Below are 68,040 nucleotides of genomic sequence, written 5' to 3'. Positions count from 1 at the left end.
GTATTTAATTGCTATTCATAGATCTTTGTAGAGCGTAACATTTGTTACCGGAGGTGCTATATTTTACAGATCAAGTTTTTGATCATATAGATACACATTCTATTTTGTATATTTTTCTTTATTTAGTTATTATTGATTCTTTTACTTTTGACAAATAATAGGAAATCAATTAGTACATAACCTAATGGAGATCCAATAATCGTCGCTATGCTTCTGTTTTATTTATTTACTTTTTTTTTTTTTGCAGTGCGCGATGGTGTTTTTGAAGGGAGTATCAGCGCTATCCAGGCTAAGGTCACGTGTTGTAAGTTCGATGTGACTCTGATCTACCATATACCTTTTTTTTCCCTAGTAGGCTGTGTGCGTAAGGTCTTATATATTGAATTTATTTGTGCTGCAGAAACAGCATTCCAGTCTCAGCAATTCTGTTAGATGGCTTCAAATGCAGTCCTCTTCCGATCTTGTGAGTTATCTATTCTCTTCCTACTTTTTTTTTTTTCTTTTTGAACATTCTTGTATAAGTTGTACATGAAAGACACGCTATTCTCTGAAAAGAAGAAACTCCTACGTTGGATCAGCAGTATACACTTGTATGTTGCAGTAGCACCGTCTGTTTGGCATGATAGTGGGCTTCACTTAACACCCGTAAAGTTTTGGTCATGTCGAGTTTACCTGTAATATAGTGGATGCTATTACGGCCATTTCAATTTTTTTGCTGTTGTGAAAGATTTTGCACATCTTATTATAATGCACAGTAATTATAATTTAAAAAATTCTTTATTAATGATTTTTAAAATCATTTATGCATATTAGGATATTTTATTTACCCAAAAACTATTCACAAGTTGTAAATTGAATCTATTTACTATTTAGTTCACAGTCATGAGCTTAAAGCTATTGATTGTTAACTTATCACAACCCAATTCTGACAAATGTTGGTGACAGGAAGAGTCGAAACCGCCAAATAGTGGCCACAATGACACTTTGTGGCTGTATTTAAATCCTAGCCTGAAAGTGACAATCTTTTATTTGCATTACTGTTTAGTTATATATTTGGACTTCAAAATGGTTCATTTGCTACTTGGGTTTCCCATTTGGTCTTTTTAGCTTTTACTTGTATTCACCCTTGCTTATATTTGTAAATTAACTTATTTGGGGCCATTGCAGGATCTTCATTCGCAGTTGAAGGAATTGATTCCTGAACAACAGGTTTGTCTTATTTGTCTCAATGGGGTTCCATTTGTCCTTAAGGGATAGCTGCAGATGTAGTTACTATTTTAGCCAGTGCTGCTTAATTCATAACCACTTTTTATGTATGCCACTCCACTGATAAGTTGTTGAAGAGGCTCATTGTTAACTTTTAATCCTCACAAGTTTATCCAGCTAGTGTATAATCTATCACCTGTGTGATTCTGCCAATGAACATATGCAAGATCATAGCTTGTATCAAAATTGCCTTCACTAAATGGCTTCTTAGTTTTTTCCCAGGAGCGCCTGAAGAAACTGAGGGCAGAACATGGAAAAGTGCAACTTGGGAATATTACTGTTGATATGGTAAAACATATTATATGTTTCTAGTGTTGCACTAGTGAAAATTTCTTTTGTGTTTTGTTTCTCAATTCAAAGTTGGAAAATTTTGAATGGCTTGTGAGTATATGTTTGGGTTTCTCATTAGCTGATTTCTGCACTGTGTTTGAAAGGTCATTGGTGGAATGAGAGGAATGACAGGGTTGCTTTGGGAAACCTCATTACTTGACCCAGATGAGGTATGGTTCACTCACTTACCATTAGAAACAGCGTTTTGACCAGACTATTGTGCTAAGTTACTGTAATTACTGGAAGATAAAGTGACATTTATTTGGTAGATCTGAAAGGTGTTTTTCTTTTTCCAGGGAATTCGCTTTAGGGGCTTGTCAATTCCCGAGTGTCAAAAACTATTACCAGCTGTAAAGCCTGATGGAGAACCTTTGCCTGAGGGTCTTTTATGGCTTCTTTTGACTGGAAAGGTGTGTAATTGTGTATGAGGTTCTAATAATAACTGGATACCTATTTTGGCCTGTAGTGGTTGATGATGTGCCCTTTTCCTCCTCCACCTCAGGTGCCAAGCAAAGCTCAGGTTGATGCTTTATCTCAGGAATTGCGTGACCGTGCTGTTGTTCCAGGTTTGTAGCTTCTGGATTATTCCTTGCAAGTGTAAACCTTAAACAACTCTTACCTCTCACTTGGTTCAAGCTGTGCAATTCTTACTTGGATTTCTCTGTTTGGTTATAGATTACGTTTTCAAGGCCATTGATGCTCTACCTGTTTCAGCTCATCCAATGACCCAATTTGCAACTGGTGTTATGGCACTCCAGGTTGCTATGCTTAATCATGCATTTGGTTTTAGTTGTAAACGTTGATGTTCTGTGTTCTTCAGTTTCATGATAAGATACAATTTTGACAGTAGCTGTTGTTCTTCAAAAGTCAACTAGCAGATGGCAATGTTGCTCTCGGGTTTAAATGCATTCAATTTTAGTATTTTAAGACTGATTACCTGGCTTTAAACTACTATATATTTGAAAATCCCTTTTTGAATTCTTTAAACCACAAATTGTTATTTTATGCTCTCATTTCTCATCTCTTGGTAATCGGAAAACACCTCTTTCTAATAACTAGATAGCATCTGAGAATTAACTGGATAATCTTTATGGTTACGTTTTTGAGTTGCTCTAGTATATCTCTATATTTGCTGTTCTGGTGCTATCATTTCCTTTCCTTTTTTTTTCCCCCTTATTCTCTCCTATACATTATAGACTTTATAGGAGATGGACTTCTTTCTCCTATCATTATATATGTAGGTAGCTTCATTTTTAGAAGTACCTCCAAGCGTTAATGTTATGTTTTAAATCTACAGTGGCATCTGTAGGCGTAAACAGGGCATATCCAATTTCAAGCTTGTGTTGTTAAGTTTCTTTTTCCATGTATCTGAGTTAACAACTTTAATCTTTCAGGTTCAAAGTGAATTTCAGAAAGCATATGAGAAAGGAATTTCAAAGTTAAAGTAAGGCTTTCTAAGCAGTTATACTATGATCGCATAATTATCTTGTGGTCATGGATCCTTTGTGATATTACTTTGCTTTCAGGTATTGGGAGCCAACATATGAAGATGCTCTTAGTTTGATAGCTTGTGTGCCATTGGTAGCTTCGTATGTTTATAGAAGGTTAGTGAAGCATATGATAAAACCTTGTCTATAGCACAGATAAGTTGTTGGATGACTTTCATTTGTGAAATCTTCTTTTAGTGTTCCGAAAACCTGCAGCAGTTTGTTTGTGTACTTCTGAGTGATGGAGAACAAGAAGAGTTAAAGAGAGAAAATATTGAGTCTAGGAACTTTAGGGAGACAACAGGAAATAGAGAGGAAAGTGAGAAACAAGTTGAACCTGAGGGAGTAAAGGACAGGAAATCTGAAAGCAAAAAAAATTCTATAACCCAAATCTCTGTTAAAAACACACAGAACAAATTTATAGAAAGAGTTTGTAACACTTGGCATAAATTTGTGATTCCAAGTAACTAACTGTCTGCAGTGGTCCTTCATCAATGTGTTGATCTGATGGTCTGTTTAATTCAGTTTGGCCTGGCCTATCAATAAGAATTAGGGATGGCCATGGGGCAGGCAGGGCGGATTTTTGCCTGCCATGAAATTCCACGCCCATGCCTCAACCCCAACCCAACCCAGCATTAAAAGAATAAACCCGTCCCGACCCCGAAATTTTATAAAAAACCCAACACCAACACCAACACTGACCTGTCCCAAATTTATTTCATTTTATTTCTGGCAGCCACTAGTTTCTCAAAGAAACTTAGACAAAAAAGAATGTGGATTTCAAGCTGTTGGTGGGTGGTGGCTTTACAAACATTTGAAAATTATCCAAAGTTTTAGAATGAAACTAGCTCAAGATTATTCAAAGTCCAATGAACGATATAATAAAATGTTAATAAAACTCTTTCTCTCTGCTTCTTAACCCCAAAAATGTTGGCTTCATGAGAGGAACAAAAATCAAAGAAATTCACCTGAGAAATTCAAAGAAATTTATGCAAGAAAAACTGAAAAGAGAATGCGAAGCAAAGAACCTACTTTCACTGTCAATTTGTAGGGAGAAACAAAACCCCCAAGCCCCAACAGATGTCGATTGTTGCAGAGATGGTGAATACTGAAGACAGATATGGCGAAAGGATCAAAGGAGAATAAAAATCTAGTCACTGATAATTTTAGGGATTGTGGGGAATTTTTAGGGTTTCAACGCACTAAAGCTTAAAAAGAGGCGGCTGTAGCCAGTAGCCACTGGCTCGAGAAAGTTTTAGTATTAAAATCACTTGAGGGGTTAAATTGTAAATAAAAATATAAAGAGGGGTAATTTTGTAAATACCCTGGGGTGGGTGTGTTTATCCTAAACCCGACCAGACTATTTTTTTAAAAATTAAACCGATCCAACCCAAACCTGATTTCAGGAGAAAAAAAACCCAACCCTATTGAGTTGGAATCCGTCGGTTTCAGGTTTTTTTGCCATCCCTAATAAGGATGCTATTTCAATCTTATGAACCAACTGTACTGACATGTTAGGTGGCCCATCTGATCACACAGCTACATTGCCTTGTAATCCTTGTTTCATAAAATTATGTTTTCTAAATCGTGTTCTCTTTGGTTTTGAAGGATGTACAAGGATGGAAAATTTATTCCCATGGATGACTCATTGGACTATGGGGGGAATTTTTCTCACATGTTGGGATTTAGCAGTCACCAAATGCACGAGCTTATGAGGCTTTATGTCACCATACATAGGTTTGTTTTTGTTAATCTTCTATAGAGCATAAGATTTATGAGATACAGAATTTAAGTTCCGTATTTTACTTTTAATTTTACCAGTATGATATCTTCTAAAATATCCATCATCTTTTTGGTCAAATAATGTGTCACTATATTGATCCAGTTTCAATTTTGTGCTCCAGTGATCATGAAGGTGGAAATGTTAGTGCCCACACCGGTCACTTGGTAAGTTACAAATGGTTATTGTTATGGTTATAACTATTTTAAGTTGCCATGAGTTTTCAGTATCTCTGATCTCTGGTTATAACCATCTCATACTGAGGTCATCTGTTCAAGTTATCAAACAAATTGAAAAATTTCCAGCTTATGCCAATCTAACTGATGCTTGGTTTTTTATTTTTCTTATTGATGATCTGTATTTAGGTGGGTAGTGCGCTTTCAGATCCTTATCTTTCCTTTGCAGCTGCATTGAATGGGTTAGCTGGGCCGCTTCATGGTCTGGCTAATCAGGTATTAGATCTTCCTTACTTGAGTTTCCTATCATTATTGCAAGTTATTTTCTATAACTAGGTTTTAGCAAATATTACGTGTTATATAGAGCAATATGCTTTTTTGCTTCTAAAACTTATTTGTGTTAAGCTTTGGTCCATAACTTCCTTAAGCTTTATAGGTATTTAGCTGATGGTAATGATTCTAAATTTCAAGTGAGTTTGACTTTATGGAGTCTTTTTAGCCAATGGTTAAAGTTTAGTCACTGCTTGTATTTGAATGTTTACTGCAGCCAAAAGTTCTTGACTGGAAGAAAATAGTGATATTGATTATTCATAAACTTCCTATCATATGATTCTACCAAATTCTTGTAGATGGGTTCATTCTGTCTCAAATCCCTCCCGCCATTCACTAATAGAAAAAAGTGCATGAATAGGTAATGTGTCCCCAAGGCCTATAATAGGTTTTCATTCATCTTTTTTCGAGTCTGGTTGTTCCTAGGTGCTTTCCATGCCTTACATTACTCATAGAAGCAGAGATATCTTGCTTCAAATGTTTATATGGTTTGTGTGTCTTGCTACTCCCAATTCAATCAGAGCTTTCTAAATCTGTTGATCTTTGCAAAGCCACTATTGCAGCTTGGGATCATCTAATTTCCTAGAAGAAAACAATGAACTACTAGCATGGACATCCCCTGATTTCTTTTTACTGCCATCATAATAATCTTTACCCATTTAATTTGGTTAATGTACCATCACCGAGTAGTAGGGATTCTGAATCTAAAATTATGAACAAGTTTGCATCCTGGTGATTGTTGCTACATGTTTCATTGCAGGAAGTGCTACTTTGGATAAAATCTGTGGTAGATGAATGTGGAGAGAACATATCCAAAGAACAGCTGAAAGACTATGTCTGGAAAACACTGAACGGTGGAAAGGTATTGTCTGAAGTTTATTTGAATATAAGATTTAGTTTAACTATTATTTATGAAAATTCTTATGCCTCGAACATTTATTATAGCACCTGCTTATCTAGTGACACCTTAAGTTTGTAACTCTTGGTAGATGTGTAAATTTCGTTCCTGCCTCATTATAATCATTTTGTTTTGTTGCATCTGATCTCAATACTCCTATTGAACTCAGGAGGAAAGGGATTCAGTGCTTATAAGCATCTTGTGGTTGCTTAGAAATTTCTATTTGTTTTGAGCTCTTTTGCTGCCTTCCTTTGAAACTGTTGTTTGAGATTGCATTTTACCTTTCAAGGTCCTCAGTTTTGGAGTTGAGCTAAAAAGCTGGGTTTAACATCATTGGATGCCCAATAGCACAATTTGTTTTCAGTTCTTATTAGAAGCTCAATTAGATTACCTTTATGTCTTAATTCGATGTACTTTCTGTTTGCAGGTTGTCCCAGGATTTGGTCATGGAGTGTTGCGTAAAACTGATCCAAGATACATGTGTCAAAGGGAGTTTGCTTTAAAGCACTTGCCTGATGATCCGCTGTTCAAGCTGGTTCTCACTTATGCCTTAATGAGAGAATGTTAATGATTGTCATTTGTCCTCCACTGTTTACACTTCTACTTAATTGCTAAGGATAAATAATTTTCATCATTGCAGGTTTCACAGCTTTATGAAGTGGTGCCTCCTATTCTTACTGAGTTAGGCAAGGTAATTTCTTATTTACATTCTTTGAGGTTTGAGCAGAAATCTTTTGACGAAATTGCGGATGTTGCCTTTTCTAAAAAATCACAAAAGAATGACATTGAGTGCAGTGGTGAAGTTCAGAAGACCGTGTAAAATTTAATATTGATGGATAGAATCTGAAATCCTTGCTAGCTTGGTTTATTATTTGATATGAATGGTAAAATTGGGGAAATAGGATAAGGAAAGGTAGGAATCCTCATGGTCCCTTCGCTGTAGTCATTAAAGCCAATGCCACTTAAGTAACTTTTAGATATGGGTATGTGTCTGGCATGAGTGTTTTTTTTCCCATACCTTCATGCCCTTATCCATATATTTGATAGACATGGGTTCTTCAAGAAAAGTTACGAGTTGCGACTTTTAATTACAATTTTATATTGTTTCGTTGAATACTAGGTCATTATTTGGCAACTAAACTAAAACTTCAACGTGAATAGATTAGCACAAGAGATACATCATTTCTATTATGTTAAATTGGAATGTGGAATTTTGGGATGCTTGTAGGTTAAAAACCCTTGGCCCAATGTTGATGCACACAGTGGAGTGCTGCTGAACCATTTTGGTTTAACTGAAGCTAGGTACCATCTGAAGCTTTTCTTTCATGTAGTATAAACACATTTCATTTTTTCAGTAGCATGAACAACTGTTGTTACTGATCTAGTAAATCTTCATTTTCCAAAGGATAATTTTTTTTCCAACTTTATGTGCAGATACTATACCGTTCTTTTTGGTGTATCAAGGAGTATTGGAATTTGCTCTCAGGTTTGTTTTGCTGCTATATTTTATCTGCTTTTTTGTGGATCACCAGGTGTTGCTTCAGTTTATATATGTTGTTTTCTGTTGGTACAGCTAATATGGGACCGAGCACTAGGATTGCCCCTCGAAAGGCCAAAAAGTGTTACAATGGATTGGCTTGAAAATTATTGCAAGAAAGCTAAAGCAGCTTAAAATCGGTGGATGAATTAATTAAGCATAATAATTTCTCACAAGGATTGGTCTTGTGATGAGTGTAGCAGCTACCTACATGGTCAACGGCAAGCTGTTTCGTTTTTTTAATAATTTACTGGGGAAATTAGATGTAAACGCGGACGCCGATTTGTTCAGTAGTTGAGCTATCTCAATAAAATTTGCCATGTTTTAGGTATTGCGGATTATCTTTTATTGAAATTTTGTTTCATAAAATGGTTTGGTAGATATAATAATACCAAGAGAAATTAAGGGTAAGTCTAATTAAACAGTGGTCAGTTTTTCAATGATTTGTATGAGTAGTTTTAACCTGTTAAAATCAGTAATGGGCTCCGTTAGTTTTACGTAAATACGGTTGAGATTACAGTAATGGGCTCCGTTAGTTGTACGTAAATACGGTTAAGATTACAGTAATGGGCTCCGTTAGTTGTTACGTAATCATGGTTAAGTTACAAAGACGGGATTGAGCTTCATATTGTTCTTGTCAGTCTTTCATGCATGGATGACGTCATAGTTGGAACTCTGAATAGTTGGCGGGGGAGGGTAATTGTGCTTCTGCCACTTTTGCATGTGTTGAGAGATCAGTCTTTATGGATGTCGATTATTCGTTTCATATTTCTCAAATATATATTTTTTACTATTATGTTTATCTAATCTAGATTAATGAGAAATGATCTAAAATCAAGACTGATTCAAACAAAATTAATTCAAAAATTTTAATTCATATTAACTTTAATGATCCAACTCATAATTAATCAATCCAACCTGTTTAATTGATAGATCTAATACAATGTATTATGCATTTATATTAACTTTAACGCATTAATAGTTCATCACAATTTTTTATTTATGCACAAGTCTTTTTCCTTGTGCTATTTATTTTAAATATTTTATTCAGTATCATATATTTCCTTAAAATGCCTTTAATAACTTAACGTGGGATATAAACTAGTAAACAAATCAAACCACCGCTTGCTATGCAGTTTAACCCACATTAAAACAGGGACGTGCAGAAAATATCAATGATCAATATTCTACCAAGGACGTAAAGCTTCTAAAAGAACGTGGACTCCGGAATTCTTAAGCATCGCAAACTACGCAGTACGACTGGTATTCACTTACTATAAGATTTTTTAAGTTCGAAAGATATGACATTAATGAGTCCATTAAACATACCAACATGAGGAGGAAACAGATAAAGCATACAAGGTTTCAATAATCAAACTTGAAGCAAGTCCGTTTTATGTCAGTACGAAGCTTATTACAGCAAACTACAGAGGGAAACTGAAACATGACCATGTCCAAACTGTGTTCTTTCCATAGAGCATCTACCTGCAATATTGATTTTCTGATGGAAATCAGTTTGCAAACAAAGTATATAAGCAAAGTTCAAAAAATAGAGCAATTCTGACTATCATTTTGGATATATCACCAACCCTACCTAGTGTTCTAAAACAAAAACTCGAGGCCTTGGCACAAAAATATAAAAGCCATCAACATGTAAAATTAGTTCCGTTTCAACAAAACATCATAAAAGCTAATAACATATTTGACATGCTTCCATTTGGTAGAAAGTTGGGCAGAGCACGGGAATAAAAGCCACAGCCAAAGATAATGTTAGCCTTGGTACATGAAATTTCCTTGGTTATTAGGCTCTATTTGTTTCGTTAACTAGGCTCCTGGAAAATACAACTTTTGTGAAGAGTATTCTACTTGAAGCTAATATTTTATGTTGTTTGGGTGATGCCACATGAAACATTTTGTTGTTTTGGAGATATTGTGAAACACATTTGAAGTTTTGAAATTAATATTGTTATTTGCTAATTTACTTCCAAAACAAATCATTTTTAATACAAATAAATTAAATAAAATGTGTTAATATTGCAATCATGAAAGAAAACCATAAATAATATCCAATCACATATTGATAACCATCGGCTTACATCTTAAAAAGAAAACAAAAATTGGAAAAGAATTAAAGAAAACAAAACAAAAGAAACTGAACCTTCAATAAGATTATCATGATCATCAATTCCCCTTTAGCATTCTCCTTAGACCTAATGAACACAACTTTTTATTGGCATCGCCTTACCCTAGAAACCCTTATCCGTATCTTTGAAAGGGCAAATTGTTTTAGGTAAATATAAACTATTAATAGCAGCCATAAACCTAGTATAAATAGTAATTAGATACTTTAGGCTTGGACACTATGGTTAGAGGCTCTACAAAAACTAAAGCCTACTTTCTTTTTTGCTCTAACTTCCATTTAACGTCACTTTAGCTTTGCTCTGGTTTTTCTTTTTTTTTTGGAAGCTTCAATTTTCCTTTTATTCTTCCTACTTCCCCTCACTGCATAACTTGGGTTACACTTCAAGGAGTCCTATTATAATAACATTTGATTCTCTACATAACAGCTTAACAGAATTATGAGATGGAAAAAGTAACAATTTAAAGACCAACTATAAAAATAAAAACAGCAGCAGATAAGACAATTTACATTCCACTTTAATTTTTCAACAATGCAAAAACGGGTGGTGCTACATTGCAGTAATATGGGCAATTTCATCCATTGCACATGAAATTTTATTATGACAAGATAACATTGTCACATCTACTCAATGTTCAAGATGAAAATTGCAACAAGTGAAATTTTGAAAGGTCAGGGATGAAAATGAAATTATGGTCGAAGTTTGACAGGCTTCAGTGCAATTAATCATTTTAATTAGGATGATAATAATTTCACTCTTATACTAACTTTACAGAACCCTAACAGATATCCCAGATCAGCCATCCATGGAATATGGATTAAACAGCCATTTCAAACAACACTGGGGAAAGTAGCAGTGGCTTTTAAGAACAAGTTTAGTGTCAATGCCTTCAATGGCAAACAACATATTAGACAAAGCTTTCTGTGAATTAAATATGCAATATAGCTTACACAAATTATACAATTTTTGTAGAAGTAACACTACCAACAAACAACCAGTTGCAGCAACGAATTCCCCTATTTAGATTCCAAAACCACTCTAGACCCCAAAATGTAAGCATCAAACTCATTGTCTAATGGTGACAGAAATATAAACTAAGAAGAAAACACCTACGCTGTGATATTGGCCATTAATATATTTCCAAAGTTTCAAAACCATGAACCGGTTTCACATAATTGCAATATCCTAATGCCCTAATATTTTAAGAACCACATAATTGTCACACATGGAATAGGTTGAATTAGGTTAAGATTCAAAGTGAAGAGGTAAAACTGGCTCAAATTTTACATAAATAGCAAAATCAATACAAGATTTTTTTAAAGAAAGAAAACGGTTATAGCTAGTTCCAGAACATAAAAAATAGAACCCTTTTTTTTTATCCACCACCAAATGTAAAAATTGCAAAAGCATAGATCTTTCATCTAAAGGACAAAAACCCAAATCTGGATAACAAATTCGATTATCAAACCGTAGAGCATCCGAGTCGAATCTAGTGAGTAGACCTGATCTCAATCACAAAGTATAATGAAAGAGGGAAGGAAACAGCAGAAGCGATAGAAAGGGGAAAAAGGGAAGACCTGATCTCAATGGGAGTGAGAAGAAGATTGTTGTTGGTGATGATGAGAGGAGGAAGGAGCATAAATCCTGTTGTAGACCTGCTCCCCGACCAGATAAATGCCAAAGGCAACGAGGGCGATGCCTAGGCCAGGGGTGGCGTGGCGGAGCTGATTGCTGAGCATCGGATGCTTCCTCCACTCGTCCCTCCTCTTGAAGAATTCCCCTGTTGATCCAAGTGGCTTCCCCATTCTCTCGCTCGTTCTCTCTCTGCTCTGCTCTGCTCTGTTCGGCGTTTTCAGATTTTGGGCTACCCTCCATTCTGTCACTATTTCTTATATATACCACTCTCCCTATGGTTAAATTTTTGACTAATTCACCTATGGTTAAAAGAAAAACTCGAAACAAACGAAGAAATACTCCTTGATACTTATTTTTTCAATATTAAAAAATTCATATTGACGTGAAATTATTATTTTTATATATAAAGCTTTTCTTTAATACTTATTTAAATTCATTAATTCATTTAATAAATAAAATCATACAATTCAAAGAAAAAATAGTAAATACTCGTCGTAGATGGTAAATGACAAGCTCCATCAACATGATAAAGGCTTTAGCCTCAACATCGATAGAATATTATTATACGTTGACAATTAGTTTTGTCACAACTCAAGCACGACGTGTCTAGAGTAATTGCAAGCACTTAAAACGATAAGGAAATCAACCCCAGATGGTCCAAAGCGGCGAGCAAAAATTGACAAAAGAATTGAACATTCACCAATCTAGAGAGAACGACAACAAAATCATCCCTAAAATCACTTATAAAACTAAGATTATATGCATAAGCAATACTAAAGAACGTGCTACAAGAACAGATAAAAATTTCTAAAACTGAAGACTTATTAAACAATAGAAAAATAAAGAGAAAACATATAAAATTTAAGACAACACGAATCTAAATCGACACGTGAAATCATTTTTAGCGAATGACAAATACCGTCATCTATCCATCACAACTTGTAAAGACAACAAATATACCAACAAAAGATATCTACAAACTGAAAAAAAGAGAAGACATGTGTAGTGAATGAGAAGAATAAAAAAATAAAGAGTTGATGGGAGAGGAAAAAGGCTAGCGATAACCAACATGGACGCTGGCACGGACAAATAGTCTGATTCGAGATTTCCTAATAATTGACTTAGTGAAATCTTATATTTTTTATATCAGAAAAAGAAATGATCCGTCAGGTTCAGAATTGATTTTTAATAATAGGTCAGATCGTACCGATAAAAATCCGTTTTATTCCATTTATTCCAACGCAAGGATTCAACAATCGTTTAATGAAACTATTCATACGCTCTTGAATAGAAATAAAGAATCTCAATCTTTGATAATTTTGTCATTATCTAATAGTTTTCGCATGGGCCCATTCAGCGGTGTAAAATATTACAATGTGATAAAACAATCAATTAAAAAAGATCCTCTAATTCCAATTAAGAATTTATTGGGTCCTTTAGGAACAACCCCTAAAATTGTGAATTTTTATTCATCATTTTACCCTTTAATAACTCATAATTAGACATTGGTATCGAAATATTTGGAGCTTAATAATTTAAAATAGGCTTGCCGTTGAACAAAATAAAAGATCAGAAACAAATGGCTTGGAGAAAAAGTTGTTCTTTAATATTTAAAATGAGAAAAATATATTTAAACCCATATTTTTAACTATTACAATAACAACGGTATCAAATGATTTAAGACTTAATCAACATATTAAGGTGAAAAGAAAAAATGCTTCTAAAAAATCGCATTAATAATTTAATTGGATAGTTATTAATGTTAATTATTTGAATCAATTGATAATTTTATAAATATATATATCAAATTAAGTCAAATTAAAATATAAATATTAAATACTAAATACTAAATTTAAACTAATGAAAACCGAATGCAAAATTTAAGTCATAAAAATTAATAATTTTATCAAAAATATCAATAAACATTATAGTAATATTTTTATCGAAAAATCAATAAAAATTCTAATACATTTTTAGAGTGTGTTTGAACGATAGTTTTGTAAGAGAGATTTCATTTATATCAATGTTTTCAAAATTCTAAAATTCAATTTACTTATTTAGGTAAATATATTGAAGAATTTCAAAACTTGTTAGTAATTTCGATAGGGAACTTCAATATCAAGGTTTTTTTTTAATTGGCATTTTAGGCTATTTTTTAAAAAAAAAATAGGGAAATATATTATCTTTGGAGAGAGTGTGTGAAAGTGTGTCCAGTTGGGCGTGTTTTCTATCAACGGTCATTCTTCCTAATTACTTTTTAAACGTTGGCAATAGTAAAAAATTTTAAAAAGGCCAAGGGTAATTTTTTTCCTATAAATACCAGGTCATTTTTTATTATTTTCACTTAAAAGCCAACTCTCTCTGTTTTCTCTAAACTCTTAATTCTCTCGATTTTTGTTCAAAATTTTCCTATACACTTTGTTTAAAAATACCATAGTTTTATTTAATTATTTCGCATATTCATTTTGATTAATTCTTCATGAATGGCAAGCTCTTTGATTCATTTCAACGACAAATACATTCTTGCCGCTCAAGTGATAATGATAAAAAGAAATTTTAAATTTCATTATTTTCAATTAAGTTAAATTTAAAGTTTTTTAATTTTTAAAATATATTAAATTATTTTATTTTGTCAATATAAATAGGTGGATGATCGTGTTTTGGAGGGGTTCATAATTTGTCAAAGAGCCCAGACACCGAAATTTGTGGTTATCTGCAAGACGTGCGATTCTTATATGTGTCTCGTATGCTCGTGGGCTACAAATTGGATCTACACTCATCAGCACGTTGGCAGAAAGATGAATATGTAACGACCTGATAGTCACGAGTGTCGGTAAGTGTATTTCTGAGACTCCATTACTGTAAATCAGACTCGTAAATAATTATTAAAAATATTTACGAAGCTAGTTGTATAGTTAATTAGGTTTTAGTTAAGTGAATTTGCATGAATTAAGAGTAATTAAATAAAATGATTAATTGCATATAGGGTGAAAGCTGAATTATAGATTAAAGAAAAATTAAAAGGACTAAATAAGCAATTATGTCATTGTTTCTTTATGAGGCGGCATAAGGTAGATTATTTGTAAATTTATTATATATTATAAAATAAACCTTAAGTGTTAAGTATATATATTATATTATATAATAATATATTAACGTATAATAAAACAAAATAATAAAAGAATGAATTAAAAAGAAACAAAGCAGAACTAAACAGAAAGAAAAAGAAAGAAAAGGAAGAAAGAAGGAGACGAAGGGTTTTAGGGTTTCAAAAGCTTTTAAGTTCAATTGGTTAGTTAATTTAGTCTATTTTTCTTGTAATTTTATGTTTTGGAATTCGTGTTAAATATTACCCGAACCATGCTAAAATTTTTAGAAATTATTGAATTTTTAAGTGTTGTTAATATTGAATAATTTTAGTATTAGGGATTAAATTGATAGATTTTAAGCTAAAAATAAAAAGGATTAAATTGTAGAATAAATTGTAAATTTTGAGAAATAGGAACTAAATTGTGAAAATTTTGAAATTTATGGAAGTAAAAATAGAGAGTTAAATTTAGTCTAAAATGGAATTTGTATGAAAATAAAGAATTAAATGTGAAGAATAAAAGTTAGTCTCGATTTAGGGACTAAATTGAAATTTAGGTAAATATTGAGTAAAAATTGAAATATTCAATATGAAATTGAATTGTGTTGTATTGATGAATTTTAATTGTTTTAATTTCGTACCTAACGTTGTACCAGAATCCTCAACTAAAAAGGGGAAAGATAAAGTCGACGAGGAATAGCTCAAAATTTCTAGTTTGTATCTCTATAATCCGAACTTAGTTGTTAATTGTTATAATTCAATTTGTTGTATATGGTAAGTGTGGAGGTGAGTGATTGATATTTGATAATTGATTAAAATGGATTGAATTGGTAAATATATAATGATTGTATTGATTATTGAATTGAAATGGATATATGTATATTTATGAGATTATATAAAAAAAATTAGTATTTGATATTGTTTATATTTAAAATGTGAATATGAAATCAATCTTATGTATGATATATATAAATCATCATTTCTGGGTATCCGAAAAGCTTAAACTCGTGACTGCATAACTACCATCAACTGGTCCTCGGTTATATTCGAACTCGTGACCGCATCACGGCCACCGATTGGGACCTTCACTTAAACTTCAACTCGTGATTGTATCAAGCACGGTTACCCTGAAACCTGACTTTCATATGATGGGTTTCTGAAGTAATGGTCTTATCTTGGCATGATATATGAAATGTATGTGTTCTAAGATATGTTATCACATCTCCGACTCCTCAAATTTACCTATAAACTTTTACTATTTTACTATTAAAATATTAAACCCTAATTCGTAAAAAACTCTTATCCTAACCCTAACAAAAATTTAAAAAAATGTCAAGGACGCGCTTTCAAACTCTCTCCAAGATCAACCTAATTTTAAAAAAATTAGCCTAAAAATTTAATTAAAAAAAAAGACTAAATTACCTCTATACTTTAATATTAAAGAAATGTGGAAATATGAAAAAAGAAATTGTTTAAAAGGTAACTCACTCTCCTTCACAATACAAGATTATGGCCCAAACTGTAGCTGGAGCCTAATCACTGACCCTCTAAGCACGCTCTAACAGAAGCGCGTGGAGAAGAAGGTAATTGGGTCGTCACCGGGTGATGATCATCGACATCCAGACGGCAAAAGATGAATGAATAAAGATCACACTCTTTGAGTGCGCAGCTCCGCAACCCCCATCCCCTCCGTTTAACGACCTCGTTCAAAATACTGCACTCAGCTGCAATGCCTCTGTCAACGCCCGCCGCTGTTCCACGCGCTGATAAGGACGATGAAAGACGCACCGCGTCGACCACCAGGCCAGAATTCAACAGCTCCGATATGGAAATCGACGACGATGATGAGGAAGAAAGAGGAGAGGAGTTGCAAGTGTCTTCAAAACGAAACGGTTATTCAAAAATAAACCATCGTTCAATCGATTTTCATTGACTTAATTCGGAACGTTGATAAATTATGTATGATGATAACATCGTTTCATATTTATGACATTTGAATTTTCTGAAAGGAGATTAAATATTTGAAGATGTTTAAAGTTATGATTTTTATGCCGTAACTTGAATGGGCCTTAGAAGATTGTAGTGTTCGAGGAGCAAAAGAAATAAAATAAGCATAATTTCTCATCGTGGGGAGAAGGGTTTATAGACTTGCATGTACTTATTCAACAACTAGATTGGTTTTTAACTGAGCCTAAGTACCTTAGTATTCCAAGAAATTTGGCACCCATTTTTTTAGCTTTAACATAATTGTATGTTATATTCAAAAAAAAAAGTACTGGTATATAATGCTGCTGACAGGTCTTTTTCTTAGGTGCTTGATGCTTGTTATGTTAGCATCAGGTGAATTGATACATCTTTAACTTGTTCCTGTAGTATTGCAATGAAGCAGCCGTGCAGGTGCTCCTATTTAATCTTCCTTTACTTTGGCTTGGTAACTACTTTTAGGGTTCAGATTATAAGAAAACAAAATGGAAAGACCTCATCTTTTATAAGATCTGATTAAAGGCTATTTCATAGTCTGACCGGAAATGATGGTTATTTCTTGTCATCTTGATTGAGTTTTTCTTCAATGCAGATGGTAGTAATATTATGGAGTCCAAGGGGCATGTTGGACACTCGGGATCAGATCCGTTAAGTGCTCCTGGAAGGTCTGAAATGAGAATACCATCTAAAACCCTTTATGTAGGAGAGAGTAGTGCTAGTTTCAACTTATGTAGTCTTCCAGATGAGCCATGGGCAACTCAAAGGGAGGATCTATGCAAAAACTACGACGGTTCCAAGTATCCAATATCTGGAAAAAGGCCTGCGAATGAAAAGGCAATCCAAGAATATGGGGTTAATGGACAAGATGCTCGAGTCATTTTTGAAAGAAAGGCCCATGAAGACCACCATGAACAGCATACTAGTAGCACGGTCAATGAGATTATGTATGAGGCTACTAATCTAATAAGTGTTGATGGCAAAGAGATAGCTATCAATGATGTTATTTCAATACTGGGCAGATATCACTCAGGTGTCGGAGTTAGTAGTCATCTAGGTTTTGAGCAAAAAAGCAAGCAAATGGGCATGCAAACAGAGGATAATAAGCGGAGTATGAAGTCAAGGTTAGTGATACTTATATGCCTTCTGTAACGGAGATTGAACCCAAGCTTCTTATTGTGTCCTTTTTGCTAGTAAATTTCTGCCTTCCCAAGATTAGTCGTCCATTATTTTACTAACCAATAGGTTTTACAGATCTTCTGCTCCGCAAACTAGTACTGGAAGTCTGTACCCTGGTGCTGAGTTTAATAGCGAGAACAAACGCCCTGCGCTTATTTGTGACTTCTTTGCTAGAGGGTGGTGTGTCAAAGGAAGTTCATGTAAATTTATTCACATAAAAGATAGTGGTAGTAATCCTAGCCAACAATCTGAGGAAGATGCAGCTGAAGCAGATGAGAAAATAGCTGTTCAGCTTGATGAAGGTACAACAAATTTTCTGCATTAAGGATGATCCAGAACCTTCTCTACTGTGATATCTTACAAGAACTTTATGCATCAGGTATTCAAAATACTGCTGAAAAATCAAGGCCACCTTCACCCGGTTCTTCTGACAGATTGCCTTCATCAGCTAGAAATAGGACAACATTATCTCCTTTAATCCAGAGTAAGGATAAATCTATTGGAACTTCCCTTGGCTCTCAACAGTTTCAAGCATCTACAGATGATTCCGAGCCATCTAAGGATGTAAGACAAACCAGTATAGGTAAGAGTTTACCTGCGGACAATTATGTCAAGCCTGGTCTGCTGAGTGATAGAGGTAGTTCTACCTTCGGGAATGGTTTTCTTCCTAAGCATATACCTTATTTAAGTGGCTCGGATACATATCTGGGCAATACATATAAAGAGAACCAAAAATATCGTGTCTCAACATGGCTAGCATCATTACCTTTTAGTTCTTCTTCAAGCGCATGCTCTGTTGATGCTCAAAAGATGTTGAAGAATGATAGAGAACACCATACTTCCCGTCCATCTTCTTTGCTGCGAGGCTTTTCCTCCTTATCTAGTTTTGAACCAGAAAACTTTCCTGCAACTGATATTGCTAAGGATCCATTGCACTTCGCCGAATATAGAATAAAAATTTCTTCAGAAGATTGGGAACCATCAGTACCTTTTCGACCATCCTTTTTTATCACTTTTGGCCCATCATCCCCTCGACGCGAGTATGATCCTCTTCGTGATAGCATTGATTTGTCCAATGTAGGGGAGAGGTCTCTTAAATTTTCTTTCTCTAGTCAAGGTCCATCCCTCCTGGATGTAGCATATCCACCAACATATGATGATTCTACATCAGCAGGGCCACTGGTCCCTGCATGTAATGCTGATAAAATAACTGCATCTTGCCATGGTAGATATGTTGAAAATTTGGTCAATAACAATTGCTACACTTCTGGGAAAGATTCAACAACTGATGCAAATGATTGGACCTCTGCTGCTGACATGCAAAATGGAACGCTGGTTAAAGAAGAGATTTCATCGGTTGCTTCTCATGTCAAAGACATTTCAAAGACGAGCAAAGCTGATACTGATCGTGATGCTAGACATCGAAGGGATGGGTTTAGATGCAAAAAGGACTTGAAAGTAGATAGAGTTAGAGAAAAGAATGAAATAGATATTGAGCATAAGGCAGATGGGGAGGCACTCAAAGAATCTAAAGCAATGAGGCATTTCCATGCTGCTCTTGTAGATTTAATTAAAGAACTTTTGAAACCAACTTGGCGTGAGGGTCATCTCAGTAAAGATGCCCATAATAGAATAGTCAAAAAAGCAGTTAACAAGGTTATTGGCACCGTGCAACCTCATCAAATTCCACTTACCTTTGAATCAGTTAAGCAGTATCTTTCAGCATCCCAATCAAAAATAGCAAGGCTTGTTCAGGTGAGCGTCTTTGATTTGAGAGTTGGTATGGTATATACTAGCATGATCTAGAATAGGTGTGATATTACTTCTACCAACCCTGATATTCCCTCTAAACAAAGATTAGATTTTTTAAGTGTGGATATTGTTTTCTCCATCAGTTAGGTTTACTATTATTTACTAGTCTACTTTTTAATATAATTCATTTATCAAACTGAGATTTCCCCACCCCTGTTTTGCAGGGATATATCGAGAAATACGGAAAATCTTGAGAGGCAGAGTGCTTATGTATTTGTACAGTTTTGTGCCCTTTACTAAGGGAATTCCTAACAATGATGTTTTTAATATATTAAACTGATAACCATCACCATGGCAGTGTTAGGAATTTTCTCATGAAATCTTTTCATATTTAATTTCTTTTTTCCTTTACAGTTTATGTGGCTTATCAATAGTTGGTATGATTCTAAGTATGTTTATCATCTTAGCTTGCATGCCAGGAAATCTCCTAAGGAGTTTAACCTAAACTTTCTGTTAGGATTATGTAAGATAAGCTAAAATGTTTTGTATAAATGGGACTCCCTTGGCTTGTTCTGAACTCATGGCCTTTTGAACATTTTCTATGGATGTAAGCCACGAGTTCTAAAACAGTTTGACTTTATTTCGTAGTACCCTGCAGTTTTGTGAAAACTATCAGGCTAGATGAGTTGTAATATGAAGCTTAAGCTTCATGCTTATGGTTATACGGAATGTTGATATTTATGGTCTCTTATGGTTCAAACTGGTGTAAAATACATGGCAGTTTTTACGTAGGTTCACTGCTATTTGGTCATCTTTTTGACCTTGTTCTGTTAGCTCCAGTTTTCAGATTTGCGTGCTTACAGATAACATCCGTCATCATGCTTGTAGCAGAATTTATAGGGGTTGAGGCACTTACCTCATTTTGCTTAAGGCATACCTTTCCTTTAATGATTTGATACTAGACATTCCTAAGCAGTTGCTTTTGCCCTTTCCTCTGATGGTTTTTTTTATTAGAATCATGTTACGGCATTACATCATCATAGGAGTATCGGACTGACTTCATAACGCATAGGTTAGTTTTTTGTGATTAAAGAAAATCCTCCACATTTTGCTTCAGGATTGGCAGTTCTGAGATAAAACAGACAAAAAGGGGCGTTATCGATTTTCATCGGTTAAAACTTGCAGGGATCTATGGACTATGGAGGCTCGACGGCAATTTGATCTTCTTATTTTTGTTGGGTGGATTTACCAATGAAGCTGGTGAAGTAAAACAATGAAGCAGCTCTCTTATTTTTAGATTTTAGTGGAATCTAATGATTATATTTTGCTGTTATTTGATCAGGAGACAATCTATCTTTCATTCATTGCATGAGCTTCTGTAGCCGTATCCATTGCTTTCAATTAGTGGTATGTTCGATTGGTTCATTTAATATTTGCCGAATGTTATTGTCTGGATATATTTTTAAAAGAAAAAAACTTGCCTGATTTTGATGCTTATTTTCCCTAGTATCGAGAACAATCTCGTACTTGCGTCATTAATCCAACAAAATAATGGCATAAACATTAAACAGTTGCAACTTCAAATTTCCTAGAATAATAATGATATGGGCTACGTTGCGTTCGTCCTCCTTTCTTTTTGGGCCTTAAATTTCTTACGTAAATAAATTCCGATTGTCAAATTTTTACTTTTTTTTTAATTTAGTATATTTTAAGAGTATGGCTATATTATTAAGCTATTGTCATTTGTTAGAACTATTGGACTTTTTTCCTTGCAATTTTAGTCCAAAAAATCTTGCCTTTTTTGGTACACTATAAATTGAGAGAGGGGACTATGTTAATAAGGTTTGAATTCTAATCACACTGGAGTGTCAAATGAAAAGCTTAACCATGACTCTCTTCTCTTGTATTATTGGCATTTTTTATATTTTTTAAAGTTAAATTTTAGAATGGTTTGGTCTAAAAAATTTGACATCCCACTAAGAAAAGTTGCCACCTAGTTGCTGGATTTTAACATGCATAAAATAGACAAACAATAAGGTTGCTTTGAATCCCACGGTTAGAACACATCAATCTAATAAAAATGTGATCTTAAGATTTAGTGTCCATTTTCCAGATCCTTCCACTGCCTAACTCCCCTTTGACAATAGACAAACCTTTAGCTTTGGTCACCTCAACTTGCATTATTCAAATATTAGAAAAGAAATATGATTTATCTTTAGATTTCTAGAAAAGTTTATATTTTAATCCAGTGAGTTAAAAGAGATATTTACAGCATAACTTACATCTTAATTCTTTAACCAAAAGAAAAATGAAGGAAATGGCGTGATCAAAGGGAATGGGACCCAGGTGTCAATCCAAACACATGACTTCTATTTTTTTTTTTGTGGACCCCCGATAATGGATCTATCGATTAGGACAAACAATTGTATATGTTACCTTCTGAATCAATATATCAACCTACTCCCTTGAACACTCTCATCAGATTAGAATTAAATAAAGGTAGATATTGTTTTGCGGGCCCCCCTCCCTTTACTCACTCATCTTCTCATCCTTATCCATCTCCTTTGGACGTAATATCATGCCCACTCCTCATTCTTCTATTGCCAATATTCACTCGTCATTAATTGCCTTTAAATTTAATTTCCTCCAAACTACTATAAATTTGGAAATAGCAAAAAGAAACCCCTTTTCCTTGTAGGAAGAGAGAGGGAGAGATATTTTTTACCTAAAACTTTACCCATATATAATATCACCATATACCCTTAAAAAACATTACATTACAGAGAAGAGAAACCAGAGAGAAAAAATGGTTCTGCTAGACAAAATGTGGGACGATGTAGTAGCTGGGCCTCCACCTGAACGTGGTCTCGGCAGGCTTAGGAAGATCACCACCCAGCCTTTGTCCATCAAAGGTAAAAATTTCAATACTATGCATGGATTTGATTTTTTTTTTTGTTGACTGTTGAGTGACTGACTGAGAGTTAATATGTTTTGGTTAGATGAAGGAGAAAGGAAAAAGTACCAGAGGTCGTTGTCGCTGCCGAATAGTCCAGTGTCAGGTCCGACACCCGTGACACCGACGACTCCGACGGCGCGTAAGGAGAACGTGTGGAGGAGTGTGTTCCATCCGGGTAGCAACCTCGCCACCAAAAGTATAGGTTCTGATGTTTTCGACAAGCCACAACCTAACTCTCCTACCGTCTATGACTGGTGCGTATACCTCGTACCATGCATGCATGGATTTTGTCTGGCTGCTACTTCTTTAGCCACTTGGTTTTTTGGTTTTTGGGCTTTGATCATTCACTAATCTATCTATTTGGTTGCTGGGAAAAATGAATTCTAATTAATCATGGCAAGGGTGACAGCAACGGTTAACCAGATAATCACTAAATATAAATATATAATGAAATCAAGATATTTTAGAGCAGAATCCTCAAGGATTTTCCTTCTTTTTTTTTCTAACGTTTTCTCAGCAACCAAACGGAGGCTCAGAGACAGAGCATGAAGGAAAACTTGGCTATTTGTTTGGTCGCTGCGTGGAAATAATTCCTTTTGATCCGTATACACTCTTATACTCATTTATGGTATAACACTAGTTGTTTCTTATTATTAACTTTAATTATTTTATAACAAACGAAAATTAGATGACTTGCTTAAAATAAGTAAAGATTAGATATTTCAAAAGAAATATTTAGATATGTAGACTTTTTTTAATCAATTTCACTACGATTCTGGATCAAAGGGGCTGAATCTAATTTCTGGGTATGAAAACTAAAACTGTGTACCAAGATATTGAAAGCACTTGGTTTGCATGCGATGACAGGCTTTACAGTGGGGAGACCAGGAGCAAGCATCGCTGAGAGGGTGGCGACTGACAGGCGGCTAGCAGGCTGCTCTAGTGAGCCAGGGTTGCATGTAAATAGTGTGTTCTCTTTTCTTCTTTTTTTTTTCAATGTGCTATTTTGTCTCTGTCTTTGTCTCTTGATGCTATTTGATGTCTCGAGTAACCGTAGAAGGTGTTTTAAGAGCTGACTAAAGCTTTAGTTTGCCCTTGTTTTTTTGTAAGTAATGTTGGCCAAGGGTGCGCTAGCCCACGGTGGCTATTGATGCTTTGTCATTCAAGCTGCCAGCGTGAGCGGCGGATATATTACATAAATAAATAAAGAGATTAATGGGGTATGTGTAATGATGTGCATAAGTATGTTATTTTAATTTAATCAAAGCATTAATAATATTTAATTAATTTTGGGGTTCATCTCCATTTATCTTTTAATTTTTTTAAGGTCAATTATTGAGGTGAGAAGAGGATAAGGGTTTCGCTCTCATGGTACATTTTATGGACCCACCTTTGTTAGACAAGGAATGGTTACGAAAATGGTGTGATGGGGGACCTATTTCTTTCCATTAGAACTGACTACTTTGTAAAATGGCAAGTGCACATATTCAAGTAGATTTCAAGTGATAATAAGGCTGATGACCTAGAATTTTCATTTAGAATCAAGAATATCATTGGGTGCAATGATAAGACATATTATCAGAGAGATGGATATAAGAGTTGACATGGGCCGGTTCTCTAAAATAAAAAATTATTATTTAGGCCCTTTAAGTTTTTTAAAAATTTTAAATTAGTGGAGGGAAAATTACACCTTAGTCTCCTTTAAAATTATAAAAAATAATTTAATTTTTAAAATTATAAAGATATAAATTATAAAAATTAAAATTTTATTCGATCTCCTTAAAAATTATTCTGACTTCGCCTCTGCACATTATATTTTTAAAAAGAAATAATATTGTTGAGAGAAACAATCACGAATATTAAATATGGACAGTAAGGTAAATATATATATATATATATATATATATATATATATATATATATAAGGAATATACTATGTTTAATACATTATTAACAGCCCGTTGTTAAAATATAAACATTTTAATTTAAAGATCAAAATTCAAAATTTTAAGGCTTTTAATTTTTCCCCTTTTGGTAAGATCTTTTTTCCTTTTAAGCGTTGAGATAGCTAGTATGACATGAATGGTTTGTTGATATGACTGTTATTAGCGCTAGTTAGAATGGTAGTTACAATTCAACGAATATTTGATAGGTTATTGTAATTTATCATATTTAATTGGGATATATATTTCTTTTCCTACAATAATGGGATAGGACGTGGATAATATGATTTGAATTCATACTAAATAAATATTTGATAAAAGCTTTAACAATCGTTCTATTAAATCAATACAAGTTGAGATATTTTGACTCGAGTTATTAGAGTTAATTATTAAATACATTTGAGTATTTTAGTAATTCATTGTTAAAGATATGTCATACAACAATCAAATCAAAACTTTGAATGTAATCAAAAAATTTTAAATAAAATTTTGTATAAGTGTAATTTGGTCGGGTTAGAATTGAAATTAAATTTATAATTGTGTAGTTGCAATTAAACAAAAATAAGAGACGCAAAATTAACAAATATCAGAGGGTTATTTACTTTGAAGTCAGTGTGTTAGTTAAAACTAGTTTAACTGTAAAAACAACGTAATGTTTATTAGGTTAGTTAAAACTTAAAAGGTTGTGCTTACTCAAAAGATAAAATTATAACTATAGTTTTTTTCCTCCTTCATGTACTCTAATTCTATTTCTGGCTAATGTACTTTATTTTGTTGCAATTATTTAAAATTGCAAAATCTGACAATTCTTTGTAAAATATTTTATTTTGAAAATCTAAACTTTCAATCTTGTAAAATTATATACCAATTTTATTTGAGTTTTATTTAACAAAACATTGTCATTTAAAATTTGAATTAATTTTATTTCATAAAGACGACAAAATCAAAATTTAACATAAAATTTTTATATATCATTTTAAGGAATGGGAAAGTAGGGACTATAACTATCTTTTATCAAGACAGGGAAGGAGAGGAGATTATTTCAATAATTGAAAATTTTCATTAAAAACAAAACTGATATTTCATACGGGAATACTTTGATTTAATTGACTCAATTTTTGAGTCTACCAAATATTAGAGAATGATATTATAACAACCCATTTTAATATTGATATACTAGATAGAATTTTAACTAGGATGTCCTAAATTTCGTCATTTCGTATGTGATAAAGTACTCTAGCCAAGTTGAAAAGCCAAAAAAAAAAAACAGAGTGATAGAATATATACTTTGTAAAAAGCAAGTTGTAGCATCATGTTCTCGTCTTATAAAGCTGCCGGCAACCTTGATGTTGTTGGGTTTATCTTTACCAGGGTTAAATTATTTTTTGAGTTCTCAATTTAATAATTATTTTTATTTTGAGATTTGAATATATTTTTGTTTATCTTAATTTTTAAATTTGGTAATTGTTGTTACACTAGGGTTTGAACTTTTCTTTGTCCAAGCTAGTTTTTTAACTTGGCAATTGTTTTTGCATCAGGACCTGAACGTTTTTGTCCAAATAGTCCCTAATATTTTTTTGAAAACCTTAAAGTTCAAGCCCTTAATGTGGGATTAATTGTCAAGTTTAAGGAATAACTTGGACAAAAAAATTTTCAATCCCCAATGTAGGAACGATTGTTTAGTCCATGTCCCAATATGAGAATAATTACCAAGTTTAAGGATTAAAAATTAAACCCCAATGTGAAAGTTGTTGCCAAGTCCATACCCGAAATAATTATTTAACTCTTTTTAAAATTACACACGAATTTTCGTTAAGTATATAAGGTGATTCATAAATTTTAAATTAATATAAAAAATTATGTATAATTTTAAAATTTATCCCATAAGTAGAGTTAATGTTTTATTATTTTGTAATTATAAATTTAATCGGCCTTATCATATTAATATTAATTTATATAAATATTTATACTATTATTAAGATTTGATAAAATTAATATCATAAATTAATTGAGTATCATTAGAAAATGACTTAAAATATTTTTTAAAATATTGCCACAAGTATTATTATAATGTTTTTTATATTCTATATAAATATATATATAAAAACTTAAATTAAAAAATATCTCGTATAATAAAATTTTATGGTGCCAAAATCTCTAAAACTTCAACTTTATCATTTTAATCAAAGTCTTATTAAACTATTTACATAATACCATAATTTAATTATTATTAAAATCTCTTATAGATTTTTATATCTAACGTACAATACCAATGGTATAAAAAATCAAACAAGGTATAAAATTAATTTATATTTTTGTTATTGATTTCAGTAAATTGATATGATAAATTAAGTTCTTTTGAGTATTTAATTAGATTATTTTTAAGTAGTTTACGAGTCTTTTTAATGTTTTTTATTGATTATTAGATTTTAGTGTTAATGATAACATTTATTATATTTTACCTCTTTTAAGACCTAAATTGACAAAGCTATGTCATTGTGAGTTTAATAATTGATTTGAGCTTATGTAGGAAGATGACCATGGCCAAACATTAAGGAGGACCTGATCTGTTGGAGGGGCTGCAACACTGGTGCACGTGTGTCACAACACTGACCCTCCATCACTTAAAGGAAGCAAACTTCAACAAAAAATCAACCTGGAGTAATTTGCCACTATAGCCGCGACATTAGATATGTTGTGTCGCGACATTGAACCTCAAAGTCTCAATTACAAGCCCTCGAGGTTGTGATTTCAAGCCAATGGTTGAAGCGAAGGAACTCAGTGACACTGTCATCGAAATCGTGACACCAATAAGGCTGTGTCGTGATGCCAAATGCCCCAAACCAAGCTTGTGCCTACTGTCGTCAAGGTCGCGACACAAGCCAATATCGTGTCCACTGCCAAGGATGTCGCGACACTAAAGTTTGACGGGTGAAGAAAAATTGCTATGTCCAAACAAGCTCATTTTAGTTTTCATTTAAGGGCATAATTGTCGAAGTTAGGTTAAATGTTAATAGATTATAAATACTACTTTATAAACTTTTGGTAGTGAATTTTTGAGGCTTGAACATTTTCTTTACTTTCCATATTTTTAGATTAGGTTTATTTGTTTTTTTCCTTCTAATTTTTAGATTAATTTTCCCTTTTCTTTTTAATAAATTTTTTATTGTTTTATTTATTTTTTCTTAATAAAGACTTTTTTAAATAGAGATGGATCAGTGTCAAAAAGTTTTATTTGAATTCTTGTGCTAATAAAGCTAACTCACCATATTGTCCTTCTGTCTATTTAACTTCTGTCATTGACGTGTCTGACAGATCACATGTATGCTCAACCATAATTTCTGTGATAAAACCAAAACCAAAACCAAAACCCAAACCCAAACCCAAACCTAATCAACATCTACTTCTATTAGAGTCTCTTCCGACCTCGGTTCCATCATTGAATGATGACTTTGAAAAGTTGTTGTCACAAAATGCTTAAATTCCTTTTACAGTCTTCCTTATTAGTGTTTACAACTTCAATTAACAAGTTAATATTTCATGTAAGAAAATCAATATTTCAAAATTTATTTTGATGATTAAAATATCATTTCATGTATTTTTATTTTCATATTTTTACTTTAAATTATGTTTAAATTTTTTATCATATTTTACATGAAAATTGATTACAAATAATAAAAAGAATAAAAAACAAAAACAAAAAACAAAACATAATGAATTATCAACTGATTTTTTTTTAAAAAATTGAAATATATATTATTTAAAATAATAATAATAAAAAGATAGAACATATATTGATACTCGAGATTTTGACGAGGATTTCGCTGTAGCTCTCCCTCGCACAATCGCACTATAGGATCTGGCGCGGAGTGGACCGAATCTCCGATGTTCTTTTTACTGTCAAACTAAAAAAGGGCTTTAGACATTTACCAAAACATGGTCATGGAAGATAGTCGCAAACCTTACAGTTACAAAGAGTACGTCGCGGGCTTGTTCGCCGGTGTTGCGACTGTCGTCGTTGGTCACCCCTTCGACACTGTCAAGGTATAACTTCTTTCTTATCGTTTTCATTTCTCATCCTCAAAAAATTGGAAAATAAAGCCTTTTTTTTTAGATATGGGTTCGGAAATTTTTGAAGGATTATGTTTGTTAAGTTGTAACAATTACCAATTTAACTAGGTTGTTAGTGTTGCTAGGAATGTGGGTTCAATCATCGAATTTAAAAATCGGAAAATTTCCTCTTTGGGAACATGTAAATGTTGATTAGTTTCCTTTAAGATAAGTTCTATTTATTGCTTCCTGGTTTTGTTGACAACGTTACAATTAGTACAGCTTCTTTTGTATCTACGGTTGTTTGGTCAGGTTAAGTTGCAGAAACACAATACTAATGTGCAGGGGATTACATATAGGAATGGCTTCCATTGCACTGCTAGGATACTCGCAACTGAAGGGGTATGCTCCTTAATCTTTGTTCTTTTCTTTTCACCATCAAGAACCCTGTTCGTAAATTTGCTCTTTGGTAGTGTTTGGTGCTTTTCCATGATATGATTCCAATGGAATGTGATTCGATGGAATATGATGGCTGGGAATGTGATTACTGAGGAAGTTAATATATTGGAAGGTATTGATTAAAATTGCAGGAAGAATCTGGTGGAAGTAATAGAGAAAATCAAGTAGTAGGACAAAGGAAGAAGACAATAGTTTTTCCAATATAAAATAGGGTTAATTTGTCTTAATATTTTTTCAACTTTTCAATCTACATGGGAATGGGAAAGTAATTTTCCCACCTTTTTATCATGGGAATCGTATTGCCATATTTACGGGAAAGTAATTCTTAAGGGAAAATTAGATTCCAAGAAAAGTAAATAAAATCTAACATACCAAACGTTGGAATCATTTTCCAACTTATTAAATTCCTAGGAAAGTGACTACTTTCCATCATACCAAATGCTACCTTTGTTGAGAGTTTAGACCACTGGCATCTAGATAAATACATGCGGTGGAAAGAGATCATGTTATTTGTTTATGACTTTTGGTCATTCTTGAACTCAAAGACCTATTGATTTTGTTTATAGGGATTCTTTCTGTTCAAATGCAAAATGAATCAGTAGGATATAATGAGCTAAATGTTCTGCTATCTCAGATTTCAACATTTTGCACAGACAAGCTTGTTATGTGTTTATTCCTGCAATGGATCTTGTCTGCTAATGTCCTAAAATCTAAAAATGTAAATGTCAATATTGGAAAAAGTAATTGAAGTTATCCATGAATCTGTGAAGATAGAGAGAATTTGCAATTTGTATATGTCCAAAAGGGAAAAGAAAGAATAAAGAAAGATTCTTACAAATTCTCAATATCTATAGCTGCAATTCTAGAACCAAGATTTTGGTCTACTACATAAGTTGAGAGGATACTTCAGCATGTACAAGGTTGTCTGTGGAATATAAATCATTGGTTCACGTTTTTGGTTGTATATGTTATACATGGTTGTTACTCTCTCCCTTACTCTTAACATATTTGAATTTTTTCTTTTTTGGAGAACTCATGATTAGCTTTGGCAGGTTAGAGGACTTTATATAGGGGCAACGCCATCTTTTGTTGGGATGGCTTTTGAAAGTTCACTTCTTTTTGGCATTTATTCACAAACAAAACAGTCACTGCAGGTTCGTATTACAGGGAATTGGAGGTGATATACCCATCCATGAAACTCCTATTGCAGAAACTAGATTGGGAACTAGTTGTTTTAATAATATCATAGGCATGTTTCCAACACATTGTAATGTTTTAAATTATTTTTTAAAAAGATTTTTTGTGCCAATTAAGGGAGGAGTTCAGAGTAGCAGGCCCCAGCCCCAAGTAATAATTCCTTCTGCTGCTTTCGCTGGAGCTATTATCAGTTTTGTTCTATGTCCATCAGAGCTAGTGAAGGTAAGAATTAGTTTCTATGCCCTGCTAGTACTTGCTCTATGATAATTGATAGCAGATCACTGTTTGTTTCTCCCAAAGCATGCTTTTGACATTGGGCTTCTCCAGTGTAGGATGCAAATTCAAGGTACTGACTCTTTGGTTCCAAAGTGCAGTGGCTACAGTAGTTCTCTTGATTGCACACTAAAAACCATAAAAAGTGATGGGGTGAGAAATACTCTGCCTTTTGGCAACTTAATTTGTACGTGATTTAAACTAATGGAACACCTTTCAGGTTACAGGTTACAGGCGCCTTTCGTGGTGGCTCTACAACATTTTTAAGGGAATCTATTGGAAATGCAGTATTTTTTAGTGTGTATGAATATGTCCGTTATTATATGCATTTACAGCTAAAATCTGGTTCATCTGACCATAACAATTTGGTTGATATGGGAATTGGAATTCTGAGTGGTGGTCTGGGTGGTGTAGCTGTAAGCATTCTGACATCCTTGCGTATTGATTTTTCAATTTTGAGTTATGATATGGTCTATTTATATCTAGTTTTATTCTTTATTTGTTTTTTCTTAGTTCTGGTCAACTGTTTTACCTTTGGATGTGGCAAAAACCATTATCCAGACCGCTCCAGATAAAAGCTCTCCGACAAATCCGTTTCAAGTTTTAAATTCGGTAAGATGATCTGAATGTGCCTTTTCTAGCACAATAAGATGGATAGCAGCATGGTGGAGGTTTTGTAACAATCAAAATAATATTGAAAGGAACGGAGGATATTCTAATTGTTTCCTTGCCTTGTAGATATATCGGATGTCTGGACTTAGAGGATGCTACACAGGCCTGGGTCCTACTATACTGAGAGCTTTTCCTGCTAATGCAGCTGCAATCGTCACCTGGGAGGTAGCCATGAAGCTTCTCGGAATCAAGAACAACTAAGGAAGCTAATAATTAATTCATCTGATCACAAGAGGCTTCTAACATTTTCAAAGTTATATAATTAGCTCGGTGGCTGATCTTTCATCTCACATCTTGGCATGGGTTGATCCTTGGGATTTCTATGATATGACCTTGAAGTTTAATTTCTTTTGCAGGAAAGAGTGCAATAGTATAGCACTTGAGCGGCTGAAACAATCATTAATGTTTTTCGAGTTATCCCCCCGATTTTTTTTCATGTCGGTGCAGGAAGAGTTTTTCACAGGTCTATTGTTGTCTGCATGAGGATGCTTCTTTATCAAATATTGGATAAATTTATTTAAGCGAATATTATATACTTTATTGATTTGGTACTTCCACCTGGTTGGCCATTAGTATTTGATTTGAATTAGTTTTATTTGCTTTGCACTTGCATGACAATTGTGTCGAAACACTACCCGATGGAATCCAAGGCTCAACACAGCTAGCAATGGAGTTCTTACTGTTTTATCAGAAACGTGTGAGAGACTTCAGCACTTGGGCACTGAAAAGCTAATTTGATCAAAGTCTGAATCTGCTAATACTAATCGCAGCGACGTTTTTGGCGAACAAAGCTGTTATTTGCTGAATGCATCAACTTTTTTGACGGTCAAGGTTGAATAAAATGAAATTGGGATCGAATAAGTAAAAATAGCGGAAAAAATTAAGAAATTGAACATATACATATAAGGAAAAATTCAAGATTTCATAAGGCCAACTGTTGTTGCCAAACTCTCTAAACCCCCCCAGAAAGACACGTTTACTATGGATATATGGATAAATTTTTTTTTTTATCTTGCAGATGATAGACTATAAGTAGAGCAGACAAAAGAGAGAGAGCACGCTTAGAGTAGAAACCATATATGGTTACATCTGCTGAGCACTGGAAAAAGGCTTTCTATATAGGATAATTAAATACTCGAATCTTAACTTCTTTTAAGTATACACACTATCTGGCTTGTTCTTAATTCGGAAAACCAAGAACAAATATTTTTATGTTATTGCATGTCATACTTTGAAGTAGCATCAATGAAGTCAAGCACCGTATTGGCCATGCAAGCGAGTAAAACTCCAACTCTTTGATTACTTTTAAGACTTGGCGACGGAAAAGGAAAGAACCACTCTTAAAGAAGACAAAAAGAAAACCAAAAGCTCTTGGGATGACACAGTCAAGCTCCATTTGGATACAACTGAAGCTGTCTTAATTTTCAAGACAAAAAATTTACAAATCAACCATCGTATGGTGTTTGAATAATATTAGTGAGCTGTGATTGAGCAAACTCATCTCATATTTTTCAGTGGAGCTCAAGGGGAGACAGTGAGTTTTTTAATTTCTTTAGTGACAAAAATATTGGACTTTTAAATTATATGTTTTTCTTTTTTTAACCTTGGATATTTTCTACTGCAAGTCTGCAACAATCTAAAATAAATAAATAACTAAAATATTTATATAAACGTACATAAAACGAAGTTATTGAAATTTTATTTGTTAAATATCAATGCGAACATTTATAAATAATTATTTATTTACTTAGAATAATGTAAAAAATATTAAAATAAATAGATAAATATCAAACTTATACATAAATTTTGGTCTAATGTGCAATTTGATACTTGAACTTTTATATGGTGCAATTAGACACATGAAACTTGAATTGTGGTTCATATGTATATGCGAAATTTTGATTTTGGTTCAATTGGACACATTTTAGGAAATGAATACATACATTTATTTTTATATGGGATTAATATATTTTATTTTATTGAAAATTTTATTTATAACGACATATTTATAATATGTTGACAAAAATTAATAAATTAATAAATTATTATTATTATTATCTCATCCTTGCATTTGAATCCAAATATTTATATATATATAACTATTAATTTTAATATTACTACTACGTTATTTAACATCTTGCTAAAGTAATTAATCTCATTGTTATAATTATTCTTAAATTCACGAAACTATTTTCAATGTACATCCAAATATTGATAAAATTTATCAGTGAATTTATTGTGATTAATTAATCATTAATATTCCTCTCATATAATTACAAGAGAACTCTCTTGATAAATAAAATATACCAATAAATATTGAGGATGCTGATAATATCAATTATCGAACCTTTTGTGTTGACCTGATCATCAGGATATACACTTCTTAGATATGACTTGAGTTCGAGTTACACTAATTATTTTATTATTAAGACTTTATCTTCTTTTTATAATTCAAAAAGAAAAACTAATTACCAAGGATAATGAATTAAATCTTGATGTTAAATCGATACATGTAATCAAATAATATGTAGGTCTGTATCAATAGAATCTAAAGCATCCTGCATTCTATCCCATCATAAGTTTAAAGCTACTACAAATCATTGGATTATAATAGATTAGGCAGGCTTTAATACTTCAGTCCAATATATTAACAAGCGTGTTGATTTTTTTTTTTGGGGGGGGGGGGGTGGGTTTAGTTATAGCTTATGTTAGATAATATTGATTTATTGGGACTAGCTAGTAAGGAAAGGGACTGCCTCGTTCCAAGTTTCGAGGGGGGTGAAAATTTCTCAGATGGATCCCATCATAGATTAACTATTCCACAAGTTGAAAATTGGGAGTGTTAAAAACGCTCATCTTGATTATTCTCGACAAAAGTTCGTTTGAACTTCCTGAAAGCGCCATCGGAACCATCCCCAAAGTCAAGTCAATACGTAACTTAGGGTACTGAAAGAAATTTGCTCCTTGCATTTGATTTCTTTATTAATGACTTTTCAATCTTTTTCTTTTTAATCAATTTATAGTTTCTTTTCAACATTCAAAAAGCCAAACTTTACCAAACACGTTTCCATCTGGAAACAAGTATGCAGTTTCAGTTAGTTTCCACGCCAGCCGACTGGTAAACTTCCCTTGTTTACATTAGCTTCTGTCTGTCTGAACTCTCAAGTCAAACGTCATAGTTTCCAACGTCACCTCCATATCTCTGTTTCCCCCCCGAAACAGGCAAATTTTTTTTAAAATAAAAATTAAAAATCGATAAAATAACTCGGACCGAAGACCATTTCAATGGGCCATCTCCTTCCTCAGCAGTGGGTAAAACCCCATAATACATACCCAGTTTCACTAAAACCCACACGCAACTCCAGCTACCGTCTCATTAGGAATCCATGCCCGGGAATCTCTATCAAATGGACCCGCAATCGGCGGCTGAAAAGGCCGTTTCAGTTATCGGTTTCGGATTCGACTTGTGCAGGGATGTCAGGCTATCCGCCTGCCTGCCTGGCCCTTCCGGCTCCAGATTGATCGAACTTGACTCAGCAGCGACTCGGGACCTGGTTTTTCCTGATGGAGTTGTTGTAAAAGATGTTCCCAATTCGATTAAATACGATAAAGGCGAGCGTACCAGGTTTCGTTCTGATGTTCTTTCTTTTAGCCAGGTAAGTTTTTGACCTTTTCCTTTGGTATATTTGTGTTTATTTTGCTGGTTTAGTACTGTTTAAATAAATGAAAAAGAGAGAGTTACTAGTACTAATAATATTAGAATTATAGGGAAGTTTTGCTTTTTGTTTGCTAATTTTGGTTTGTGCTTTGTTTTCTATTTGAGGGAAAAATTTTCGCAAATTTGAATATGCTTCAATATTTAGAGTCCACAATTTGTATTATTTATAATGTAAAGTTCCAGAGTATTCAAGAGAGCTCCTATGATCATCTTTTCTTGCTTATGCTCTTTTTGCTGGTTCTTGCATATCTTTGTTCTTTGGAAGTTGTTTTGCAACTAAACTTGTCCACAAAGAAATAACAAAATGGCATCCCTATGCTTCAAGATTAGAAAATAGAAAACCAGGAAGAAAAAGAAAGCCCCGGAGAGTTTTTTCTTTTTTCTTCAGACTTGGCTTGATTTGTTTGAAATTAAATTGGGGGTCATTTTATGCTAGATGTCAGAGAAGTTCAATCGGGATCTATCATTATCCGGCAAGATTCCTTCCGGCCTATTCAATGCCATGTTCGAGTTCAAAGGCTGCTGGCAGAAGGATGCCTGTGCCGCGAAAGGTCTTGCCTATGATGGTTGGTTCTTAACACTGTACAATGTTGAGTTGGAAAGAACAAACATAACTTTGTCCGAGCGTGTGAAACAAGAGGTGCCTACTACATGGGACCCTGCTGCCATTGCTGAGTAAGTTCTTCATATACGTAACCTTTTGGAGTAAAAAACTTCCCCGGGAAAGAATTATGATTACTTTGTTTTTGATGAATCTGATTATAACATGTGCAAAGCAATTGCACTTATAAATTTAGTGCTCCCATTGACGTTAACCGTGTGTGTTAGTAGTATTGATAATTTGTACTAAACCCGTGCTGATCATGGTTTTTCCCAGGTTCATTGAAAAATATGGTACTCACGTTGTTGTTGGGGTTAAAATGGGAGGTAAAGATGTTATACATGTAAAACAATTACAAAATTCAAATCTTCAGCCCAATGAAGTGCAGAAAACTTTAAAGCAATTAGCTGATGAGAGATTTTCAGAAAATATAGGAACTTCTCCATTCTCGGAAAAACCAAAGGTGCATTTAATCTTAAAAATCTGAATGAATTGTGCATGCCTATTATTCTATTCACTTTTGCATTCTAGGGTAGGTAGGCAAAATTACAGTTTTTAGATAATTGCGGGGGGAATGTTCAGTATGCACTGTAAAATTTCCTTGGCAATAAGTAATCAAGGTAACGATAATGCCATATAGGAGATAGAAGGATTACAATTCAAACTAATTATTACTTGACCCCTTCTACATATTAGTTCATGGAAGAACACTGTTGGCAAGGCTTTGGAAATAATTTTTTCTCACTAATTTGTTTCCATCGATTGCTTTAGGGAGAACATTATATTCCCGGGCAACTTCATCAAGGGGTGCTCGCTGGATCAATGAGGCCACCTGTTGTCACTTGCTCAAAGAATAATGTAAGTTTGATGGTTTTTATTTTAACTGTTGTTTAGGAATTGCACCTGCACCCCGCTTTTAGTAGAGGTGACGACTCCATTTGATTTTTGTTTTTGTTGCAGGACATTATGAATATCTATATTCGTAGGGGAGGCATTGATTTCGGTCAAAGTCATAGCCAGTGGCTGTCAACAATATCGCAGTCACCAAATGTCATATCAATATCCCTTGTGCCTATTACTTCTCTACTGAGCTGTGCCCGGGGAAATGGATTTTTAAGCCATGCAGTGAACTTGTACTTACGATGTGAGTTTGCATACTTGTTATACCGTTAGTTTGGTTTTTTCCGAGGCTAAATGTCTTGATGGCACTAGATTACATAAGGGCAATTTCTGTAAACTGGATTTTTCCCTGTCAGCTGGGGTTTAATTAGTTCATTTACATATTAATACTTCACAAATGCAATATTTTTATTTTGAATTACAATTTATTCATACTTTGGCACATTGTACTACTCTTGTAAAAAATGGGATTGTTTATGCTCCTTGAAGATCTATAATAAATTATAAGGTACATTAAATTCAAAGTTTTTGCTGACAGTGATTTCCTAGTTGTTTCATTTTGAGTGAATGTTGGTGTATATGGAAGATCATTGTTTTCGCAAATCATATAACTGCATCCTTCTTTGTTAATATGGTGCTTATGTGTGCTCTGATTTTGGCTTCTAATGATTGTTAATATCATGCAGATAAACCACCGATAGAGGAACTCCATGTATTTCTCGAATTTCAAATACCTCGACAATGGGCTCCCGTATACAGTGATCTGCCTCTTGGTCTCAAGCACAGAAAACAATCATCCCCATCACTTCAGTTCACTTTTATGGGGCCTAAGCTTTATGTTAATACTGCACGGGTATCATTTCGCAGCACACAGTTTTACTTGCGCCATTTCTTTTGACATTTTAGTAGTTATTTATGATTGTTTGCTGCTTAAGTGAAGTTCCGTGATAGTTGATACTTGGAATGATTGTGTCTGAAAATTTATAAATGCATCTACCCGAATTCCTCATCAACTCTACATGAACCCCTTGGTGGACTGCTTGCTTAGCCATGCTTAACATTTTTACCATTGTAGATGCAGTGTTGATATTGGATTGTTGATTGACTTGTCGTTTTATTTAATGTCATCTAAGCTTCTGAGCATGCTGATAAAGTGCTTGCTTTTTGAGCTCATAATACAATCGACTGGTTTCCCTTTTTTACCAATGTAACACAAAAATGGGGTCAAATAATTTTGTTAGAACCAAAATAATGATGTTGCAGGATGATTGCCACGGATTAAAATGGTTATAATTGCAAAAACAATCTGCATAAATCATGCATGTGATTACTATTCTTATTTCACCGATTCTCGAGTTCCAAATCCGTAATTGCAGGTTGATACTGGAAAACGACCGGTGACAGGAATACGCCTATACTTGGAGGGTAAGAAGAGTGACCATCTAGCAATCCATCTTCAGCATCTCTCAACTCTCCCTACAATCCTCCCGCTCTCAGATGACCACAGCTATGAGTCGATCGTTGAGCCCGAACGTGGGTATTTGGAACCTGTCAAGTGGAGCATATTCTCGCATGTATGCACTGCCCCTGTACACTACAACGGAACCCACTTTGAATGTACTGCTCCTATCGTGACCAAAGCTTGGTTCGAGGTAAAGGTTGTTGGGATGAGGAAAGTTCTGTTCCTGAGGCTTGGGTTCTCCATGGTGGCCTCTGCCAGGCTTCGTAGACCAGAATGGGATGGACCCTCAACATTGTCACGGAAATCTGGAATGTTCTCAATGTTGATCAGCACGAGGTTCAGTTCAGGACTGAATCCAAATGAGAAGCCGACCAAAGTGGACTTAAATTCAGCAGTTTTTCCAGGTGGTCCACCTTCACCAACCAAAGCACCCAAAATGACAAACTTTGTGGACACAAAGGAGATAGTTAGAGGACCTCAGGATACACCTGGATATTGGGTGGTAACCGGAGCCAAACTCTGTGTAGAAGGTGGCAGAATTTCGATCAAAGCTAAGTATTCATTGCTAACAGTTATTTCAGAAGAAAGTCTGATGTTGATGTGAGAAATTTTCGCATTATTTGTATCGCTCTGTAAGTAAATGTTATCATATACTGTACACCATTTATTTGAATTATTACCTTGAATAATGGATAGATATGTCAATTGGCCCAAGGCCATTCATTCGACAAATGAATATGAATGCAGTGTTTTTCTTGGTACAGGAGCAGAGCACCCTCTAAATGCTTATAATTGGACTTTGATCTTAAAGCGACAGATAACTGATAATTATGTAATAAAATAATGATTGTTGATTATTATTCAGAGGAGTATTGGGTGTTGGAGTGTTTCATAATTCATGCCATACCCACTTCCATATTTCAAGAATGAAAAAGTTGCAGTTATTCGTAGAAACAATGACGTTTAATTATTGATGGAAAATACCATAATTGATTATTTTCATCAATCATGTAACAAAGGATTTGTAGAGTCATTTTCATTAGTTGTATTTTAGAAATAAATATTAAGACAAATCCATAGAAAGAAAAATGGCTTCAAAGTCAATCTTTTTAAAGTAGCTAAAACGCCATCGTTTACTTTCCCATCGAGAGAAAAGTAGGAATGCTTCAATTTCTGTTCTACTTCTAGGGCTACCCCATTTCTCTTTCTCCCACAAGCTCTGAAAAAAGTAAGAAAAGCAGAGAAGAGAAGAGAAGAGAAGAGAAGAGAAGAGGTTTTGTCAATTTGAAACAATGGCGACGACAGGGCAGCCAAAACGACAAGGACAACAGCAGCAGCAGCAACAACAACAAAATAAAACGACGGAGAAGAGAAAGCCGGTGTTTGTGAAAGTAGATCAGCTAAAACCAGGGACAAAAGGCCACACCTTAGTCGCCAAGGTATTGTCCTCTAACATGGTCCTTCAAAAGGGTCGAGCCGCTTCTCGAAATCTCCGCCAAACCCGCATCGCTGAGTGCCTTGTCGGAGACGAGACCGGCACTGTCCTCTTCACTGCTCGTAATGAGCAAGGTCCAATTTTCTAACCCTTCTTTTTTTTTTTCTGTTTCTTAAAAAAAGTTTTATGCTCTACCGATCGGATCTTAATTTCTCTCAAAAGGGTACGTTTTATTTCATCCTTAATTCCAAAAGCTATGTTCTTTCCGTTCTTTTTTTTTTTTGGCTTGTTTATATGAAACACAGTGGCATTCAGAAGCTTTTATTTTTTGTTCGTTGTTTTGTTGGTGCTAGTGTGGATTTGATATGATCTAGGATCTAGCTGTTAATTAAGGTTTATTTAGTATTGCGATGTTACACGAATTGAGTTTCTTGATTAATCGTTGATTTGCCATGGTGTTAATGTTTTTAATTCTATTTCTCAATATGAAACTTTTTAAGAAACTCTCGAAGAGATATGGTAAATTAATCAAGACTCAAACATTGGATTTAATTGGCGTTCAAATCCTTAATTTATTAATCATAGTAAAACTTGGTGGCCTATCTGTGAAATTGTCGCGTTCTCACAATTGCAAAAATTGTGAACTCGTATTTTGCTTTGGTTTTTGGTTTTCACTTTTACAGAGGTTATACATTTAAACTGCTCAGTCTTAAACTCCATGATGATGCTTGAATCATTTTGCAGTTGACTTGATGAAGCCCGATGACACTGTAATTCTTCGTAATGCGAAGATCGATATGTTTAAGGGTTCTATGAGGCTGGCTGTCGACAAATGGGGCCGCATCGAGGTCACTGACCCTGCCAACTTTGTTGTTAAAGAGGATAACAATCTATCGCTTGTCGAGTATGAGTTGGTTAGTGTGCTTGAAAATGACGAGATTGCTGAGACCTAAGCTGCTGGATACCGAAAGAGTTCTTATGGATTGACCTGATGATTCTGGTTTACCCTTCATAATGTTGGCGAGATGCTATTATGGTACAATTTTCATTGTGAACGTGTTGGGTTTGGTATACAAATCTTGCTGATGGTTGGTCTTCTGCATCATACTTTTTAACATCTAATGGTCTAGATTAAGTACTAGTGGAATATGTACAAGACTGCTTTCTAGTGAACAAATTGCATCTGGAAATTTAAGTGTTGATAGTAAGATCTTTCTAAATCGAGTTGTTCGTTGGTTTAAATGCTTTATTGAATCTCGTTTGTTCTTCAAATATTTGCTTCCAAGTGATGTCGAGCTTAATGGTATTCATTTGAACCTTTGGCATTCTGGTTTTACTTGGATTGTGTGGTGATTTGAGGAAGCCTTTGCTTTCTGGAACAAAAGTCAAAACGCAAACATTTGTGCTAAGCAAGAACATAACTAGCCTTTTGTTTTTGAATCATTTGCCTGAAATCAATGTCGAACTTGATCATCTTAAAATGAAAATAACATTCGAGTTTCCAGTTTCTCAAACTCCTATGTTAATTCGATAGTGCTGTTGGACGGTTGACGGCAGTATTGATGACTAACTTATGAAACACAGGAGAAAAGAATTTGGTAGAAGAGGAATGGAATTCATTCCAATCGCTTTGACTTGATCTTGTTTCCAGTAATCTTTAGTAGAGCTCCTAGTAGGAGAGGAATACAAATCCCCTGAGACTGAGACGCATCTGCACTGCGTCCTTTATCCTTGCAGTTGCAGGCACCTCTTACAGGTAGCCTACAGCTCTGATCCGTATGGATTGAGTTCTGTAAATACAACGATTCTCTTTCACCTGGTCCATATCCAATTAGCTTCCCCAGGGATACGCTGTTATCTTGGAAAAATGATGCTGAGGACTGGTAGCAATGCAAGAAATAGCATGTATTGGTAAATATTTGTTGCAAGGCTTGAATGTTGAGCCAGCAAATGGGGGAAGAAAAGGTTGGTTACCTCGGTGTCAAGGTTGGAAGAGGAGAATGAGGAAAAACTGCTAGAGGGAATGTGCAAAAAGTATGGTTCCACAGCTGGAGCCGCAGCCTGTAACCTTTGTTGTAACCCAAGCCTTATATTCATTATCTGTAGTCCAAGTGGCCAACCATTGGACGTTTCATGATTCTGGGGAAAAGGTAATCGATTCAAAATTTAGCATTCAAATGTTCAATGATAATCCTTCTCAAAAAACTGAAAGAGATTGAACAAAGGAAGTTTGGCAAAAGCCACGTGGGGGATGGCAAACTCAAAAAGTTTTTTATGACATTTTAGTGTCAAATTCCTTATCACACATAAATCATAAATGTCAGTTTCACCCTTCAAACACAAGCCAAAGAGCCCATTCTGATGAAACAGAGGCATCAATGTTACTTAAGGACCTTCCTTTGTAATCAAACATGCTAGTTAATATCAAATGAACATTCATCACCCCTTTTCTCTTGCATCAAATACTAACAAATTTAAATTCAAACTAGATAAGTAATAAACACAGGGTCCGGAGATTCTTTCTGTTTTGACTACATTTGGTGCTGCTAGAACATCAAAAGCATGGATTAAAATCTAAGCTGCGACCAACCAACGACACAGTAAGTGGTAACCAGAGAAGACAGTCGGCACAGATCAGTAAGTGCTAACCAGAGAAAGCACTGAGATAAAGTCCCGGTTGTAATTCTACTTAAAACACCATAAATTTAAGCATACCTTAATTAGGTTCTCTCTAGAAACCCATGAATCAGGAAGAGGAAAAGGCCATGATAACACTTTTACGTCTCCAAAGAAAATAGTATGAATTATGAAAAGCTTTCAAATTTAGATTATTCTATCATTAGTAAACAGCAAGTTACTATTACCGCGACAGCGGTGACATTCAGCATAACCAGGGGCCAAAATCTTTCAGTTACTATTCCCAACCACCAAATATATGAGCAAGAAACCAAGAACATAAAGGAACTAAAACCCAGAAACCGATTCTTGGTTACCAGAAAATCAAAACATAAATTCACGAAAAAAAAAAGTTCACATTCATGATCAACAGAAAACAACCAATAAGAAGAAGAATTATTTACCTCAGCAGCCATGGGTTGAGAGCTCCAACAGCAAGAAACAAATGAAACGAAAATGGCAAGTGAATGAATGAAGATGAGGATCACAAAATATCGCAAGCGGAACACAAAATCGCAGCTAGTGTTAAAAGTACAAGAGGTGGTCAATAAGAGCGCCTGTCTTGGATTGGCTCATCTGAGAGATTCTTCCTTAAACAAGGAGCAATTAATGATATGGGTCCCAGGGGAGAGGAGTTTCAGCTTTGCAAATCACAAGAGAGAGTTGATTAATATAACCAATTTTCTATTTCATTATCTTAATTTGGTCACATAATCACACCCGTTTAGACATTGAACAACAACACTTTAACCATCAACTTACCGCCATGTTTCAAAAATCTCATTTTCTTTTTAATCTATGGACCAGCAAAGGTATGTCTTATCATGAATAATTATGTAATTATTTCTTAATATGATATGTCTTATCATGAATGGTATTTGGCTAACAGTTCTTCCTCCCATGCATTAAAGAAACGGGACACCTCATATATAGGGAAATGGAGGAGGTGATACTCAACTCTGTTTTCTGCTAAATGATTCCTCAAACAAAACGAGTAATCGAAATCTTTGTAGACAGCAAGAGAATCAATGCTGTTAGCCTCCTATTCATATATTACATTTAAGTTTCTTTCGTTTCAAGAGAAAAGAAATGGGTTTGTTTCAATATTTCATTAGGTTCACACAAATGGAGTAATCATACTATCTAAACAAGCTAGAAAACAAAAGAAAATGGGATTCTTGTTGGCTTGTCTATTCATAACTCTTACTCATTTTCTATTTGATGCAACTTACTCTGTTCAACATTTTTTTTTTGGGGGGGGGGGGGGGTTATACAAATTTACAGAAATTGATGAATTTTGTACAGTTCATACTTCACTTAAACCTGCATTTACTTCCCCTCGAATTAGAACAACTGCATTCTGAAAGGAACCAACACCATTAAATAACAAAAAAAAGAAAGGGTTCTTTACTTGTTACCCAATTTTTTTAAAGTATCGCATTGATTGATTAATTTCCTTTAAATTTAAGTTCAGGGGTGTTTAATTTAGAAGTAAATGGGCAGGCAATGGTGACAGGTGAAAACTTAAAGAGAGGCAGTTCATGACAGGAATATGAGACTAAAAAAAAGGGTAATGGTTCATATTTCAGGGGGAAAGTTCATTTGTAACATTGTTTTCAGCAAACAAACTTAAAAGCCCAGAGTAATTTGGAGTTAAAAAGTTGAAATCAATCAATTTCAGGGTTGTTAGAATCATTAACTTTCACGTTAATGATTCCAGCTCAAAATTTTCGGACATTAAAACTCCACTGGTTTTGTTTGTTTTTGCAGTCTGTGTGTTTAGTTTTACAAGATGGGGGTTAATGGAGGAGGTGCCATAAACAAATCGCATGGGAAATTGAAAGGCGTTTTAGTATATAAAAGATTTGAACTCCGCCTATTGTTGATCCGCCCGCATGGAGAAAAGGACACGTGGCGCTCCTTAGAAGATGTTGGAATTTCTTTTTGTCAATAGCTCTCAAATTTTTTTCTGCATTTTCATCAAGTTTCTGGAAATTTTTTAAAATTTTAATTAAATATTTAAATAGCTCAAAATTCTTAATCCTCCCAGACTATTCGGGAAAAGAACAATAAAAGAAGTGTAACAATTCAGTTTGGTTAGGCCTTTCTGAAAATGTATAATAAAACATACAAATAAAATAAAACTAAGCATAAATCTGGAAGTTCATATAGAACTACATTTTAAAATTAAACTAGGAAGTTTTACATTAAAATATACATAATAAAGCTATTGGGAATTTTCAATGTGTTAGATAATTTATTTTGAAATACAGTATCCTAAAAGAAAATTAGATAAATTCTGCGCAATTTCTGAACTTCATTTTGGTGATTAAGAAAAAAGAAAATCAACCGTGATTTGCAAATTAATTAGCTTTTATGATTTTTGTCCCCAATGAAAGATCAAGAAAATAGTAAAAGTAGAAACTCGACAAAGACCTGATTTTTGAAGTTTTCAAATTATTCTAAATATAGAATATTTTTTAATTTTAGCTTTAATTTTTTAATTTATCAAATAATACCACATAAACAAAAATTCATAAATGTTCGTCATCACACCAACTAAAAAAAGACATATACCCTATGGTGAGCTGTCTATCAATTATAAATAAAATGTTTGAAGGCCCAAAAAAGATGGGTACTGATCCTAGTAGGTCCTGGGGCCATTTGGGCCATTGTTCTTTATCTATCTCCAATGGAACTTAGTTATAATATTTGCATGTCAACACTCGAAAAATGTTTCGGGTTGAAAAGATTAGAGGCAGTGTTGGAGAGTAAGAGATGCATTGTTCAGAGTTGATCACGAACTATCCTGAATTGATGAATGTAATTATCTATCTATTTGTTAAAGTTACGGTACTGCTATTATTTTTTAAAAAATAAGAACCATTCAATACCCAGCATCATGAGTACTCCCACAATTATTTTGCTCCTATTTTTGGGGGTCAATAAATTCTTCCCTTTGTTGAAATGGGGTTCCATATGAATAAAGACACTGTACTCAGTACCCACACATTATGCTGGGAGAGCACCCTCTCCGGTCCCATTTAGTTGGGTTTGCCGGTCTCCAACTAACCCTAACAGTTATCTATAATATTATAAACATTCTACACTGACATAACATATGATATACACCTACAAGATAAGTCTTTGGATTCATTGAGTTCATATGTGTATATACAAGTCAAAAAGAAGGAGGGTCTCTAAAGGCTAAAGCTTGAGAACACAAATAAAGTTGAAAAAGAAGAAGAGACAAACCACAGTCTATCCGTCATTCACGGATAATCCAATTGAAATTCATCATTTTCCTCTCTCTCTTTTATTATTATTATTTTTGATTATATATTTAAAATTGATTACCTGCTTTTACTTTAATGGCTAAGGTGGTCCTACTTATTTTACGTTGCTGCTTGTTTACCAACTAGCATACTTAACTCTTGACCATTAACTTGATCGACTAGGATTACCTTTCTTAATTAATGTACCAATAAATAGTACTCCGAACCTGATATTGTTAAGAAATAAACTATACTCTCAACCTAAACTATAACTTGGTACGATTGAATTTATTATTTAGCCAACAGATTTATTTGAACTAATTAAAACTATGTTGATTAATTCCATCGAAAAAAATTCATTGTTAGAGAAAAATTTATCTTCAGAAGTGCGATCAACTGTTGACCTCAAAGCATGATGCTATCACTTGCAAAGATAGTGATGAAGAAGGTGGCCATTTATATCATCACATGGAAGTGGCACACAACTAGCAAGCTACACACTTTTGTTGGGGTTATGACTGTTGAAAACTCGTTTTTATGCATATGATCTATGAGCTAGATGCATACGAGACGCCATATATAATCATTGTTCCAATCCTATCGGCTCTATGTTTTCACCAACAAGACCTCCCTAACTTGTTCAAATTTAACTTTTTAATTAATTAGGTTCTTTTATATACGCGTGCATGGTTTGGTGAAGGGGGATCATCGACTACAAAACAAGATCATGAAAAGATCCAATCATTTCGAAATAGTTTAATGAGGCTGTCATGAGTATTGTCCTTGTATGCATGGAACATCATTAATGTTCATGTATAGAAAAGCTAAAGAATTGTTGTATTTGATTTTCATTTTCTCTTTGCGTTTTTTGCTGCTCTTTTAAGTAGATTTTTTCGGTAGGGGAATATAGACAACTAGTGTTACAATATACTCACATTTTTATTCAAAATTGTTTGATAAAGTTAAAAAGAAAGAGGAAGAGAAAAAGAACATAACTCTCTCTCAAACCTTTAGCATTTCAAAGCGAAGGAAACTATATATAATTAGAAAATAAAAAAGATCATCACAAGAAAGTAACCGCAAGGCTCAATAAATAAAATTTTAGCTTCATTGTTGTTTTTGCCAATTAATTAATTACCATAATACTTATCATCATATTAAAGCCAGTGCTTGTTTTGTTTGATGTTCTTCACAAATCACACATCAAATGTAGAAATACTGTACGACAGGTGATCAGGGTTCGAACTCTTCCTCGCTTTCCTCGAACTCCTCTTGGTTCTGGTGGTACCTTCCCATGTTGTTGTAACGATTCTCATCGAACTCGTTCCTGGAAGCAACTCCTCTTGACTTGTCGAACTGGTTTGGATAATAGTTGTTCTCACTCTTGACGTCATAGTAGTACTTTCCATTCTCCAAGTACCTAGTATCGCTCATGCCTTGCTTCTCGCCATTAATGTTGCCGTTGTAGTAGTTGTTGTTCTGGTTTTCCTTGGTGCTCCATCCTTTCTCGGTGAAAATGGCCTCGCCCAAGTTTTGCTGCTTAGTGGACTTGTAGGCATTCTTGTTGTAGTAGTAAGTGTCTTTATTGTTGGAGGATTCGGGGATGCTGTTATAGGGTTCATCAGGGTGGAATCTAACAGGGGTGACATAGGGTTCATAGGTTTCTTTGGTGGTGAAACTGGGCCGGCTTGAGCCTGAGCCTGACTCGTGGCCGTAAAGGCCATACCCATTTTGGGTTTCAGGGATGAACCTTGGCTCTTGCTCTCCTGGCTTTTGGGTGGTCTGGGGAACGAAGGTCTCGTGCTCTTGCTCTCTGGTTGTTGTCTCTTTCTCATTGGTGTTAACTCTTGGGAATTTGCTGAAGTACTCTCTAGCATGGATTTGCATGGAGAAGAGGGCAAAAAGGAAGAGGATAGACATAGAGAAGAGTTTTGGTGAGGAAGCCATGGCTATGGTTGCTAATGCTTTGCTTTACTTGCGTGTGTGATGTGGAATTGCGATGATACAAAATCTATATATAGGAAGCAAGAAAGGGCGATGTTCTAGTTTTCTATGTTGTAAAAAGATTTCAACTCAATTAGGAGCAAGTGGTGAATGGTGATGATTGTGGTCCCTTCACATTACACCAATAACAACTTTATCAAAAGACGCTTTCTTTTGATATATATTTCATTTTTTCTTGTAATGATCCCATTCTCCCACTACAAATATGATACGTTTTCCCCTATTTCCTTAACATATAAAATTTTATGTTTAGTACCATATATATCTTTACTAATATTAATTCTTTTTAAAAATTAGTATTATCATTTTATATAGAAAAATATTGTAATATTTATATTTTGCTATTCAACCAAAACCTCCTTTAGTATTTTTAAGAATATATTTGTTAAATAATTTTACTTCTCACCCACATCATGGGTATGCTATATTAATTTAATATAAATAAAGTGTTCTATTGAATTGGTATCACGAGATAACTAACATTAACTCGAATAAAAAAGAGTCAAAATAGTATATTACTAGTTATATAAATAACTTATTTTTTAAAATTCACAATTTTAAAATTCGAATATGAGTAGTAACAAACTCACTAAGAAACTTCATTAGTAGCATAGATATCAACTTTTTTTTAAATACTAGATAATTATTTTTAACCACATTATGAAAGTATCATAAATTAATATTATTTTATTTCTTTCCCTACATAATGGAGGTGATATATCACTAATAATATATTTTCATTTCATTTTATTTTCCATATTTCATCTATCTTGTATCGAACACGAAAAGGAAAAAGTAATTTCTTTTATTTTCTTTTTGTTTTTGTTAATTATAAAAGGAATTGTCTCTTAAATTGGATTGATGGAAAAATAAAAGCAGTGTCAATAAAGCTTCCTGATCAAATAAATAAATAAAATTGGAGAATTCTGTAATAAAAAATTGTATTGCAATTTCTTTTTAAAAGTAAAAATTAGGAGGAAAAGGGTTACACACCAAATTCTAACCCTTAAGTCTCATGCAGATCAATTTGTTGATGGAACCAACGGGTTTGAATTAAATTATATTAGATTATGTGACTAAATTAGTAATTTATTAAAATTATTTTAAATAAAATAATAATTTATTTGGCTCTCTAACTTTGTAAAAAATTATTTTAGCTATTTATTTAAATTTATACTTTTTAGCCTTTAAACTCACTTTTTTTTGTCAAATCACAAATGAAAAATTAATATTTTTAAGCTTCGCCATTGCATACATGTAAATGACGATCAACATTTAATTAATTTTTAAAATTTAAAATTCAAAAATATTAAAAATATTAAAAATATTTTAATTATACCTTTTTTATTATATTAGAATGTATGATATCTACTTGCGGGTGGGGAATATATCTAAAATCAACATCACCACCAAAGATTAAACTCCTACTTAAAAAATCTTAAATATTATAAATACATCTATAGTAAAATTGTAATTTTGTAACATCAACCCAACAAAAAACCATTATGAATAGTAAGGATGCATATGGTATTTAATGTTGCGGCAGAGATGAGTGGGACATAAAATAAAGAGATATAGTTATGCTGTGCATGTGCTGCCCCCTCTACTCCTTGTCTAATGCCAGGGACACGCTTACTAACAACTCCCGCCCCCTCCGCCCCATCCCTTCTTTAAAGTGCCAATCTGCCATGCGCATTCCATGTTAGCAAACCACCCCATACCCCACCCGTCGCTAAATATGCTTAACTTCACATTTTTTATGAATTTTATCTTTCTTTTTTGTAAAAAAAAAGTCCTCCACGATTTTCTACAACTGCAAAACCTTGTTCATATCAACATTGTATTTGATCATATAAAAGAGAGAACCCCCCAAAAAAAAAGGTGGAATCATTTTGCAGTGTATTGTAATCTTAATTAGTTCTAGTTATATAAAGACATATCCTTAAATACCAATTTAAATGCATCTAACTGCCTTGTCAATCTTAAGACAACTTCACGTCTTTTAACAAAAATTGTTTCTTCCTACTCATCTCCTGTTTTAGCATATAAAGAAAGCTATAATACGAGAGAGTAAGAGAAATAGCTATAAATATATCATGATTCAAATTTATTAATGTTAGAAGTCATTTCTTAGAAAATAAAGCTCAACTAACAGGAATTTCTCCTCTTCATAATAATATGGGGGTGGAGTGCAAAACTTGCAACATCATCATGAAAGAGGGCTGGATAGTATTGATGTATCTATCTATACTCTTTATTGTAATTGAATGTTGGTCACCAGATGTATCTAATATACTTTAAGACTACGTTTGGCGCCATCAACAAAGGAAAAACAGAAAAGCAAAGTTAAAAGAAAAAGAAAATTCTCCTCATATCTTGATTGAACTTTATGGTTCATGCTTATGCATTCACAACTCAAGCACCGATGCCTCCATCTATAACAAAATAAACATAATGGAAACAACAAGGATTTTTTCTCCCTGAAGGTTGAATTTTCAGAGTCCCAATATGTCTGATATTATGAGGTTCTGTTTTAGAAAACAGCAACAACAAAAAGCTGTAAGGAAGGGGTGGAATAAAAAATCAATGGTAGAGAGTTAAAAAAAAAAAAAAAGAAGCTTTATTGTCAACGTTAGTGTTTGACCAATCAATTGAATAGTTTTTCTTTTGGCTTTTACTTTTTGCTTTTCTTCTTTTCCTTGGATTAAGTGAAGTTTAGTTGCTTGATTAACGGTGAGGAAGCGTTTCGGCCGTACAAAGATTGTATCAATCTGGCCATCGAATCCCACCCAATTTTGAAAAAAAATGTTTGCCAAACTCGAAAACCATTAATACTATTAAGTCAAAAAGAAAAGAAAAGGTAGTATCCAATGTGATCATCAGTTTAGTGATGTAGAAGCCGTAGAAATAATGTATTAACAGGATTCTAATGTGACTGAAAATGGTGTATACTTAACATTTCTTCTTTTTTTCTAAAATTTCATAAATATATGTCATATATTCCATAATCACATGATTTTTTTTAAATTCACTGGTATAAAAATTGTACAATTAGAAGACAAAATAAATATATGTTCAATAAATTATAATGTAAAATTCAACTGATGCAATTCATAATAGATGAAGAACTGAACAAAAACATAGTAAAATCTAAAAATAATTAGATAAAACACACCGCATATACACAAGGTAAGAGAGACCCGTATTGCAATTATAGATGGTAGAACTTAAACTCAAACATTTAAAATCCGAAACTTCAACCTTTATCAACGATCAACACTGCTAATATAAAACAAGACTAGACGAAAAGGGGAAAAAAATTAAAGTAACATAATAAACAAATCATGATGTATTGTTTTTGGAATTCTAGAAGCTGAATGTATTGAATAAAGTGGAGGCGATGGCCAGCCCCACTATGTTGTGGTAAAGTGGAGGCCAGATTTAACTAAACCGAATAAATAGTTTCAGGTAGTGCAGTTGGAGTTTGGTGGGTTATATATGGGGAGAAAATTGATGAGGTAAGTTGTAAATAAATAAATAAATGCATGTTTAGACGTTAACCAAAATTACAGGCGGGCTTAACTGGCAAAGGTAAATTCTATATTAAGCAAAGTGAATCAGAACTCTTTATTACTGATTTTGCTTTATGATGTTGTTGTAGCTTCTAATTAATTTACTTGGGGCCTCAATTTAAGCCCCTTTTCATCATCATCATCATCATCATCATCATCATCATCTTCTATAAAAGAAAGAAAAATTTCTGAGAGTAGAGATTTTTATAAGGCAAACAACAGTGCTACCGAGAAAGAAATCCGAAATCGACCAAAGTAAATAAAATGATCCAACGTTGACAAGAGAAGTGATAAGACATAAGAGTTAAGTACTTATTATTACACAATTCTGAGACAAGGAAAATTGTCAGGAATCATTAAGACGAAATGGATTGAACCAGAGCAGGGAGAACAATAATAAATCGGGAATCAAAATCGGAATTAAAGGGTGGACATGGCTTTCTAGGCGTTTCCTTCTCAGCCTCTTCCTAACATACTCTCGCTTTTGCGCATCGACCCATTGTGCTTCATCCACTCCCTTGGCTAGAATCAGTGGTGGGGGTTGATAGTAAGGGCACTTGGACCTCCAGGAAGTTTCGGGGACACCCAATCTTGAGACCCTTTTGAGGAAAAGAGAGATTCCCCATTTCAGGTGGAGGGAAGGGAAGGTATGGGAGTTGGGTTTATTGCAGAGAATTGGAGGGAAATCCCAGTTGAGGAAACATGGAATTTGTGTGGAGATGAAGAGTTGAGAGTGGAGAGGCGGTGAGGTTGTGGGGCTTGTTAGGATGTGGGTTAGAGCCTGGAGCTTTTGCTCCCATGTCGACTCTTCCATTTTTGCTTTTTTCAGTCTCAATTATGGATTAGCCTTGTGACTTCGGAAGGAGACAAAAAATAGAAAAAGAAACAAAGGAAGGGTTTTTGTTTTTTTGCAAGGCTAGAAATACCTTCATCAAGGAATTGCCATATCGCCTGCCATTTGCCTTTCTTTACGTTGATTTCATGATGACCGACTACAGAGAGATGATGAATCATGAATGAATTCACGTTTTCCTTTTTCTTTTAACAAAAATCTGGGATTCCTCCTCACCACTTTCCTCATTTGTTTTTGTTTAATAGTTAATCTTCACTCATGGATGCCACGGCTCTTCTTTAGTTTCATCAACGGCGTTACCGAAACCAACTTTTTAAGAAAAAAAGATTTAAAATTCAAATCCCCACATTTTTTTTAAAGAAAATGACTAAAATTGTCATGGACGTGAAACGCCCCCAGTGTGTAAATGTCTGCGTATCTTTGTACACAATCAATTCAATGATCGACTCCAATTTTGATTAGGCTACAAATAGATGCAAATATCATAAGCCTCAAAAATCAACATTTGGCCTCAAAAATCAACATTTGGGTCAATGAATATCATACTGTATTGATCTGGACCCTGGAATACTTCCATGTAAAATTGACTCATTGGCAACAAAATGACCCGGTGCTGTACGCTGTAATGCGTCTAACTCTTCTTTCACCTTTTAATATCAAAAACCAATCTGTAAAAGAGATCAGAGAAAACAAAGTGCAACAGCTTGGATGTCACCTACTATTTCAGGGTAAGACACTACCCCCTAAAAGAAGATTTCTTCACCTAGCTGAACTATGTTAAAAGCAGCATCCAAGAACCCAGTATAGGGAAGGTAATGAAAGCAGAAGCCTGAAATACCATAAAATGAATTATACCAGCAATTCAAGTAAATCTTCATGTACAGAAGATGGCAGCTGGTACTCAAGAACATACCAGAAAGAATACCAGTTCATCATTGACAAAAGCAGCAGTAAGTTCATTTCTTTGCATCTCCTATTTGATGAAAGCTTGCAACTGCAAACAAACAGAAAACATTTATTTCTTGGAAAGCCAGAGGTTCCTAGGGAAGGGATATACTTCTTTGTACTTGGCCAATATTTTCTAAAACTAATACATATTAACTTGTAAACTGGAACCTCTGATGAGCACAAAGGAGACAGATGGAAGAAATTTAACATGCTGCTAATTTAACTCCTTCAATTGTAAAGCAGGCCAAATTCTGTGCATTGGAGGAAATTGAATTGTTACTAAATAATATTCTGAACTAAAGCACAAGATTGCAGAATTCATGTCTGCATACATCCAACAGAGATGATTGTACGCAGAGAATTTCAAGTTGAAAGTGTAAGACAATTATTATCCTTCTCTTACAAGCAATTTCAGTGCCTTGGTAATAAAAGTTAAGTATGGTTAATATCATTCAAGGCAACATTCGCATCTGATAACGGGCCAATTAAGGTTCAAAGTCTATGTAGGTACATAGTTTAAGGTTCATAATATACTCTTCTTGGCTGATAGAACTATAATTCCACGAATACTCGGTCTTATTTACATGACCGATCAACCCACCGATTTTCCATTTTTTAGGTTGGAAAAGACCAAAAGTTTCCATAATAAGTTTCAGAACTTAGTAAAAGAAAGAGATTCTGCAATCTTGAAGCCATTATATCTTACAGTCTTCTGTGTCAAATTGCTAAGGAGAGTGGAAGAGGTGTTGATAGAGGCAAGCGCAATACTGAAATTAAAATGTTTCTTGACCACTTTTTTTTAATGGAAACTTCACAAAGGTAATGTCAAGTAAGTTTTGACATGTGAAGACCTTCAAGAGTGACACCATTATTTTTCAGACAAGAATCTAGAAAGTCATGCAGTATCAAACATACCTCAGGGTGAAACCTTCTAATTGCTGAGTAAAATCTTTTCAATTGTTGCAGAGCTTAAGACACGTAGTATCTTATGATAGGTCCTTTTCCCCAATGAATAAGAATCCAAGGCCTTCAACGGCTTCGGGAGATGTCTTCCAGAAATGCCATCTATGAACTATTCACATACAAGATTAGATTATTTTATGACTAACATGAAAAACGAGCATATGACAAAGTATTTTTGCCTTAACTAAAAGGAACTATAAAAGTTATAACTGTTGCTGATGCTTTGATATACAAAGATAAAATTTACAGTAATTTAAAGGGACAGAGACTGAGGAAAAGAAGAGGTCTGAAAGACTGTCAACTTATTATCTTACCTTCAAGAATGTGCATCTCATATTCCTTTGCTTTTAAGCTTGCAATGCCCTCATCTGTAACACAAAGAAATGATGCAAATAAAGGATAATTATAATGAGAAAAACCTTTATCTTCATTTTCTTTCAAATTTCCCTGAGTTTAACAAATAACTGATATCATTAGGGCCTAAGACCATACTTTAGCAATTTGAAGTGCCTGCTCAAGATGTTGAATTTGAACCCATTGTTCTGTAACAACTTCTGCCATCTAAATGCAAGGGAATGGAACTTTGAGTGAGTAAAATACAAATTATTTCAATATTAGTTATATCAAGAGATAATAAAATCAATAGGGAATAAACAAGTTTTCAAGCCTTTTACACATCAACAATCAAAAGAAAGTTCAAATAACCAAGAAAGAGTTCTGATAAAATATGGTCATTTTCATTAACAACTTAGAAAGAATATGAGGATATAATATTTCTCTTCCATTTAAAGAAATACAGCTTAGCGTTGAGCCAGTGACTGGTACCTAAAGCATAATACCTGATGACCAACCCAACAAAACCTCTCCCAACCCAACAAGGATATTTAAATTTAGAAATGAGGCAACACAAACTTCAATAATTGGAACAGCAGCAAATAGGTGCTTAAAGCATTCTTGCAGTTATTGATGAAACTCTTATGCTACGTTCGGTAGGAATATTATTTCTTCATGTCTTAGTACATGAGTTACAAACAAACTAACTTCAGATGGTAATTTTTAACCACTAGCACAACTTGTTTTGAGCAATGAGAAAGAATTTTTTTTTCTTATTTTGAAGAGGTCCTATTTTTTACTAGAGTTCTTCTTGTCTTTCTAATTTCAAGTTTAAATATACACTATATGTTATGAAAAACTACTTTAATACTTATGTAGTAAGCTTTTCCTTGTGTTAATACACTAGATAACTAAACGAGGCATTAAAGTTTATTATAGATTATATAACGTTATAATATGAAGAAATGCTTAGTCATTCAGCATTAGATGGTCATGGTGTATGACAAACAAGAAAAACCCCTCACCAACATCCCCTTGGAGCAGTGATTGATGCTCTCTTGTTGACACCCCAGGGTTTAGGGTTCACCTCATATTATAATTGTACCCCAAAAAAAAAAACACCAAAGACGAAGCCCTCATCATTTACAAGCAGAGTCTCTATACGGAAACAAAATTAACGAATGTAAATGCTAACCTTTCCAACTTATGAAGTAACAGCTTCCAGTCTATCCTCGGCGTCCTGTGCTTTCAACTCTAAAACATGACGATCGAAATTGTTCTTTCTCGAAACAGCCCAAAGGCCGTGTACCTAGGATCATGAAGCCTGGTGCTAAGTTGAATTGCACTAAAGCAAATATTTCTTGCCACTCACCCGTACAAACATGACAAGGAATCAAATAGGACGAAAAAAAGTTTGAAAGAGCGATTATATTTATAGAAGCATTTAAAACGAACCTCCTCTTCTAGAGCGTTAAGCTTTTTTCATCAGCAAGAAACGAATAATCCTACAATTTAGAAATTGCAAAATAACATGTCAATATGCTATGTACATTTAGAAATTGCAAAATCACATGTCAATATGCTATGTATTTTTGGAACAAGATTACTAAGTGAATAAACCCTACCACAATTCAATTTTCGGCTTTCAAAAGCAGCCCCCCCTTTTTTTTTTTTTCATTTTGAGACATCAATAGGGAGAAGACATTCAATCCAAATAAACCCGAGTAACATACAAATGAAAACAAAGCTAAAAACAAAAGCAAAGCTTCTTAGGAAAGAATTGAACCTTAAGATCAAATAGAGCAGACTGCAGATAAGTGCTCTTGTTTGCCATGTCCTCGAGGGATTTCCCGTGTTCCTTAACAGAAAGGGTTTTAGCATTAAGGTTTTGAATTCTTTCTTCAAGAACAGATTCTGCATCCATATTTTACAATAGTCAAGGAATCGAGGTTAAGATCAGTGTTTGTTTGGAAACTCTAAGTAAGGTATTTATTTATCAGTAAAGAAATAAAAAAGAAATTTTACCCAAACGAGAGATCTTGAGCTTGGAGTCGCCAATTCAAGGATCAAGAGATTGTGGTTGTTACTTTGTTCATCTTGAGATGTGAGTGACAAGAAGAAGAAGAAGAAGAAGAGGAAGAAGAAAAAACTGAAAATGGAGGGAAGGAGAATCATATTAACCGCCATTACTGCCTCTTCTAAACAAACTTTTTTTTTTTCTTCTATCTTTCCTCCTTTTTTCTTCTCGGAAGAAGTAAACAGAAATAGTGGCGGGTAATCGAAGCTTGTAGAATCCAGGAGAAAATTGTTATTTCATGAAGTATGAACAACCAAACAAAAATCAGTTGAATAAAGTTAATTCTATTTACGAAAAAGACAAGGTATTTCTTTCTGGTAAAGGAAAACAGAAGATATTATTATAATTCGTCCAAAATCAAAATTGTTTGAAATGGGCAAAAAAGTTTGCAATAGGTTTCCGTCTGAATTTTTTTAAATAAACATTCATAAGGTCCTATCAACAACAATATTTATGTCAAGCTCCAACTCAAATATTTTTGAATGCTTTGATTATTTTCTATTATTAATTTTAGAAACATTGTTATTATTCATTGTAATTTTATTCGATTCAATTCGTTTTATTTTATTAATAAATAGAGAAGCCCCGCACATGACATTGCGAGAGCTTCATTCTATTTCGAGTAGCTCTCACTTCCCAAATCAAAAGGGACATCTGCAAGGTTGAATGTCCCAAGTGTTTTCAGCATACTCTTGGATTGTCCTATCACTGCTAAATCTCCCAGAGCCAGCTGCGCTAAGTATACTCATTTTTGTCCATCTCTCTTCATCAACGAACGCTTTATCAGCGGCTGCCTGTTCATCTCAACACAGTCCACAATTAAAATGCAATTCCCTTTTACAAGGCATTCTTATTTCTAACTGATGGAAAACCAACTATTTACCTGGGCCTCTAGATAGCTCATAAAATCGGCACCAAGAAGAAAATAGTCACTCGTGCCCTCTATCTTGTCGCACAAAGATTTGAAATAGTCTTCAAATCCAAAATGACCGTCTCGGATCATCCTACATATAATAGTTACACAATGCCACTCAAATCACTTGAAATTTAAACCAATAATATCTAAATCAACTCAACCTCTGTATAAGAAAAGCAAGGATACATATACTCTCCTTTACAGAGAAACTAAGATGTAACGTACTGATAAAGCTATACACTACGTAGAATGAAGGGGTATAATACCTTACAACACGCGAAAACTGAAGAGGAACTTTAAGAGTGGGTCCTTTCTTGCGCAATGCAACAACTTCATGCGCTTTTGCTCCAAACAGGAACTGAAAGAAATGTTATCAAAATCTACTCCTACTAATATTGTTAATTCATTGTAAAAGTACCATGGAGGCTCTTGTACTAAGAGTTGGATTGCATTTCGCCTCCTCTACTAAAAAAATGGGCAAACCAGTCCCTATACATTAGATTAAAGAGCAAATTGGTCCTTTCTATTAAAAATTTCATTCTTTTGTACTATTAAAAACTGGCATGATTGACGAAATAACTAGACAGTGACATGTGACATGCCATGTGTACCTCATGCTAACGTACAGAGACCAACTTTTAACAGCAAAAATGGATGAAATTTTCTATAGAAGGACCAGTTTGCTCTTTGATCTAATGTAGAGTGACTAATTTGCTCATTTCTTGAGTAGAGGAGGTAAAATACAATCTGACTCCTAATACAGAGGACTTCATGGTACTTTTACCTTGATTCATTTGTATGACTGTTGATTTAGCACTTACCATGTTATCCTGACCTATTTCTTCAACCATTTCAATTGTAGAACCGTCTGCTGTGGCTAAAAGTAAACATCCGTTCATCAAGAATTTCATGCTGCCAGTTCCTGATGCCTCATGTCCTGCAGTGCTGGATCAGAAAGTAAAAGAAGTATACATCAGAAGTAGACAAGTTGAGTGGAAGCAGGGTTTTTTTTTTTAATTCTGGAAAACGGGGCTCAGAATGTGGAGAGACTAATTCTGCCCCAATTAATCACCTGGATATTATATTATATTATATTATTCCATCAACCTAGTGATTCTGAACTGCTCATACATAAGCTTAATGACAATTAATACTAAAAGATTCCAAAATATTTCGACCCAAATTAATGGTAAAATGGAGGCATACAACTTTAGAGTGACAAATAGATCTATCTATATAAGTGAAGCCAATAGTTGACCACATAAAAACACAGAAAAATCCCAATCAGCAATCACTACAAAACATAATGTAACTGCTAACGAAATTGATAATATCATCTAATGTGCAAAACTTATGCATACTACCTTAGATGTTGAGAAAGGTCAGCCCCTGGTATTACCATCTCAGCAACAGAAACATTGTAATCAGGGATAAAGACCTGCAATAATACTTAATGACTTAGAAAGACAGATTTGTTATTAGAAGACAAATATAAAGGTCCTTGCAGCTTTAATTCATCATCATGGTTGCTGATTATATCTGTTTTAAGGGTAAATTACTCACCCTTCTGAGTAAACAATACACGCTTCAGAGTTCCATTGAACTTCTAGATAAAATAAACACTAGCTTACCAACTTTAAAAGATCTCCAATATCTTTATCATTGTTGATTCTTTCAGCCACAACATGACAGAGTTTTATAATCTTCTTTGCAATTTCATATCCTGGAGCAGCTTTTCCTCCAATTATGCAGACCCGTGGTACAACTTTTTTCCTATCATTCTTGTCCATATTCTGCACCAAATGAGAATAGCATGAGCAAAGATACCTCTGAGTTACACATTCTTTTAACTTATTTTACAATGTTCGAAAATATGTACAATTTCTAATACTTAAACATCTTTATGCAAAGCCAAAAAGATGATGGTTAAGGAAATGGTTAATCAACTCATATTACAATGAGTAAGGAATTGTTGGTCTTGCAAACATCCAGCAACAGGATGGTAATAACTTAAACCTATGTTGTTAGTTTGCTACACGGACAATTCAAAAAGGCGCATATAAAAAGAAGCATTTGATAAATTCCACAAGTTTTCATGGCTCTTTCAGCCAAAGATGGTGTTAACCTTGATGCAATCATATCTATGGATAATGCCAAGTATATTAAGCAACTGCCGCTTATATTCATGTATTCGCTTTGTCTGCACATCAAACATTGCATCCAAGCTGACCTGCCCATTACAAATAATGCACACCAACATTACATCATTTCAGAGCTCCTTAAAAATGGAAAAAGAAATGTAGGTGCAAAAACTATAGCTTTCTTCAAAACCTTCAAACCACTCATCGCTTCAATGTACTCGGCAAGCCTTATTTTGTTGACCTTCTTAACCTATGAGATAATAGTTAACAATAAATGAATGAGTTAGCCAATGATATGTTTTGTTTCAAAGGTGAAGCATGCCAACTATGAAAGTACCATCTTCCATTCTTGATGCAATTCAGCATTAGTTGCATAGTCTCTCAAGCCTATTAAAAGGTCAATATCACGGATCCAAGCTTCTGTTCCAAGCCATTTTGAGATAAGAGCGCATAAACTAGGATTGCTAACAACAATCCAGCGACGCTGAGAAACCAAATATTAAGAGATCAAAATAACTACACAGCAGGTGAATTTAAATTATTCGCGTACTTTTAGTTATCAGGGCAAGATGCATCACAGCATCACAGTAACAAGTCTAAAATTTATTTACAGGTAGCAAACAACTTAACCTATCAGTAAGTTAATGTACTGAAAAAACTGTAACTTATTTTAAACCTGTGTCACCCCATTAGTTTTGTATTGAAACTTGTGCGGCCATAGGTCATAAAAGTCCTGAAAAGCATTAATAGACAACAACTAAGATCAACTAATTAAAGACATTCATCGAAGCTGAGTTCTATTTCAAACTTGTTACAAGGAAAGGCAACGTTTAAGCAGGAAAAAACAAATATAAGTTTTACCTTGAATAATTTTGTTCTCAACAACTCTGAATGTAATCTGGAGACACCATTCACGGTATGAGAACAAATAACTGATAGATTTGCCATTCGAATATTCTGACAAAAGGGATGGTTATGAACTTCAATTTTCATAACATTCTAGCAATCCATCAACACAATATAAATTTTAGAAACCCATAAAATTTGAGATATATACCTTCACAGCACCTTCCTCAACAATTGACATCCTGGTCAGCCGATCATAATCTAAACCAATCATCTTCTTTAACTCTTCCACAAAGTTGAAGTTTATGTCATATATAATCTGAAAAGAGCAATTTTCTAAAATAGTACGAAACAAGTTGACAACCAATCAAACTAATAAATTACAATCTAAAGGAGTGTGGTAATACAGGAAAGAGTTATGCGGAAAATAATAATTAACCACATGCATGCTTCTGTACCTTGGAGGCACGATGCTGTAGTTAAGAAAATTATTAAGATGAAGCTTATACCATATGACATCAGATATAAATGAAAGAATATTGTAAGATGAATCTTGTCCAGTAGAATTACTTAGGCTTTCAATCACATAAAGTAATTCAAAGAAACGGGTAAACTTTATCAAAGCAGAAAGTACATTGCAAAATTCAAACAAAACACACCTGCAAATGTCGAGGGAGAAGGTTGCCCAGTAGATCCACAGGAATTTTCTCCAGTCCTTCAGGTGATACAGTATGAGTTGTGAACGAAAATATTTTGCATATGATGTCCCATGCTCTATGCCAGCTTAAATGCTCTTCATCCAGAAGCACTCTCATCACCTCAGCTATTGCAAGAGATGGATGAGTGTCATTCAGCTGCAGTGCAACCTATATAAAATGCAATTGGAGTTGACAGAACAGGAGTCAAGCAGCAGTCAGCACTCAACCTAGGGATGATAATAAAAGTGGAAAGAAATCCTTCTCAGTATAGAGAAAGATTCCTCACTCAAATCTCACAACTGCCATCATCTGAAAGCAAATCAATTGTTAAGGATGTGACATTGAGAACCTGAGAGAACCTTGAGAACAGCTATGTTACAGAACCAAGGCATGTCACCTCACTACATGATCAGATCAGTACAAACTAATCCGATTCGAGGTGTCTCTACATATGCTTCTGCACTAATAGACACATGAAACATGCAGCTAAGAACCTTCTCTGGAAACTCATCAAATTTTTTATGAGTGTCTTTGAATCTTCTGAAGATGTCTTGTACTGACGCGGATACAAAGAAATATTGCTGTTTCAACCGCAATTCTTTACCCTGAAAGAAACCACCAAAAAGAAATATGAATGTAGATCTACAGAAAGACAAAGAAACATATTTGTTCAACCCCTAGCAAACATTTCAACCAAGTTTTCAGTGAATGCAACATTAATAATCTCCGATTAAGTACCTTTAATTTCCCATAAATCAAACAATTGCAGTAAAAACTTTAGAAGACGAAGCATGAAAAAATTGATGAGGCAGACTCTAATCTTGATGTAACCAATCAAGTTAAGGAAAAGCAATCACACCTGATAAGAACGATCGTCGGGGTATAGTATGCTACTAATACTTTCTGCCCTCTGTCTATTGACTACAGCATCAACATAATCCCCAGTGTTAAAAGACTCCTGCATTGCCATGCTCCAAACCCAAGAATTTGAGACATAACAAGGTCGCATACTAACAAGAATCCATAAGCATGTATGGCGATAAATATCATACAAAACCAAAAATCAGAATCTTAAAGAATTTTCCAAAATAACACCTACAAAAAATTAAAGTCTCTAAAACTAAAAGTAACAAAATATCTGAAATATACAAAATTCTTACTAATTAACAAATCTTTCTAGAACCGACATCAAATACCTGCCTCAAAGACTATACAAGACAGGATAGATGCTAACCTTACTAACATAAGCTCTCACCAAAATATAATTCTCCAAAATGCAAATAGTGAAATAAAGAAAAAAAAGAAAAGAAAGATAAAAGAAATAAGCACATTGAAACAGCAAATAACTGATATCACTTCAGTTGGATTAAGCATGTTTCAAAACAATTAAGCCAAAACAATTGAAAGAAATTATTCAAAAAGATTTCCAAATCCCTCACTGTCTAAGCAGAGCTTGATGGGTAGGATATAGAAGAGATCCGTACAGAAAAAAACACATGATTGCATATATGACTATGTTTTAAGCTACCAAATCAGCATTGTTAGCTCAGTCCAACTATAGCATTTCTAGCGAATCTAGATCATAAGAATTAGTTTTATGTGCCAGATCTTCGTACTTTAGTTTAATCCACCTAAGTGTGCATAGAACTCATGCATAACTGATTGGACTTTGTCGAAATTACCATATCATTTTGATCACTTGGTTTCGCAGCCCAAAGGCGAAGATTAATGGTATTCCTTGTTCCATAACCAGGTATTGGATTGTCATATGCCACAGCTTCAACCTATGAATATGAAGATATTGCTAAGCTAAAAAAAGCCAACCACATTCACTTAAATTTAGCACTCATTTAAATCATGCATCGCCTATGAGTATAACTAATGGGTAAAGAGTTTTATGCAAATGTCTAGGCTTCAATTTATGAAAAGAATTACAGCCTTACCATTTCTCCAGGAACCCAAACTTTACATTTCTCTCCATTCAAAAATTCATCTGTGACTGTCCCATAGAACTTTACCATCCAAAAACATAGTGAACAGAAGTTTAGTAAACAATACAGAATTGCAAAAGAATAGAAAGATGAAGTCAAACATCCAATATTCCCACAGATAATTGAACACATCTAAGTGCTTACAAACCTTTACAGGATATGTTATGTGAACTCGCTCAATCTCCCAAGGGTTTCCAAAATTTAACCAATAATCAGGCTGTTCATGTTGAAATCCATCCACTATAACTTGACGGAACAACCCGTACTGGTAACGTAATCCATAGCTGCAGAAACAATCCCCTAGAATTAGATTATTAAACATAAAAGCCAATACTCGTTTGAGGATATACAAGTTATGCATGAACTAAATGACATGATTTTGATGCAAGAATTCGCTAAATGATATTGAAAAAGGAAAACTAGCATAGATTATAAATAAGCTAATACTAATTAGAAGATAAGCAGTCAACTTCACGGTCCATAATCCATTTTGGTTTCAAAGCCAGTATGGATAATGATTCAGTACCCCTACTTAATGGAAGACTTATATGTATTACTTTTAACTTGAAATGCTTCCACAAATCTTACAAGAAAAATATAGAATAGAGGCATACCCCACTGCAGGGTAGTCCAAAGTTGCTAGAGAATCCATTTGACATGCTGAAAGACGAGCAAGGCCTCCATTACCCAGGCAAGCATCTCCTTCCTTAGAATATCATAGTGAATAAGATAAAGAGGAAAGTAAATAATTATCTGAGTGTACAATATATATATATATAAGAAAAGCTTTCTTCCAACATGATTAAGAATTCAGTTTTAACTTGTTCAAACAGAGATCTCCCTCGAGCTCTAATTCCAAGGAGAGGCTGTTTCGAAAGGACGAGCACACCTTAACATCATACAGTTTTTTGGCTCTAGGCTCCCAAGAATATGGCCATCCATTGGATTCACCTAGTTTCAAATCTCCGACTACCACACAACATGATCTCCAATAAATATACTTGATGTATTCAATTCTCCTCGCAAACAAACAATTACTTTTCCGGATCGTGATATGCTAGTAATAATAATCTAAGATTAGGACAATAAAGGAGTACAGAAGAAAATCAAATGTCAAGTTAACCTGTTCAGCTAAAACTTCAAAATCAAAACCAAGCTGGCTTAAAGCATCTGCAAATTGGTCGCGAATTCCAAGGTTGATGACAATATTTGACAACGAACGCCCTGAAAATATAAATTGCATACAGTTGTTTAGCATGAATGATATTTAAAGCACTGAAGAAAATCCAGAATAACATGTGAATTCAAAAACTAGTTCTACTTGTAATAGAAACCAAAGTCAGATCCTCTAGATTTGATAAACTATAGGTGCTAGGAGAGTAATAGAAAGCATAACCAAACTTCTCGAGAGCTCTTAAACTTATCCATCATTTTAATTAGAGTAAACATTATAAGGCTCATAACGGTAAGAAAGTATACCCATAAGAAACTCAAGCGAAAGAAAGTAAACTCGCTTTGGGTCTTCCTTCTTGAAATGTATCAGAGTATCATGCCAACGTTCAATCAACCGATCTCTTACGCTGTGCGCCAAAGCCTGTTAAACAATCGCACTTAAGTTATACTATACATTCCCGCCAAATTTTTAAAAAGGAAGTCAGAATTCATTCTCAACCCAACAACGAAAATTTAATCTTACTTGATAAGCTTCAAAATCATCGAAACTAAATCGCGATCGAGCCACCGTGTACTCAACGTGATGTAAAATATCCTTTTGTAAGCTAATCGGGTCGTTCTTTAAGAAAACATCCATCAATCCAAGCATCCTCTCAGCTTGGCCTTTCCTCTCCCCAAAATCCAACCGAGGCTTCCTTACCACGACCCCTCTATCTGGCGGAGCCACAGACAAGGCGGCATCATCGTCACCGTCGATTGCGTCGATCAAGGCCTTGTTGATACTTTCCAAGCTCTTCTGATCATCGATCTTGTTGCCGCGGGAATCGGTTACGAAGAACGTCATGACAAAATAGTCTTCTTCAAAATCTACGGTGGCCTTCTCGACGCTAAGACCGAGGATATTGAAGACGCGCGTGATAACTTGGAGGAGACCGGTACGGTTACGCGCACGGATGACGAAAACGGTTGAGTTGGCGTCATTTTCAGGAGAGACGGTTTCGACGGTAACGGAAGAGGATGAATTGGTTGCGGATGTGGCGGGAGGGCGTTTGGCAGCAGAGAAAGTGAGTGGAGGAGTGTTTCGATGAGGAAGAGTATAGATAATTGGTCGGGAGGATAAGTTTTTAGAAGGGAACAGAAAAGAAGAAAATAACGTGTTTGGTTTGAGGGGAGAAAAGGAGAGGGTAGCCATTGTACTGGACAACTGAGATTTTGCAGGCTTTTACATAATCATTGAAGAAGAGGGAGGAAAATTAGTTAAAATTAGAGATTCGTGAAAATGTAGTAAAAATGGTAGGAAGCGAAAACGAGGTGAGTTGATAACCGTGAGATCTAGTTTAAATATACGCCACGTTAGCAAATTTAACATTTTAAATATCACGTGCACTGCATGCCCACTTTTCATTTTATCTTTTTCCAACAAATTTTGTTGATGTGGGGGGGGGGGGGGTTTATCCAATCCAAGATGGATGGATTTGTCCCATAATCACGACGCACTAAATTCAAGGATGCTATTAGTACGAGAGATTAATTAAGTAATTTCTTTTTACCTTCATTGTTGTTAAATACTAATAATAAATGCAGTAAATTGTTTTAAAATTTATTATACATTAATTTTTAGGCCTATGTTCTTATCATATTTATTTTTTATATGAACATAAAATTTAATATATAGTTTCTTTTATAGATATTGCATTTATATTTAATATTTATATTTAATATTATATTAGAAAATAAATTGATTTTGCACACATCACACCTCAATGATCATATGCTTTCTCTTCCTTTCATTGTTTGTTAACAATTTATTCAAGCACATTAATCATAAGAAAATTAGAATTCTTTAGGGTTCTCTGAAATGCCATACTGGTTTCCACCATTCTTGCACCCTTCCATTAAATTATTTGACGCCACTGAGTAGGTCAATTTGACAGTGAATCTCTTATTAGCATCCTATCTCTAAGTCAAATAATCCACATTGCCCTCCTTGTCCGGCGAAAGCATTATTGCTAATTTAAGCAAAATATTACATGGTAAAACATTTTCCAATAAACTCCAATTTCAATCACCATTTGGTGTAACCATTGAAGCCATTGACCCATGTATGATTCTGGCACTATTCCTCTTATCAACCCAATTAATCAATCAGTGGTCTAATGTCAATTGTAACACCCTCAACCCGTATCCCTCGTCGAAATCGGGTTATGGAGCATTACCGGAGATTATAGATCAAACAGATAGAAATCTCATTCCATAACCCGGAGATTATAGATCAAACAGATAGAAATCTCAAATATTTTATATTATCAAAACAAGTCATTAAAGCATCATTTTAATCCAAATTATAAACTCTCCAAAATAGATCTTATAACTTCATTTACAATCAAACTACAAAATAACTAATATTTAGACACTCTAGGTACATGCCGACACAAAGAAATAAACATCACCATATTTGAGTTCGGGATCATTGTTGGATGCTGAATCAACGATTAAACTTAAGTACTTAACCTGCGCACGAAAAACAAAACCGTACGCTGAGTAAAAACTCAGTGGTATTTCTATAATCCAAATTTTTTTAAAAAAAATAAAACAATAAAATATGTATAATAAAATGTTAAGCACAACTGAACATTTAAAATCACACAATACTCAATTGTCATCACTTGCTATATGTAATACATTTCCATCATTTATTCACGTATCATTTAAACAATGGCACTATCCATTCCACAATCAATTTATGAATATATAACTCGTGTATTCCATGTGTTTACAACATATTTCACATTCTATTTTCAGTTTACTATCTCATATTCTTATCCCAAAGTAGATTTTATAGAACACATCGGATATACGGAACAAATACAGAGGTGCATTATTATGCACTAATGAACAGAGAGCACAAATGTGCTAAACGGAGAGCACTGTCGTGCTAGTAATCAGAGAGCACCAACGTGCTAATAATAAGAGAGCGCGCTAAACTTCTTTAATGACATGCCACTAATATCCCAGTAGTTCTAAATTCCGTCTACTTGGGCAATTAAACTGAATTTTATATATATATAAAATAATCTAATTATCATATTTGCACAATTTCACATTTACACATATATATTCATAATATATATATTCAAATTCAATTCAACCAATATAATTTCATCACATACCAAGACAATCCATTTAAATTGTAAAACACAATAATTCTCACCTCAATCACTTACTATAACATTTAATCAAAATACAACAATTAATAATTAGATTCGGATTATAGAAATACAAAACAAGATTTCCGAGTTATTCCTCGTCGACTATATTTTTTCCCCTTTTAGTCGAGAATTCCAGTACAACGCAAGCTACAGAATTAAAACAATTAAAAATATCAATACAACACCATTCAATCTCACATTAAATATTTCAATATTTACTCAATATTTGTCTAAATTCCAATGTAGTCTCTGAACCAAGACTAACTTTATTCTGAAAACTAATTTCATATTTTCATTCCATTCTCACTTTAAACTAATTTAACAAATTCAATCAATTTAACCCCTAATTCATCAATTAATTCAACATGAACAACATCTAAAAATTTACTAACTTTCAAATTTTCAACTTAAATCAAATAGTATTTTGTTCTGGGATTCCAAAAACATCAAAATTATAAGAAAATAGACTAAATTAATTGGCTTACCAATCAAGCCTTGAACCTTGAAATCCCAAATTTTCTTTCTTTCCTTCCCTTTTTTTTCTTTTTCTTTCCTTTTTCCCCTGTTTTCGTTTTGCTTCTCTGTTTCTTTCCTTTGTTCTTTTTATTTCATTTCTTTATTTTGTTTTGATTAATTAATGTAATATAATAATATAATAATATTTTAATCTAAAATATCTTATACTTAAATAATAAGTAAATTATACATATTATTACAAATGTATGTATATATTTTATTACACATGTATTTTATTATTACCACACAAGTGTCACATTTTGGTTTATTTACTAATTTAGTCCCTTTATTTTTTATTTCATAATTAAACTTTCACAATCAATTTAATTTAGTCCTTTTATCTAATTAACCTTAATTAAGTCAAACTCACCTAATCAAAACCTAATTAACTACACAGCTAGCTTTGTACATATTTATTAAAAATATTTACGAATCTGATTTACCGGAACGAAGTCTCGAGAATGCATCTTTTTTATTAAAAAATCATATTTGACTCGTAAATATTAAATAATAATATTTACGAACTTACTCGTCAGATTTAGGGGCCTCGAACCACTATTTCCGACATCACTAAAAATCGGGTTGTTACATCAACCATCCATGC

At 33.9% G+C, this 68,040-nt stretch overlaps 11 protein-coding genes across 19 annotated transcripts in view; 6 read left to right on the top strand and 5 right to left on the bottom strand.

The window, feature by feature from the left end:
- Positions 1-8,135, top strand: part of LOC105769090 (citrate synthase, mitochondrial) — an 8,429-nt gene extending 294 nt beyond the window's left edge. Inside the window, exons 2-20 of the mRNA XM_012589506.2 lie at positions 248-304; positions 401-463; positions 1,168-1,209; positions 1,489-1,554; positions 1,701-1,766; positions 1,893-2,006; positions 2,099-2,162; positions 2,272-2,354; positions 2,991-3,040; positions 3,123-3,200; positions 4,692-4,820; positions 4,988-5,030; positions 5,229-5,315; positions 6,130-6,231; positions 6,695-6,802; positions 6,908-6,958; positions 7,496-7,569; positions 7,702-7,753; positions 7,841-8,135. Of these exons, the coding sequence (XP_012444960.1) occupies positions 254-304; positions 401-463; positions 1,168-1,209; positions 1,489-1,554; positions 1,701-1,766; positions 1,893-2,006; positions 2,099-2,162; positions 2,272-2,354; positions 2,991-3,040; positions 3,123-3,200; positions 4,692-4,820; positions 4,988-5,030; positions 5,229-5,315; positions 6,130-6,231; positions 6,695-6,802; positions 6,908-6,958; positions 7,496-7,569; positions 7,702-7,753; positions 7,841-7,939 (1,422 nt within the window). The 5' untranslated portion in view covers positions 248-253 and the 3' untranslated portion in view covers positions 7,940-8,135. The remainder of the gene's footprint in view (positions 1-247; positions 305-400; positions 464-1,167; positions 1,210-1,488; positions 1,555-1,700; positions 1,767-1,892; positions 2,007-2,098; positions 2,163-2,271; positions 2,355-2,990; positions 3,041-3,122; positions 3,201-4,691; positions 4,821-4,987; positions 5,031-5,228; positions 5,316-6,129; positions 6,232-6,694; positions 6,803-6,907; positions 6,959-7,495; positions 7,570-7,701; positions 7,754-7,840) is intronic.
- Positions 8,136-9,034: 899 nt separating this feature from the next.
- LOC105769089 (NADH dehydrogenase [ubiquinone] 1 beta subcomplex subunit 3-B) lies at positions 9,035-11,823 on the bottom strand. Of its 2 annotated transcripts, none has more exons than XM_012589505.2 (2): positions 11,523-11,823; positions 9,035-9,305 (listed from the first exon to the last, which is right to left on the bottom strand). In XM_012589505.2, the coding sequence occupies exon 1, from the start codon at positions 11,748-11,750 to the stop codon at positions 11,529-11,531; it is 222 nt and encodes a 73-aa protein (XP_012444959.1). In that variant the 5' UTR covers positions 11,751-11,823; the 3' UTR covers positions 9,035-9,305; positions 11,523-11,528. The 2 variants fall into 2 exon arrangements, with proteins under 2 accessions (XP_012444959.1, XP_012444958.1); XM_012589504.2 differs by having other exon boundaries at positions 9,035-9,289; positions 11,523-11,821.
- Positions 11,824-16,162: 4,339 nt separating this feature from the next.
- Positions 16,163-21,076, top strand: LOC105768872 (protein FRIGIDA-ESSENTIAL 1). Of its 3 annotated transcripts, none has more exons than XM_012589108.2 (5): positions 16,163-16,560; positions 17,244-17,772; positions 17,903-18,129; positions 18,207-19,582; positions 20,697-21,076. In XM_012589108.2, exons 1-5 carry the CDS (start codon positions 16,398-16,400, stop codon positions 20,709-20,711), a joined length of 2,310 nt encoding a protein of 769 aa, XP_012444562.1. In that variant the 5' UTR covers positions 16,163-16,397; the 3' UTR covers positions 20,712-21,076. The 3 variants fall into 3 exon arrangements, with proteins under 3 accessions (XP_012444562.1, XP_052486927.1, XP_052486928.1); XM_052630967.1 differs by lacking the exon at positions 20,697-21,076 and adding an exon at positions 19,804-19,959; XM_052630968.1 differs by lacking the exon at positions 20,697-21,076 and adding an exon at positions 19,804-19,959 and having other exon boundaries at positions 16,417-16,627.
- A 1,207-nt stretch (positions 21,077-22,283) lies between these two features.
- On the top strand, positions 22,284-23,758 carry LOC105768873 (auxin-repressed 12.5 kDa protein). Of its 3 annotated transcripts, none has more exons than XM_012589111.2 (4): positions 22,284-22,491; positions 22,579-22,789; positions 23,053-23,138; positions 23,403-23,758. In XM_012589111.2, the coding sequence occupies exons 1-3, from the start codon at positions 22,386-22,388 to the stop codon at positions 23,123-23,125; spliced, it is 390 nt and encodes a 129-aa protein (XP_012444565.1). In that variant the 5' UTR covers positions 22,284-22,385; the 3' UTR covers positions 23,126-23,138; positions 23,403-23,758. The 3 variants fall into 3 exon arrangements, with proteins under 3 accessions (XP_012444565.1, XP_012444564.1, XP_012444566.1); XM_012589110.2 differs by having other exon boundaries at positions 22,286-22,491; positions 23,053-23,163; XM_012589112.2 differs by lacking the exon at positions 23,053-23,138 and having other exon boundaries at positions 22,297-22,491.
- Positions 23,759-28,261: 4,503 nt separating this feature from the next.
- LOC105768004 (mitochondrial arginine transporter BAC1) lies at positions 28,262-31,684 on the top strand. Of its 3 annotated transcripts, none has more exons than XM_052631632.1 (8): positions 28,262-28,522; positions 28,874-28,930; positions 30,040-30,141; positions 30,302-30,406; positions 30,512-30,610; positions 30,685-30,873; positions 30,971-31,069; positions 31,196-31,684. In XM_052631632.1, exons 1-8 carry the CDS (start codon positions 28,415-28,417, stop codon positions 31,328-31,330), a joined length of 894 nt encoding a protein of 297 aa, XP_052487592.1. In that variant the 5' UTR covers positions 28,262-28,414; the 3' UTR covers positions 31,331-31,684. The 3 variants fall into 3 exon arrangements, with proteins under 3 accessions (XP_052487592.1, XP_012443136.1, XP_052487593.1); XM_012587682.2 differs by having other exon boundaries at positions 28,841-28,930; XM_052631633.1 differs by having other exon boundaries at positions 28,264-28,522; positions 28,888-28,930.
- A 2,386-nt stretch (positions 31,685-34,070) lies between these two features.
- On the top strand, positions 34,071-38,571 carry LOC105768001 (MACPF domain-containing protein NSL1). The gene is made up of 7 exons (XM_012587676.2): positions 34,071-34,785; positions 35,284-35,522; positions 35,725-35,911; positions 36,220-36,306; positions 36,409-36,592; positions 37,035-37,201; positions 37,725-38,571. Exons 1-7 carry the CDS (start codon positions 34,516-34,518, stop codon positions 38,412-38,414), a joined length of 1,824 nt encoding a protein of 607 aa, XP_012443130.1. The 5' UTR covers positions 34,071-34,515; the 3' UTR covers positions 38,415-38,571.
- Positions 38,572-38,930: 359 nt separating this feature from the next.
- Positions 38,931-40,487, top strand: LOC105768002 (uncharacterized protein At4g28440). Its single transcript, XM_012587679.2, has 2 exons — positions 38,931-39,379; positions 39,990-40,487. Exons 1-2 carry the CDS (start codon positions 39,103-39,105, stop codon positions 40,196-40,198), a joined length of 486 nt encoding a protein of 161 aa, XP_012443133.1. The 5' UTR covers positions 38,931-39,102; the 3' UTR covers positions 40,199-40,487.
- Positions 40,488-40,659: 172 nt separating this feature from the next.
- On the bottom strand, positions 40,660-42,658 carry LOC105768003 (uncharacterized). The gene is made up of 3 exons (XM_012587680.2): positions 42,326-42,658; positions 41,220-41,384; positions 40,660-41,125 (listed from the first exon to the last, which is right to left on the bottom strand). Exons 1-3 carry the CDS (start codon positions 42,335-42,337, stop codon positions 40,862-40,864), a joined length of 441 nt encoding a protein of 146 aa, XP_012443134.1. The 5' UTR covers positions 42,338-42,658; the 3' UTR covers positions 40,660-40,861.
- A 3,628-nt stretch (positions 42,659-46,286) lies between these two features.
- Positions 46,287-47,200, bottom strand: LOC105768000 (protein E6). Its single transcript, XM_012587675.2, has one exon. The coding sequence runs from the start codon at positions 47,141-47,143 to the stop codon at positions 46,430-46,432; it is 714 nt and encodes a 237-aa protein (XP_012443129.1). The 5' UTR covers positions 47,144-47,200; the 3' UTR covers positions 46,287-46,429.
- A 3,797-nt stretch (positions 47,201-50,997) lies between these two features.
- LOC105769233 (uncharacterized) lies at positions 50,998-56,291 on the bottom strand. Its single transcript, XM_052631030.1, has 9 exons — positions 55,895-56,291; positions 55,656-55,783; positions 55,325-55,374; positions 55,065-55,178; positions 54,029-54,097; positions 53,851-53,904; positions 53,489-53,645; positions 52,539-52,619; positions 50,998-52,454 (listed from the first exon to the last, which is right to left on the bottom strand). Exon 9 carries the CDS (start codon positions 51,584-51,586, stop codon positions 51,119-51,121), a length of 468 nt encoding a protein of 155 aa, XP_052486990.1. The 5' UTR covers positions 51,587-52,454; positions 52,539-52,619; positions 53,489-53,645; positions 53,851-53,904; positions 54,029-54,097; positions 55,065-55,178; positions 55,325-55,374; positions 55,656-55,783; positions 55,895-56,291; the 3' UTR covers positions 50,998-51,118.
- Positions 56,292-56,419: 128 nt separating this feature from the next.
- On the bottom strand, positions 56,420-65,021 carry LOC105766808 (uncharacterized). 2 transcript variants are annotated; one of them, XM_052631028.1, is made up of 22 exons: positions 64,235-65,021; positions 64,018-64,132; positions 63,662-63,762; positions 63,153-63,244; positions 62,687-62,822; positions 62,491-62,559; positions 62,230-62,331; positions 61,407-61,505; positions 61,042-61,152; positions 60,509-60,715; positions 60,061-60,168; positions 59,865-59,960; positions 59,680-59,736; positions 59,341-59,487; positions 59,194-59,253; positions 58,988-59,092; positions 58,494-58,655; positions 58,227-58,300; positions 57,684-57,807; positions 57,129-57,220; positions 56,830-56,950; positions 56,420-56,740 (listed from the first exon to the last, which is right to left on the bottom strand). In XM_052631028.1, exons 1-22 carry the CDS (start codon positions 64,901-64,903, stop codon positions 56,588-56,590), a joined length of 3,000 nt encoding a protein of 999 aa, XP_052486988.1. In that variant the 5' UTR covers positions 64,904-65,021; the 3' UTR covers positions 56,420-56,587. The 2 variants fall into 2 exon arrangements, with proteins under 2 accessions (XP_052486988.1, XP_052486989.1); XM_052631029.1 differs by lacking the exon at positions 62,230-62,331.
- Between the last annotated feature and the right edge of the window lie 3,019 nt (positions 65,022-68,040).

Source organism: Gossypium raimondii, chromosome 5, assembly GCF_025698545.1.
Source record: "Gossypium raimondii isolate GPD5lz chromosome 5, ASM2569854v1, whole genome shotgun sequence".
Classification (NCBI taxonomy): domain Eukaryota; kingdom Viridiplantae; phylum Streptophyta; class Magnoliopsida; order Malvales; family Malvaceae; genus Gossypium; species Gossypium raimondii.
The sequence above is the reverse complement of the archived record's forward strand: the minus strand, read 5'-3'. Positions and strand labels throughout refer to the sequence as shown.

Coding starts and splice junctions, on each gene's coding strand:
- LOC105769089 (XM_012589505.2), bottom strand. CDS start 11,750: ATGGGGAAGCCACTTGGATCAACAGGGGAATTCTTCAAGAGGAGGGAC.
- LOC105769233 (XM_052631030.1), bottom strand. CDS start 51,586: ATGGAAGAGTCGACATGGGAGCAAAAGCTCCAGGCTCTAACCCACATC.
- LOC105768003 (XM_012587680.2), bottom strand. Junction 41,126..41,219: donor CTTCCAACCTTGACACCGAG/GTAACCAACCTT, acceptor CATTGCTACCAG/TCCTCAGCATCATTTTTCCA.
- LOC105768004 (XM_012587682.2), top strand. CDS start 28,415: ATGGTCATGGAAGATAGTCGCAAACCTTACAGTTACAAAGAGTACGTC. Junction 28,931..30,039: donor GGATACTCGCAACTGAAGGG/GTATGCTCCTTA, acceptor TAGCTTTGGCAG/GTTAGAGGACTTTATATAGG. Junction 31,070..31,195: donor CGTTTCAAGTTTTAAATTCG/GTAAGATGATCT, acceptor CTTGCCTTGTAG/ATATATCGGATGTCTGGACT.
- LOC105768002 (XM_012587679.2), top strand. CDS start 39,103: ATGGCGACGACAGGGCAGCCAAAACGACAAGGACAACAGCAGCAGCAG. Junction 39,380..39,989: donor CACTGCTCGTAATGAGCAAG/GTCCAATTTTCT, acceptor ATCATTTTGCAG/TTGACTTGATGAAGCCCGAT.
- LOC105768000 (XM_012587675.2), bottom strand. CDS start 47,143: ATGGCTTCCTCACCAAAACTCTTCTCTATGTCTATCCTCTTCCTTTTT.
- LOC105768001 (XM_012587676.2), top strand. CDS start 34,516: ATGCCCGGGAATCTCTATCAAATGGACCCGCAATCGGCGGCTGAAAAG. Junction 34,786..35,283: donor ATGTTCTTTCTTTTAGCCAG/GTAAGTTTTTGA, acceptor ATTTTATGCTAG/ATGTCAGAGAAGTTCAATCG. Junction 35,523..35,724: donor GACCCTGCTGCCATTGCTGA/GTAAGTTCTTCA, acceptor GGTTTTTCCCAG/GTTCATTGAAAAATATGGTA.
- LOC105768873 (XM_012589111.2), top strand. CDS start 22,386: ATGGTTCTGCTAGACAAAATGTGGGACGATGTAGTAGCTGGGCCTCCA. Junction 22,492..22,578: donor CCAGCCTTTGTCCATCAAAG/GTAAAAATTTCA, acceptor TGTTTTGGTTAG/ATGAAGGAGAAAGGAAAAAG. Junction 22,790..23,052: donor TCTCCTACCGTCTATGACTG/GTGCGTATACCT, acceptor ACGTTTTCTCAG/CAACCAAACGGAGGCTCAGA.
- LOC105768872 (XM_052630967.1), top strand. CDS start 16,398: ATGCCTCTGTCAACGCCCGCCGCTGTTCCACGCGCTGATAAGGACGAT. Junction 16,561..17,243: donor AGTGTCTTCAAAACGAAACG/GTTATTCAAAAA, acceptor TCTTCAATGCAG/ATGGTAGTAATATTATGGAG. Junction 19,583..19,803: donor AAATAGCAAGGCTTGTTCAG/GTGAGCGTCTTT, acceptor CCTGTTTTGCAG/GGATATATCGAGAAATACGG.
- LOC105766808 (XM_052631028.1), bottom strand. CDS start 64,903: ATGGCTACCCTCTCCTTTTCTCCCCTCAAACCAAACACGTTATTTTCT. Junction 62,560..62,686: donor ACATAACATATCCTGTAAAG/GTTTGTAAGCAC, acceptor TGGATGGTAAAG/TTCTATGGGACAGTCACAGA. Junction 60,716..61,041: donor TTGATGAGTTTCCAGAGAAG/GTTCTTAGCTGC, acceptor CATTTTATATAG/GTTGCACTGCAGCTGAATGA.